Source organism: Jaculus jaculus, chromosome X (assembly GCF_020740685.1).
Source record: "Jaculus jaculus isolate mJacJac1 chromosome X, mJacJac1.mat.Y.cur, whole genome shotgun sequence".
Taxonomy (NCBI): Eukaryota; Metazoa; Chordata; class Mammalia; order Rodentia; family Dipodidae; genus Jaculus; species Jaculus jaculus.
Window position 1 is genome coordinate 85,383,774 of NC_059125.1, and position 72,089 is coordinate 85,455,862.

The 72,089-nt window shown below is 38.0% G+C and overlaps 1 protein-coding gene, 1 non-coding gene and 1 pseudogene across 2 annotated transcripts; 1 reads left to right on the forward strand and 2 right to left on the reverse strand.

Annotated features, from left to right (window-relative positions):
* Window positions 1-6,751: 6,751 nt before the first annotated feature.
* On the reverse strand, window positions 6,752-6,858 carry LOC123456875. The gene has a single exon (XR_006634748.1). It is a non-coding gene; the product is annotated as a U6 spliceosomal RNA (small nuclear RNA).
* An 8,486-nt stretch (window positions 6,859-15,344) lies between these two features.
* On the forward strand, window positions 15,345-18,835 carry LOC101615093 (coiled-coil domain-containing protein 90B, mitochondrial-like). The gene is made up of 2 exons (XM_045139901.1): window positions 15,345-15,412; window positions 17,883-18,835. Exons 1-2 carry the CDS (start codon window positions 15,345-15,347, stop codon window positions 18,805-18,807), a joined length of 993 nt encoding a protein of 330 aa, XP_044995836.1. The 3' UTR covers window positions 18,808-18,835.
* Window positions 18,836-53,198: 34,363 nt separating this feature from the next.
* Window positions 53,199-53,982, reverse strand: LOC101614806 (annotated as a pseudogene).
* Between the last annotated feature and the right edge of the window lie 18,107 nt (window positions 53,983-72,089).

A 72,089-nucleotide genomic window follows, 5' to 3' on the forward strand; every position in this document is an offset into this window, starting at 1 on the left:
TGTTTGTGGAAAAACAGTTCTTTGGAACTAGGGAAAAGAAAAACCTTTCCTGCCTTTTTTATCCTCAGGGGTCCAATCACCCTAACTCTACCCACTTCAGGTGGACTTTAACAAATGGCAATCTTATTATCTCTGCCTTTCAAGTGCTGCTATTAAAGGTGTGCACCACCATGCCTGGCTAATTGATTATCTTTTATGAAACTATTTAATTGATGAAAAACAAAATCCATCTTGACTGGAAGCTGAGGTAGGAAGATCACTGTGAGTTTCATGCCTGACTGAGACTATATAGTGACTTGTGGGTCAGCCTGGCCTAGAGAGAGAACCTACCTTGAAAACTTAAATATATATATCCCATGCAAGTTTTTGACTATTTAAAACCTTTCAATGGTGCTATATAACCTACTTAAAAAAACACAAGAATTAAAAATTTAAAATTAGAAATAAAATTTACTATTATTTCCTTTTAAAAATTTCTCCTTTCACAATAGTTATTAGGAAAAACATACTTTTGGGGTATAGAATTGGAAAACGCTGTACTAAATCATTGTGAATATGTTTTTGTACATTTCAAAAAATATGTTTTAAATGGTTTTTAATTTTGGAATGATTGTAAAAACGTTTAATGCTCAAATTATAAGAAGAAATTTTCCAACAAATTCTTTCAGCTACTTCATTTTGTTGTTAAAGAAGATGCTAGAAGCTAATAAATTAATCACTGCATGTTTTTACTATGAGCCATGACAGAGTTGATCTTCCATTTTGGGGGCTGTTATCTCCAAGTCTCTTTTCTTGTTAAAGTGTTCTCAAAGTGTTGTACACATGAGGATGTAACAATAAGAGCACTATGTGCTAGTGGTGCACTAAGTTGTATATGTTCTTCAAATTCTCAAAATTGCCTATTTTTACCAAGCAAGTGGACTAGTGAGCTTAACAAGTCCAAGAACTCATAGCAAATTATTGATTTAGGATTTGAGTCTCAGTACTCCAGCTCCAGAATCAGTTTTCTAAACCACAGGAAAAATAATGAACATAATATTGAGTTGAAGAAAAATGGATTCAGAATCAGCAATCACAAAAAGTCATTTTTTATAAGCTCAGCACTTTCATAAAAGCATCTGTAGCCTCAAGTTCACCTGTGAAATATCACACAGAACTTACTAAGCTCCTTTGACACTCTAGGACTCACTCTAAAAGGCTCTGGTCTACTTTGGTACTACTAGGCATTGAACAGACAATACTAAATTCTTTTTTTAATTTTTATTTATTTATTTATTTTTAATTTTTATTTATTTATTTATTTGAGAGCGACAGACACAGAGAGAAAGACAGATAGAGGGAGAGAGAGAGAATGGGCGCGCCAGGGCTTCCAGCCTCTGCAAACGAACTCCAGACGCGTGCGCCCCCTTGTGCATCTGGCTAACGTGGGACCTGGGGAACCGAGCCTAGAACCGGGGTCCTTAGGCTTCACAGGCAAGCGCTTAACCGCTAAGCCATCTCTCCAGCCCAATACTAAATTCTTTGAAACTATAAAGGGCAAATTCTTGAGCACACAAACCCCTCATCCTAGTAAAAGTTATGCTGTCAGCATATTCTGAATGTGGCCATCCTCTAAATGCTTTTATGAATCAACACAAACATTTAGCAGAATTTGTAAGGAAACAGAACTACTAGGTCCCAGTTACTCTGTAGAAACCTTGTGAATTCTTCCAGGACATGCTGTACTGCCTAGGATGCATTATAATTTGGAGCCCCACTAAGGAAGAAATTCGGAGCTTAAGTCTCACCTCACATTTTAACAAATATTTTATAATTTCAGAGGCTCAATTGCCCAAATAACTGTGCCTAAATACTCTCACCAAGGCTTTGCATGAAACTTTAATGGGTATGTATTCTCATGAAATGATTCTGTAACTCAGACAGTTGGAAATGTTTTATTTGACTTGGCCTAAGTATCATTAACATGATGGTACAGAGCAAGTGAAGAAGAAAATGTAGGTTGATGCTAAAACCCTTCAAGTATGCCTTTCTCCCATTATCCAGGTAAGGTTATGTGAGAAACTGTCAACCCAAATGGCACCATTTCATCACATATGTGATCTTCCATCTTGCTTGCTTTATTCTCTAGAGAGCTATATTCAGGTTCCATGACAGATGCTGATTCTGTTTCACAACTACCTTTGTGCCTGAGCAGGTATATGCCAGTTAGTATTGCCTGAAACACCATAAATGCCATGAAGTCATTTAGTGTTTAAGTCCAGGAGCTGTAAAATCTGAAAGAATTGGGGTTTAGTTTGAATTGAATACCTATCCTTTATTAATAACATATCCAAAGACAATTATTAACGTTGGCTCAGTCTTGTTTCCTCTGTGAAACTTAGGGAAAGAAATTCCTACATCCTAAAATATGGTTAATTCATTCAACAAATATCAAGTCTACTTTGTGCCAGATAGACAGTCTATAAACAAAAATGTATAAACAATTAACTTAGATACCTGGTTAGAGAATTAAAAGTGCTATGGAAAAATGAAGTGTAGAAATGAGTAAAGAATGTTCAATGCCAGGATGAGAGTTGGTGGGACAATATTGTTCTCATATAAGATGGTTAGGCTAGCATATTGACTAATGTCTATAATTTCATCAATTGTGAGGTTGAGAAAGGAGAAATGACACTAGCTTAAGGCTATTCTGGGATTCATACTGAGTTCCAAATAAGCATGGCTCCATAGTGAGACCCATCTCTAAAACAAAAGTAAAATAACTGGCTTCTTCTTATCCCATGTCTAAAAGAGTTCACTAGGTCAGTTTTTCCATAAGCAACCTGAGTCCTTCCCTAGTCCAGAGTTCTTCTTTCCTAGAATTAAAGATTTCTAGGAGGATCTAATCTGAATCTGACATTGTTGTTGGTTAAGCTCAGCCCCCAGAACTTGGGGTCCTGCCTGGTTAGCTCGGCCCCCATTCACAATATATAAATGGCAGCCAATTTCCATCTCTAGGTGGGCTTTACCCCCTTCTGCTTTCTCATGAGCAGGAGTTCTTCACACTGTCTCTTCTACCCTTCTCTTAACAAGGAATACTGAAACAAAAACAAAAACTAAAAAAACTAAAAACAGGATTGAGCAGCGGGAAGTCTTTTCAAATAAGGCTATAACAATGGCTGGAGAGATTGCTTAGTGGTTTATTCACTTGCCTATAAAGCCAAAAGACCCAAGTTTGATTTCCCAGGACCCACATAAGCCAGATGCATAAGGTGGCACACGTGTCTGGAGTTATGTGCAGCAGTTGGAGGCCCTAGTATGCCCATTCTCTCTCTCTCTCTCTCTCTCTCTCTCTCTCTCTCTGTCTCTGTCTCTGTCTCTCTATCTGCCTCTCTCTTTCAAACAAATATGAGGATTAAATAAACAATAATTCAAAAATAGTATATGATATACAATGAGGACCCCATGTTATATTAGATTATTGCAATGGTAAAATTGGTGTTCTTGTGTGTTTCCTGGAACCCCAAGCCCTAAGTTCATATCTACAAATTAACCAAGAAATTGGCAATTCCAGATTCAAGAGAATGTTTTTTAAAATGCCACATTTCATTCAGATTGTCCAAAGGAGTGTGGAAATGGGAAGGCTGGGAGGTAAGGGGAGATAAAATGGGGAGAACAGAAGTACACCAAGTGTAGCCCAAAAGTTTATGTGGGCCATGTGTAGTTCAGGAGTCCATGTGACCATATACAGATCTGGGGGAAAAGTGTGGAAAAAAAGAGAAACTAAATTTGAAGGAGCTCCTGCCATGTAAGGGATCTGGAGGGGATAAAGAACCTATGTGGAGAGGAAGGCCTAGGAGGCCCATAGCTGGGAGTTCCCAAGTGATCAGAGAGAGAGCCCCTGCACTCCCCTTACAAAAGCATTTATAATCTTAGAGTTGTGGGCTGTCTTTTGGCCCAGGTGAACCAGAAGGCCAGCTAGTTGGTAAGGGCTAGGGCCTGTCTCAGGAGGAGTTTAACTCTGCCACCAATTTCTGGGGGCTGAACTTGGCCAACAACAAGGTTTAAATCCTATGAAAGACCTCCCTCCCAGGAGGGGTCCTGACTGTTTGTGGAAAGACAATTCTACAAGCTAGGTAAAAAAAATAAAAGAAAAAAAAAAGATAAGAAATCAGATGATCTTGGATTTCTGGAAAATGCGAAATTTCTTGCCCTTTTTACCTCCAGGGCTCCATTCACCCTAACTCTACCCCCCTCATTATAATATAGTATATATTATATAATATTATAATATAATAATTATAATACAATATATAATATTATAATATATAATATAATCATAATTATAAGATCAAGAAGTATACTTGCAACTCCCTGCATAGCATAGTGCTTGTGACTTAGTGTGTTTCCTTTCTAAGTATATTAGCCAAAAAAGCAATATCTCAAGTCACTGAATATATGAGGGTTTTTTAACATATGTATGTGTGGGGTAGGTACATGTATGCATTTATGTGAGCATATATATGTGGTCAAGGTCTGTGACTTGTGTGGAGACCAGAAATTAACAATGGGTATCTTTCTCAGTTGTTCTCCAATTTATTTATCAGCACAGAATATCTTGTTGAACTCAGAGCTCACCGATTCCACTAGTCCAACTAGCCAGATTGCCCCAGCATTCCCCCATTTCTACTTTCTAAGCACTGGGATGACAGAAGTGCACTACCAAATATGCCCAACATTTATATGGGAAATGAGGAGACAAATTCAGATCCTTATGACTTGATATTAAGCACTTTATAGACTGGGACATTACTTCATCCCTTACATGGGTTATTCTTTTGAGAATATACCACATATATTAATCATTAGTCATTCTTTTCAATTAAAATAATTTCTTTATTAATTATGTTTATATATTTTTATTAATTGCAAGCAGAGACAGGGACAGAATGAAAGCAACCCCAATTCTAGCCACCATAAACAAACTCCAAATGTATGCCCCACTTTGAGCATCTGGGTTTACATGCTAAATGAAGGATTTAATACAGACTATAAGGTTTTGCAAAATAGCATCTGTAACCACTGAGAAATCCTCTCCAGCCCCTTTCTTGTTTTTAATTTCACAAATATTTGTAAAACAATTAGTAATGCTATAAGTTCCTAGGCACATTGTTCTTCAAGAAGTAGATCTCCTTGGGGCAATTAAGATGGTAATTTGGGGAGGAGACACATTAATTTGGCTTTTCATGTTGCTTGTTTTAATTTGGGCTTTGCCCATCTGAATATTGTTCATTGGCTAAGTTTTTTTCTGGAATTTCAGTGTTTGAGTGAATGCCTGTAAAAGTACTTAAGTTTCACTGAAGTGGCCTTCGCTTTAGTTCATTGCTGTTTGAAGTTCAGTTGTGGAAACTATTGGTACCATTCAGTCAGAGGAGGGAGCTCAATGGTGGGGCCCTATAGGGCACAAACAGTTGGGCAGTAGAGACCATGTGATACTGAAGCAGCTCCACAGAAGAAGCCTTGGAGCAAGGGAGTAGGCAGGGAGTTCAGTGGTCTGTGGACTCATGTAGAGTCCAGGAGGCTGAACAGCATGGACCCTTTGGGATATGTGTAGCTTGGTGGTGGAATGCTGAAGTTAAAGCAAGTACACAAATGGAGAGTTGAGTGTCCCCTAGACTCACATGTAAATTCCATGCTGTTCAGTGTTGGAGAGTCTGAGTAATTCTGCATTAGGGAATTTTCATACATACTTAGTTTTTGGTTGATTCACTCCCAACCACACTTCTATCCCTCTACTCCTTGTCCCTTTTCCCCACTATATCTCTCCCACCCACAGAATGTTTCTTTCCACGTTTATATCATATCTATTTATTTATATTTGTTATCCTTTCATCTTTCCCTCAAAGTCATTATTCATCTCATGTGTTATTTTTTTTCTAGTTTCCTGGTGTCTACCAACAAGTACTCTCACAAAACTATACATATGTAACAATTATAAGCTAGGATCTTGTGAGAGACAGTATACAGTATTTGTCTTTCTGAGCCTGAGTTTCTCAATATAATATTTTCTAGTTTTATCCATTAGCCCACCATATTTTACAAGAATTGTTATAATAAATAAAATAGCCTAAATTCACAACATTCTAATCCTTTTTTATTTATGTATTTGAGATTGAGAAAGAGAAAGAGAATGGGCTCTCCAGGGCCTCCAGCTGCTTCAAATGAACTCCAGACACATGCACCACCTTTTGCATTTGGCTTATGTGGGTCCTGGAGAATCAAATGTAGGTCCACTGGCTTTGTAGGCTAGTGCCCTAACCATTAAAAAATCTCTCCAAGCCGGGCGTGGTAGTGCACGCCTTTATTCCCAGCACTCGGGAGGCAGAGTTACGAGGACCACTGTGAATTCAAGGCCACCCTGAGACTCCATAGTGAATTCCAGGTCAGCCAGGGCTAGAAGGAGACCCTACCTCGAAAAACCAAAATAAAATAAAATAAAATAAAGAAATCTCTCCAGCCTACATTCTAATCCTCTAAAATCACAAAAAATAACTCATGGTAACTATTGAAACACACCATTTCATATGTTTTAGGTATATTACAAACCTATTAAAATTAAGTACCTATATTAAGTATATAGATTTGTTTACATCTTGGTAGTGCTAGATCAAGGAATGAAAACAACTCTAATTTCAGAAGTTATTGCTAGATTTGCCTTTATATGAGGACTTTAACTTTTTCTTTCAGCACAACATATAAAAATGCCTGTTTCAAAATTATGAAATGCTTCATGAATTGGTGTGTCAACTTTGCACAGAGGCCATGTTAATGTTCTCTGTATCATTCCAATTATAGTATATATGCTGCTGCAGTAAGCACCATGAAGTCATTTTTGATTTAGTAATGGATGAATGCTTTCAGGTGGCATGCAGCCAAAGATAGTGCACACTATAAAACTCTTCTGTCCATTTATCCTGGCATAGGGAGAGAAAGAGAAAAATGATTTTCTGGACAGATGTAGTTTTCTTTTTTTTTTTTTTTTCTTAAGAGTGGTGATTGGAGGGAAGCCATATCACCTTATGTTTCAGCATGCATGAATTTGTGCTCTAGCTAATATGGACACAAATAGTAAGAAGGAGTTAATATTCTAAACTTTGAGCAATTGTGCATAAAGAGTTATTGGCTGATTTAGAAACAGCTTTGAGGAAAGTAGTTTGCCCAATTCAAACCAACACAGATTGAAGTTGGAAACAGAAAAGGAAAAGGACTGATGATGGGGTGTTTGGGAAAAGAGAGATCTTGGATACCTCTGAAGAAAAACAAATTAAAACAGTAAAATAAAGATTTATTAATCAGAGCAATATGAGTCAGGTACTCTATCAAGGTATTTGTATGTATGTCTTCACTCATTTAATCTCATAAAACTTCATAAAGCATATATATATGTTATTCTTGCTCTAAGAATCCCTAGGCCAAACCAATTTGACCAATCCAATATAAATACAATCAAACTTGTGGTCTAAGTGGGAAATAAATCCAATATTTGGTAAGTAAAGTGCATCTTTTTGACAGAATCAAATATCAGAAAAAATTATCTGATCTTTGCAAAAGAAGTAAAGTTTCAAGACAAAAGTTTAAAAAATGATAATTTCAATAATGTTAGGTGATCAAAATTGTCAGAGGACAAACTGACCACTCCTGGAATGAAGGGATTTTGTCAACTACAGGCACCTCAGGCTAATTCTGACCTGAGTACTCTTAAGACAAATACTTGAGAGTCCTGTCAAAGAGAAACTTCCCCGAGATCAGAGTTTTTACTGAAGTGGCTTAGAGTTTCACAACTTAGATGTGTATGAAGAAAAATTCAAGTTGTATCTTATATTTGCCATGGTAGTATATCTTCTTTTGATTATTGAGGCAAATAAGCTACCTTAGGCATCTATTTCACCTTTGTTAATGATGACCTGTGCCTGAATTTCTAACCCACAGCCGTATATCAACTACTTTAATAGCCAGTCATGAAAAGTTGCCTCTGCACCTGGTATACTCAAGGGAAGAGGCTTCAACTATAGTAGCATTTACTTTATCTTTTCAAAGCCAACTAGTGAACATGACACATGTTCTAATCTTACAAGTTTTCTGTCACAGACTGATACATAATTCAGTAAGGATGATGATAAAGAATTTTAATATGCACAGAGAAAATTATATTCCCTGAATCCAAGCCAGGCGTAGAAGCACTTTTATCTGCCCTATCATTCAATGGGATAAAAGAATTTTACATTCTTGAATTTCAATTGCTGTCAATTGAAATTGGATCTATTCACTGAGAGTTTACAGAGAGGTGTATTCTCAGGTTTGTCTAAATCCAAATTGCAATAAACTATCTATTTGGAGGTTCTGATGTCCACATTTTATTTTAGGATTTGAGATTAAATGAAAAATAACATTTAAAAGGCCTAAACAGTTTAAATAATTTATTATGTGATTATCTGTATTAAGTGCATTTCCTTGCATTATCATTGAAAATATCTTTAAAGTCACATAGATAATGCTTGATAGTGATTGTTACAAAAGGACTGAAAAAAATTTTTTTTTTCTGGAAAGATAGCAATTAAATGCCCTTTCCTCCTATCATTTCTCTTTGTATGATGCTTATGTTGATGTGCTATGGTAAAAATAAAGTATGATAGTTCAGAATGCTATCAGACTTATAAGAAAATATGGTGGTGATTTACTAGGGTTTTATGTTGAGTTCATTACTGTTATCAGCTCATATCTCATTTGGAGTGTGGTGTGGTGATAAAAACAGCTGAGGGGCCTGATATTTACCATGTAGGTCAAAAAAGCAGTTTAGAATATAGACGTAAATTTTCATAAAGCCATGTGAAATTCTATATTTTTGTTAATCAGAAATGTTACATCAACAATTTAATTTGATAGCCAGGCATGGTGGCGCATGCCTTTAATCCCCGCACTCGGGAGGCAGAGGTAGGAGGATCGCCATGAGTTCAAGGCCACCCTGAGACTACAGAGTTAATTCCAGATCAGCCTGGACCAGAGTGAGACCCTACCTCAAAAAACCAAAAAACCAGTAGGTGGGCAAGGGTACTATTCATGAGAGCTGCAGAAAAGCAGAAAATATATTGTCCGTATATAGTGTCAATGTCTGTGTCTGTTATATGATAGAAACTGAAATTTCTGCCCGCTTGGAAACACATGTATTGACTAGCATATATGTTCTTCTCAATAGACTCCAGGAGAAAATATAAGGATAGTACATTGGCTGATGATAATGCATATTAAGCACTTTCTGGAGCAAATTTGTATATTCCATGCAATTGAGTGTGGAACATGTATTGAAATAAGGAAACCAGACTCTTGTATGGACTTTGGTCTACTTGGTAATTTCCCTAATATATAATTTCCTTCAAATTCTTAAGTTAGATTTTGTTTTTAAACAGCCTTTCTATATAGAAAGCAATTGGATAAAGATGAATAGTTGGTCTTGTACACTGTTGTACCCAACAGTTAATATAATGTTATTAATATGTTAACATAGATTTTCAGTCTCTCTTGACTTGCAGCACATTATATTAGTAATTAATGATTGAATATTGCTAAAAGCTTTAATATCTACCTATTTGCTAGATATGATTTCTCTTTATCATTTTTTTCTGAATGTCTAAATGATAGGAAATTCCTAGTCGAGCATATAGATTTATGTATATGGTTTAAAGTACTTCTCTATATGCCTTATTAAGTTTACTGCAAGTATATCATACACAATATACTGATTTTAATTCATATGTTCTTGGTATATGGTGATCTGGACAAAAAGTATATTTTTAAATTATTTTAAATATTATTTTACCAAAATATTGCTGTTTCCAGAAATAAAACTGAACACTATAGTAGTATTGATATCCATAAAGACAAAAGCACCCATTATCCTATGCACATGGTAAATGAATAGAAGTATGAATGCTATTAGCAACTATTGCAAACAATAGTATGTTATACTAATCATAATGGATACCTATTCTTTAGATACAACTATGAGAATTGAAATTCTACTTCTTATCCCAGAGGAAACAAAAATTCTCAGATTTGTAATCTGCAAGTCATTTCACTAATAATCTTATAAATTTGCCATATAACTATGAGTAATACAAAACAAAGAACCATTGCTTTGAACTTTGGGAAAGTTGATGCAAACTGTATGGATTCTTGTGTGATTTAACAGTTTGTTTAACATTTTATTAGTGATGTCTAAATGTTATAAAAAAATGGATGATTTCCAAAATACTTTCCCAGAACTGGATAACATAGAAAAGAGAATATTTACTCTTAGTTTACCTGTAATAGCAAATGTTTGCAAAAAAAAATTAATCTAAAAGTCTCAAGGTAATGGAGAAGAGTGATGGTCAGTATGTTCAAATGAAATTCAGTTGATGTAGCTACTTTACTAGAATTATAGTCTAGAAACAAAACAAGAAAGTAATAAAGTGCTAGAAAAATTTATATATCATAAAGAGGGTATTTCAAGTGACTGCAATGAATAGTGATTGGATGCAAATCCAAATTTAAAAAACATAACTCCTTATTTAATAAAATATACAAAAGTAAATTCCACATAAAATAACTTGATCAGTGCAGTAAGTATTATATAAGTGCAATGAAAATACATGAAATTTTGAAAAATTCCATTTCAGTTTACTATCATCTCATTTCAGTTTAAGGGAATCACTTCTAAACCCAAAGACAAAGAGAAAAAGAAAGAGAAATAACTAAGTGTAGATTCTGCTGTTTTAACACAATTAATAGACAAAGAATAAAACAGTAAAATGTTTATCAAAACATTGGAATATGGCAAATCAATAGTGACTATCATAATATCTCTTTTATTATTTGTGTGTGTGTGTGTGTGTGTGTGTGTGTGTGTGTGTATGTATGTATGTGTATTATGGGTGTGTGTATGAGTACATGCATGCAGAGGTCAGATAAGAAATTCAGAGTGGTTATCTTCTATCTTTTATTTATTCATTTATTTATTTATAGATTTCTTCTTTTCAAATTTTATTTTATATAAGTTATAACAGGTTATATAGTATTATCCCTTCACTCCAATTCCCATTACCCTGGAGGTCTTCCTCGGTGGGGTTATGGTAATCACTATGTGGTCATAAAGTCCTAAGTCAGGCCCTATGGGGTAGGAGAGACTGTGTATTAAGGTATTCCTATCCACTCTGTGGCTCTTATACTCTTTCTTCTCCCTCTAATGCAATATTCCCTAAGCAATATCAGGCCTATTGACAGTTTTATTTAGTGTTGAGGTTTTTGTAGTCTCTGCTTTTACGCTTTCATAGGTTATTATTATTCTAAATGTCTGCTACCATCAACAGGAGACTAGTTTTCAGGTTACAGTGAGAGAGAAGTATTCATGATTTCACTTCCTCTACAATTTCTCCTGGGCCCTGTAGATGAGTTAGAGGTGAAAAGTCTCATGGTAGGCAACTGGCAATTGTTTTGTCTTTTGGAAGGATCTAGACTTTCCTTCTTTTTTTCTGCCACCTGTGAAATGAGACAGAATCTTCTACCAAGCATGAGAGGAATTTAGATTAAAGGGGGTATCAAAAATTGTTTAGGAAATTTTTGGTGTGACAGCCCAGTCTTTCCTGATCATGGAATTCTGACTTGGTCTCCAGTACAAAATATGGGTTTCCTCCTACTGAGGGAACTGGAATCAGCACAGCTGCTCATCAACTGATGAATACATAATGAATATGTATTGAATATACAAAATAGAATTATATTCAGCAGTAAGGAAAAATGAAATTATGAAGTTTGCAGGTAAATATATGGAGTTGGAAAAAATCATTCTAAGCAAACTTGTCATGTCCTCCTCGACCAGCAAGGAAGACACAACCACCAGTTCTCCTTACAGCAGTTTATTCAGGCAACTTCAAGCTTCATCTCCCCCGAGCCTCGGGCGGGGCTTCCTTATAAGCGCACTCACTCCGCCCAATCACCCCAGGCTATGCAACCTCTCCAGGCAAGCATCAGAAGCCAATGAGCAGCGGTGAGGGCGAGCTCCTCCAAATATGGACTTGTTTGTCCCAAGCATAGAACTTCCTTCAGGCACCATCTTTAGGGCTTGGCCCGAGGGGCTCTCCACAGCCCCCCCTTATTTATTATTTTAAAAGGCGCAACGGCAGGACACAACGGGTGGAGGTGAAGGAACCCCAGGAGGGGGACCCCATGCTCTGCCCGGATATGGCGACACCCCAAATCACTCACGAGAAGCGGTCTTGATGCAAACTGCAAGAGGATTTTATTCCAAGCACACTGGGGCCCATAGTCGTACACCGCACAGGGGTAGAGCACTGCAGAGCCCCGAATGCAGGAATGGGACAGTTTTTATAGGGTTTTTAACAAAGCCTGTGCATTAGACCAATCATTTTTTTAATATCAGGAGCCCTCAGGGTGCGAGCCAGTCAGTTTGTGCCACCCCATAGTTTCTAAGCCAATTAGTTTAATTTGTTCAAGCCCCTCATGGACCAATCATTCTCTTATGACCTTTGTGGTCAGCATTTGCGCAGGTCCTTGGGTGGGAGTAGCAGAGTGTGGTACCAGTCTCCTATGACGTTGGAGGTCAGCATTTGCGCAGGTCCTTAGGTGGGGGTAGTAGAGTATGGTATCAGCCTCCTACGACCTTGGTGGTCTGAGGCAGGCTGCTACAGCTTATGGTGTGAGCTACTAAGGCTTACAGTGTGGGCTATTAAGGCTTATGGTGCAGGCTATTAACAGAGACCAAATAAGTGGTTCAATTCATTACTCATTTCCCATCCCTGAGGGCTATCTCATGCCCTTTTTACCTAGTTTTATATTAGGAGCAGGCTCTGATATAATGAGAAGAGGGATACTTTACTTGCTTCCAACAGAGAGTAAAGCCTGGAGTTTGAGGTATGCAGGGGCCCGCTTAAGCTCCCCTTGGAGCGTGATAGTATTTCTGGGCTTCTGAATTCTTGGGCCTTTCAGAGGTAGAGGTCTGATCCCTGGTGTGCAAGTACCCTTTTCCCAGGGGAAGGAATATGAGTACAACCTTCATGCAATCAAACATGCCTCCCAGAGAGTCGCCCAACTGCTCGTAGGTAACCCCCTGTGCAGTGCTTTGCCTCGCACCCCGAGTGTGATGAATACTTAGGAAGCCACTATTTAAGGGCAGCAAGCCAAATCTGGGGAGACTGTCCTTCTTCTATCACAGCAAAGGCCTGAACTATCATGGCAGAGGTGCAGGCCTGTGCCCTTTTGAGGTGACAAATACACCACATGCACACCACACAAACTAATATCAGCATTCCCCCCAGGGCTCCTATGCCCGCCCACTCCTTTAGATGATTCACTGCAGCGGAGATCCATGTCGTCAGCCCAGTTGCCAGAGAAAGATCCACTCGAGTAGAATTCACCGTCACTATTTCAAGCCGTAGATCCTGCAACAACTGTTAAAAACCTTGAGACCAGCTTCCCTGCAATTGGGAGGATAAGAGCCTGGACAGATGAGCTGATGTGTAACATCCATCTGCTATAATTGTAATGGAAGTAACCCTCTGGGATTGATACCAAATGAGGGGAGATTTTAATAAACTATACATTTTGGGCATGCTAAGACAATTTCTCTGGCTTCTGCACGTGTTATATTAAATTTTAATTGTAACACTCGATAGGCTGGGTTTTTGTCACTTTATAGAACACAACCGGATGCAATTTAAAAAAGGTCATAAGAGGATGTTTAGGATAATGATTATCTATTTTTCCATCAAAGCAACAACTTAAAATGGCCCAAGCATCTATAGTTGCAGTTAAGGCTCTGACTTGATAACTGTCATAAGGCATAATACGAGTCTGTGGCATGAACCCAAAATGTTGTAGACACTGGCGGAGTCCTTCAATAGCAAGAACAGCCAAAGCTGTGGGGATATGCTCCACTGTTTTTCCAGGAGAGCTTTTAGGATGTATCCACAACAGAGGACCTTGCTGCCATAATACACTTGTCGGCTGTTCTACTGTTTACAAGATGCAAAGATCTACAGGTGTTCCTTCTATTACTCTATGTAATTGGGCAGTAGAAATCTCTTCATTAACAACATTAATAGCTTTTTGGTCATCTTCTGTCAGGATTCTAGGTGAATTTAAAGCTGTATCTCCCTCTAATATTTTGAATAGTGGCTTTAAGACATAATTAGGGATTTTTAAATATGGACAAATCCAATTTATAAATGTTCCATGTTCTCTAGCAAAATCTAAATCTCTTCCTAGTTTTTCCCAACTGGTCACTGTCAAGTTTCCCGACACGGCAAACCAGGGGGCTGCTGTATCACATTCCTTCAAGAAACGTTGCAGGGTGGCTCTACTCAATTCCAACCCCTCTAATTTGAGCAGTTCCTACAACGCTGAATAGATCGGATGCGATGATGACACACCCATAGTTTCAATTTTACCTTTCTAGTGCCTACTTCCTGGCATCCTAAATAGCCTCTAATTTTCAATTTTACCTTTCTAGTGCCTGCTTCCTAGCCTCTAATTTTCCTGAGGACCTTCCCCAAACCCTGGGGTTGTTTCTAGCGCCTGCTTCCTGGTGTCCTAAATAGCCTCTAATTTTCCTGAGGACCTTCCCCAAACCCTGGGGTTGTAAGCCCAACTTACCAGGGACTTACCCTGCGCGCACCCCTGACTGTTGTAAGTTCTGAACTCTTCGGTGGGGGAGTCGGGTTCCCCGTACGGGCCACCACTTGTTGCGTCCTCCTCGACCAGCAAGGAAGACACAACCACCAGTTCTCCTTACAGCAGTTTATTCAGGCAACTTCAAGCTTCATCTCACCTGAGCCTCGGGCGGGGCTTCCTTATAAGCGCACTCACTCTGCCCAATCACCCCAGGCTACGCAACCTCTCCAGGCAAGCATCAGAAGTCAATGAGCAGCGGTGAGGGCGAGCTCCTCCAAATATGGACTTGTTTGTCCCAAGCATAGAACTTCCTTCAGGCGCCATCTTTAGGGCTTGGCCCGAGGGGCTCTCCACACAAACTCATGCAGACACAGAAAGAAAAAACACTGTATGTATGTACGCTCTCATATGAGGTTTCTAACTGATATTAAGTGGAGATAAATTCAAATGGCAGTTGACACTAGGAATATAGGCATAAAAGTAGAGTGAGACCGGGAAAGAGAAAAAAAATGGGGTGGGGAAAGAAGAGAGCTTTCCTGGTTTCCTGACAAGTTGAGAGGGTGGCAGGAGATTGGAGAGGCAAGTGGTACGGAAATCTAGGCAGTTGAGAGGGTAGGCAAGGCATTACACAAAAAAGTAAAATGGCATTAAGAATCATTTCCAAGGAAACCCTCATTCTGACTAGAATTCTACAAGATATAACAACCAGGTAAGTTGTGGGGTCATCTTGGACAGAAGGTGGAAAAAGCTTAACCTTTTTATTTCCTTGTTTGTTTGTTTTTTTTGTTTGTTTGTTTCTTTTTTTAAAAAACTAGGATTTCAGTGTAGCCCAGGCTATTTTGGAATTCGCTAAGTAGTTTTCAGGCTGAACTCACAATGATCCTCCTACCTCTGCCTCCCGAGGGTGCTGGGATTAACAGTATGTGCCACCAAACCTGGCTGAAAAAGCTTAACCTTCAAAGGATGGACTCTGGCTGGTAAGTCCAAGGTCCAGGACTGGGTTAACCCCTACAGAGTAGTGTAGGCCAGTGAGACCCATAAATTCCCTAAAACCCTGTAGACCATTTCCAAAACACTTGATTACAGCCCAGAGCTGAAACGTAAGGCACTGCTGCTTAATGCACCACAGGCTGCAGTCACAGGACATCAGAACACCATGCTGGAATCAAAAGGGAAACTAGATCCTAGATCCCTATTGGCTAGCCCTCATAGTGATGAAGAGCCCTATCCAAGCTGCTGGAGGACAATGGGTACCAAATGCATGAATAAGCAGGAGACCCTACAGTCTATGAAGTCAACCAGCTGAACAAGAAACCTCTACAGTCAATATTATTTTTTCATATTAAAAAGGTAATAAATTTTATGGACTAGTATTGATAAGATGTAAAAATGGATGCTAAGCAGACTATTTTTTCACAATGTAAACTGGAAAATAATTTGACACTATGTATTTAAAGTCTTCATTACTACTTTCTTTCATAAAGAATGCATCTAAAAATTATCCTAAAGAAATAATTAGAGCTGTGCACAAATAAGTAGATGAATATTTATCTAAGTCTTGTTTATGCTAGAAAAAAAGTAAAAGGAACATGACTTAAAAGCAGGGAATTACTCAATGGCTTATAGAAAATCTGTATTGTAATATCTGATGTAGGCATTAAAAGCAAAGCATTAAGAAAATAATGACATGAAAAATTTTGAAATATATAAAACAGTTTTTAAAAGTGTACCAAGTATGATTATAATTTCACATTGTACATACATACAGTCATTAAAAATTCATACCTATCCAGGTACATGCCTTTAATCCCAGCAGGTAGGCAGAGGTAACAGGATCTCCAGGAGTTTGAGATCACCCTAAGACTACATAGTGAATTCCAGGTCAGCCTGAGCTACAGTGAGACTCTACCTCAAAAACCAAAAACAAACAAACAAACAAAAAAAACATACCTACATACATCAATGCAGAAAATGGTAGCCATGTTTTAATCTGCATTGTGGAATTATAAGTTACTATTTTGTATTTTCCTGTACTTAAAAAAATAATATAATCAGAGTATATCATTTAAAATTGCACTAAAACCCTTGTTATTCCATTTCCTTTGCCTTAGAGAGAATCAGAATTTTTAAACTTTATGTAAACGTTTAACATTTATAATATGTATAACATTTTACTGCAGTTTTTAAAGACACATTTATTTATTTATTTATTTGAGTGAGAGAGACAGAGAGAGGGAGACTGGGTATGCAAGGGCCTACAGACACTACAATTGAACTCCAGACACATGTGCCACCTTGTGCATCTGGCTTATGTGGGTCCTGGGGAATCAGACCAAGGGCCTTTGGCTTTGCAGGCAAGCACCTTAACTACTAAGCCACCTCTCCAGCCCCAGGTTTTTTTTTTTTTTTTTGGTTTGTTTTTTGGTTTTATTGACTTGCTTTTATCCAACTGGATTTGGAATTTCCTTTTATCATCTGTATAATCTAGCTTAAGAAACACTTAATGGATGCTTAATAAATGTCTAATGACTAAGTCAATAGTCTAAGGCGACAGTTGTATGAATATTAAAGGTAATTTTAATGTTCAGTCCACTTCTTATGTTAGATTACAATAAATTTCCAATGCAGTATATTTTTAATCTCACTAAATATATACCAGAAGACTCATACAGATATACAAATTAGGTTTTACCGATGGGTCTACTTTAATTCACTGTTTCATAGATTTTAACTTGATTTTATGGGTACCAATAAATACTCACTCTCAAATGTCTTACTGTTTTGTGATTTTTTTTAAGTTGAAATAATTAAGTTTAATACCTGCTGAATTTAGATCATCTCATTGCTTTTTCTATCTGATAATAGGTTTTTTGCTATTTTATTTTTGTATAAAGAGTATAATATAATTTTGTTCATTTTTGTGTCTCAGGTGCATTGTAATGTAATATAGATTTTATGAATAGCTGTTTCTGTCTGGACTCCTTTCCAAAAATTACTTTAGTAAACTACTTTAAAGAATGTGTGGTGCTGTGGGATTGTCTCTTATTGCCAGCGAATGGGTGCCAGAACGTTCTCCAAGATCCTGCTTTCTTAAGGCGGTAAAAATGGAAACAATTGGAAATGGGCGGTAGGAGAAGGAGCAACTCTGAACCCAGATAAGGAAGCGTGGCTGTGTGCAGAGGCCCAACTTTGCAAGATTGGGATGGAGGCTGCGCTGGACGTGCCATCTGTAACAAATCAGAAACTACATTTCCCAGCATCCCCGTGGTACCAGAACTACTTTACCTGAAAGCCTCAGCGAGATTGAGCCCTCTTCCGCAACCTCCGGTCTCCCACTGCGAGAACTTGAGGGGTCGCTGGCTGTGGTGGCTCGTGTGCCCCTCTGGGAGCGGAGACAGCTGGGCTTCAGCACCCCGCGGGCGTTTCTCGAAGGCCCCGCGGAGAGATTACCTGACCACCACAACTAGGGAAGGATACAAGAGGAGACCAGTGGATATAACTCCTTTAGAACAAAGGAAGCTAACATTTGATACTCATGCATTGGTTCAGGACTTGGAAACACATGGATTTGACAAAGCCCAAGCTGAAACAATTGTATCAGTATTAACTACCTTATCAAATGCCAGCCTGGATACTATTTATAAGGAGATGGTTGCTCAAACTCAACAGAAAATAACAGTACAAAAGCTAATGGCTCATTTGGATTCTATCAGAAAAGACATGGTTATACTAGGAAAAAGTGAATTTGCAAATCTGAGAGCAGAGAATGAGAAAATGAAAATTGAATTAGTCCAAGTTAAGCAACCGCTGGTGCATGAAACCAGTCGAATCAGAGCAGATAACAAGCTGGACATCAACCTGGAAAGGAGCCAAGTCACAGATATGTTTACAGATCAAGACAAGCAGCTTATGGAAGCCAACACAGACTTTACGAGAAAGGATACCCAAACAAAAAGTGTTATTTTGGAGACCAGTAATAAAATTGATACTGAGATTGCTTCCTTAAAGACACTGATGGAGTCAAACAAAATTGAGACAGTTCGTTATCTTGCAGCCTCAGTGTTCACTTGCTTGGCAATAGCTTTGGGGTTCTACAGATTCTGAAAGTACCACTAGCACTCCCTCCCTCTGCTGCCACTACTGACTTCTGAGAACCTAAGTGTCAGCTGCAGCAAAAGCTGACTCCAAAGTTATGCACTGAAGAGAAGTGTTTTAAGTATTTATTTTGTATGCCTTTATTATGTTGAGAAGCTGTTATACAAAACCTGACTTACTTAAAATAGAAGAGCCTTTGTCCTTATCTTTTTGATAGTTATCAAAACACAAACAGCTTTCCTGTGGATAACTTTGTAAATAAAATAGGACATTGTTGTTTTCTGGATCGAACCTTCTTGATAAATATTGAAGTTTTTATATAAAAGATTGTTATAACATTGTTTGGATTTTGAAAGTGACTGTAAGTGAAGTTATTTTGTAATGAACAATAGATTTTAAAATAAAAAAATGACTTTAAAAAAAAGAATGTATATGTGTGTGTGCATTCTGAGAAGAGAAAAAAATGAAAAGTCATTTGAATTTTTATTCAAATTAAAAGTAGTCATTATTACCTGGGCATGGTGGTGCATGCCTTTAACCCCAGCACTTGGGAGGCAGAAGTAGGAGGATCACAATGAGTTCAAGGCCACCCTGAGACTCCATAGTGAATTACAGGTCAACCTGAGTACAGTGAGACCATACCTTGAAAAAAAAATAGTCATTATTAAATGACTACTTTATTATCCCTTCATGTTGTGTGTAGAATTTCTTTCCTATGAGGTGTGCATATATGGGTTGGTTTGTGTGTGCTGACATTTAGACCCAATTTGCAGCAACAACAAAATTTTGTTTGAAATGCATCATGACTCATAATTATTTGTATGTTAACAAAACTAATTAATTTTAAAAATAGCTATATATGCACAGAAATTGGCCTCAATATCCATGACCTCTCAGTGCAATACCTACACAAGACCCTCATAATAGGAGAAAAAGATTATGACCTCAAATTAAAAGAGAGACTAATGGAGAAAGGGAGGGACTATGGCAGAGAGTAGAGTTATGAAGGGGAAAGAGGAGGAGGGGAGGAAAATAACATGGTTTATTGTCTGTAATCGCAAAAGTTGTCAATAAATATATATATATTAAAATATTTTATCATACTTACACTGAAATGAAACTAGTAACAAAATCACAACACTCATTCCTTTATGATCCACCCCTTTCTCAGCTCATATTTGTTTCAACATGTATTGGCAATTTTCAGCCATGAATTTTTGACCATTCCTCTCCTGTTAACTTCTTATTATTAATCCACATTTTTGTAATCCCTCCTCTATTTTGATGTGGATTATTTTTTTTCTCTCCTGAGGTAGCAACAGCCCCTGTGAAGACATGAATGCAATTTCCAATTCATGTTTGTGAGACAGCATTCCAAACATTCCTTCCCATCCTTTGGCTCTAAAATTATGTCTTTTCCCTCTTCTGTGATTTTCCATGAGCCATGGAGGATGTGACAGAAATATCTTATCAATTTCTTTAAATTTATTTTTTTATTAATTAGTTTTGTACTCAGTGAATTCAGTGAAGTTGGTACCAATGTTAGGTTCATCCATGTCCTACACTGTCCCACTGGCCCCTCCTTGTTGAAGTATATGGGTCATGCATTGTGGAGTTAGCCCACAGTTATGGGTAGGAGGAAATGTCTCTGCCTATCATGACCCAGCGTGTAGCTCTGACATTTTTTCCACCCCCTCTTCTGCAAAATTTCCCTGAGCCATGTTGGGTTCATTTTTGGTCTGCTTCACTGATGAGGTGTTGGGGGCCTCTGGGTCTCTAGATCTCTGATTTGGTAGGAGTTGATTTTTCTCTGTGCTGATCTCTTTCACCCTTGTGCTGGTATCTGGTTCACAAAAAAACAGCACCCTTGCTTGTTTTGCCAGTTGTTCTTAGTTTCAGCTGGGGCCTTTTTGAGATATGATAGGGTGGCTCTCACCTTAGGATCTACATCTATCAGAAAAAGAGAAGCAGATTCTCCAATGGAGAGTAAGTTAGAACCAGACAAATGAGATAGCCCTTAATTTTTTACAGAGAATTTAATAGGTGTAGGCCCTCTTATAGCCCACGATTGGTGGTAGCTTGATAATGGAGAGTGGGCTTATGTTTGGATATGGTTCTGACTTGGTTCCCAGCTCCAGTTGTGGGACCTGTACCACTGAGGGGATCAGTTAGCCAAATCAAGAGCAGTTGGTTTCCCAACATGGCTGTGTGCCACTATTGCACTTGTGTGAGCATCACAACAGGTTATTTACTGCTAAGTAGGTTATACCATGAGTTGCTCAGACAGATACTGGTCATTCCCCACCCCCACCCCCCATCGCCCATGTAACACCTTCTGACAGTAGACACGCTGACTGTCTGGGGACTGTCTCTCTTCCAGCTTCCAGCCATGACATTCCATTTTAAATGCCAGCTGCATATGGTGTCTTCAGCAGCAGGGTCTTACCACTAACCTTTGGTGGGTCATCAAGTACTCTGACAGAAATCTGTCTTTCTTTTAGGAAAACTTGTAGGTCTCTCTGATCAAAATCTCATTGTGGATGAAAGCCACATGCTGGTACTGGGAGTTACAGGTCAGTGCCCACTAAGAAAAGGAAGAAAAAGATAACTAATATAAAAGAGTTAGAGAGCAGATAAAGAAGAGAACGATGGAGAGAAGCTGTAGAAGATTAAGGTTGGTCTTCATCATACCATCTCCAGTGTCTTGAGGCTCAGGTGTTCCCTCTAAGGGCCTGGTGAAGGTTCAATCATTTGGTCTGCCTTTTAGGATGTAGAGTTTTATGGTACCACTGCCCTTTGGGTCTAGATTTTTGTCTCCCATCCTCTCCTTTTCCCTCCTCTCCATCCCCACTCACCCTATTTTCTAGTCCTCGAGATGCTTGCTGGGTATGTCAGCATCTTGAATAGATTCAGTTTAGGTGCTGTAGATGAGTGAGACTATGTGGCAATTTTCTTTCCATGTTTGAGTAAGTTCACTGAGAATGATCTGTTCCATGATCAACTATTTTTTTCCTCAAATTTCATTGTGTCATTCTTTCTTACTGTTGTGTAGAATTTCATCGTGTAGATATACCACATCTTAGTTATCCATTCTTCTAGTAATGGACATTTGGGTTGATTCCAGCTCTTAGCTATTATGAATCAAGCTGCTATAAACATGGTTGAGCAAATCTCTCTGGACTGTGGTTTAAAGGTTTTAGGGTACATGCCCAGTAAGGGAATAACTGGGTCTGTTAGTAACTCTGCAGTCAGCTTTTTCAGGAGTCTCCATATTGCTTTCCAAAGAGGTTGTACCATCTTACATTTCCACCAACAGTGGATGAGGGTTCCTAATTCTCCACATCCTCGCAAGCATTTATTTTCATTTGATTTTTTGATGTTTGCTATCCTTACTGGGATAAGGTAGAATCTCATAGTTGTTTTAATTTGCATTTCCCTGGTGATTAGAGATGATGAACATTTCCTAATTGTGTGTTTGCCATTTATATTTCTTTCTCTGTGAACTGCCTGTCTAGCTCTTTGCCCCATTTTGTGGGTGAGTTGTTTGACTTTTTATTGTTTTGGTTTTTGAGTTCTTTGTAGATTCTAGAGATTATGCCTCTGTCAGATGGATACTCAGCAAATATTTTCTCCCATTCTGGGCGTATCTATTGGCATTGCTTATTGCATGCTTGTAGGTTAGGAAACAATGGTTATCCAGTTTGTCCAGCACCATTTGTTGAAGATGCTGTCTTTTTTTCCAGCCTATATTTTTAGGGCCTTTGACAAATATCAAGTGGCTGTAGCTGGCTTTTCGAGGTAGGGTCTCACTCTAGCCCAAGCTGAAGTGGAACTCACTCTGTAGTCTCAGGTGGCCTCTAACTCATGCCGATCCTCCTACCTCTGCCTCCCAAGTGCTGGGATTAAAGGCATGCACCACCAAGTCTGGCTCTTATCAATGTTTTGACTCTGAACTCCAACTCTTGGAACACAGCATTCTGTCTTTCTCAATTCCTCACTTTGAGCATAACATTTCAAAATCCTCCTGGTTGGTAGGTCCCTCTTTGTTATACTTCTCTAACTAGGAAAAATGGGAAAACACTGCAAATATATCTTTTACAGTTGCCTTAATATTTTTGTGAATAGTCAGTTTTGTCTGCACTACTGCTTTAGTCTTCTAGTGTTCTGCTGGAAACAAAATTTTAGATTAGATCCATTACAAATATATGACCTTCCACCTCAGCTTCCAGCTCAGCTCAACAATTCTCTTACTGATTCTTCAGTCTTCCCTCTCCTATGCCACACAGTATCTGTTTTTTAAATTAATTTATTTTTATTTTATTTTATTTATTTTTAATTTGTTTTGTATTTAGTGAATACAGTCAAGTTGGTACCATTGTTGACTACTCCCTCCACATGGACCCTCCTTGTAGTGGAATATGGGTCGTGCATTGTGGAGTTAGCCATCAGTTATGAGTAGGATGCAATGTCTCTGTGTGTCACTGAGGCAGAAGACTAAGCTTATGATGAAAGGAAGGCCAGAAAGAACAGTAATTTACTGCTCTCATTAAGTTTCTGTTCTTTCTGGCCTTCCTTTCATCACAAACTTAGTCTCCAGTCTCAGTGATACTCATCCAGGTTGATTCCCTCAGCATTTCAAATTTTTTGCATGGTACATTATCCTTGCCTTATTAAATTTTGTCTCAGATGCAAATGTACTCCTTTGCAATCCAAAAATAATCTTTCTATGGTGCTTATGAGTGTGTGTCTACCCACTTCCGCTAAGAAATTATTACTATTCCTCCAAAGAAATTGACCTTAATTTCTACTCTATCATCTTTCTTCCTTCCCTCCATTCCTACATCCATGCCTGCTTCCTTCCTTCCTTTCTTTTTTTTTTTTTTTTTTTTGTGTGTATGTGAGTATAGGCCAGTGGAGTTTGAGACTAGGTGTCTTCTTCAATTGCTCTCCACTTTATTCCTTGATACAGTGTCTTGCTGTACCTAGAGCTCAACAGTCAGGTTATACTAGCCAGCCTGTGAGTCCCAGGGATTCCTAGTTTCTTCATCCACAGTGCTGGGGCTACAGAACACAATACAAAGCATTTTATGTGGATGCTGGAAATCCAAACTCAGGTCTTCATTGATTGGGATGAAAACCCTTTACACTCTGAACCACCTCCCCAGCAACTCTCTATTTTTCTCTCCTCTTCCTCCTTCCTTTTCTTTCTTCCTTTCCCCCTTACTTCCTTCTTTTTGCTCTTTTTCTATGTTAATCTGAGAACTTATCTGCAATGATAGTAATAATTATTACAAAAATAAAACTTTCTTTAATTCTAACTTTCTTCATCAGCTATTAGCAGATTTATTTTGTTCAACACACAAATTCCTTGAACGACTGAGCTATGTTTATGACTACATTTTCTCACCTCCATTAACTCCTTGCCTAACCTTGAACTATGTAGGCTCTGCTTTCATCATTCCAACAAAAATCTCCATAGGGGAACCTGGATGTAAGCAAAGAAGACTGATTATTTGCTTTATCATTGATAAGAGGTGGAAGTATACCAGAATCTCCTTTGCCTTCCTCATGAAATTCTTTTCATCTGTTGAAGTTACTTTCTCTTTGCTAGGCAAACACCAGATCAGAAGCTGCTTATGGTAGGAAAAAGTGTATTTCAGACTTACAGAATCCAGGGGAAGTTCCATCATGATGAAAGTAGCTGGCTCACTTCCATAGTTCCATAGCAGAAAGACACCACCAAACATCCAGCAAAACATGAACAGCCAGAGATCAAACTGCTACTTATATACCTAATAGGACTATAAGATCAACCTCCAGTGACACCTCTCTTCAACAGTAGGCTCTGTAGGATCTGGACACAGACATACACACAAGGAGAATGTCACATACAAATGAAAGCAGAGATGGAGGTGATACTTTTATACACCAACAAATGCCAAAATAACCATAATAATAATGAGAATAATACCAGAAGCAAAAAAAAAAAAGAAAAAAAGAGTTTTCTTCAACACACTTCCAGTAAATCACCAGACTTGCAAAGAATTTATTCTAAACTTCTAGTACCAGAATTATGAGACAATACATTTCTACTGTTCTATATCACTCAGATTATAGTACTTTGTTACAGTAACTCTAGAAAATGAATAAAAAACATGTTAATTAGAATTAATGAAAATGTCTGGCAGAAAGTAGAAGCTCAATATTTGTTAGCTGAATGATTTTATAATTCCTGAGTTCCTTCCTAAGGAATTAGCCACTTTCCAGTTCTGTGGTCTGGAAATTCACTATTCTTATTGTCAGGACTGTTGAGATGGTGGTAAAGAATTTGGTAACTGTTTGGCAGTTAGGTTGTCACTTCATCTTTCCAAGTTTCAATTTGTTCATCTAATAGATGAGATCATTGAGCCAAATGATCTCTAAGGTACCTTCTAATTGCAAAATTCTGCAAGCCCAGGTCCCTGACTATAATTTAAGAAGACAGTGCACTTGAAGAATGAGTTATGTTTAATCGTTAAAGAAATAATGAAATATTTCACAAATCAACTGAAGGCACTCTCAGGGAATGAGGACTGTATTTGGAAGGGTTTGCTACATGTTTTTGCTAGGTCATTAAAATGAGTAAGACCTTATGTGCACATCTAAGTAATTTAATGGTTCCACTTTTCCACAAACCTTTCAAAGAATTGGAGGTTTCTATCTTTGTCATGAGCTTCCCAGAAGTATTCCATTTCTTTATCCTGTAAGTAATTATCAATACAAATTACAAGTCCCATAATCGCAATGTATAAGCACAACTTTCTGCCTTACAACATTATGTATGCTGATTCAATTTTCAAGATGTATTTTCATTAAAGCAAATACAACTGCACTTAAGCTGAAGAGTCAAGAAATTGTTGAATTAACTAATACTAATGTGAACAATAGCAGAACACACTATCTATTATTTCAAACTACAGCTTACATCAATTCTATGTCATTTCTCTCAAATGGACTTTGCTACCCATTTACAGCCATATCTTGATTCAAGAAATTTGAAGGGATGTGTAGGTATCCTTATGGTTTTAGAGTACCTTCCAAGGGTTCAATGTGTTGATCATAGGTTATAACCTTTAAGAAGGGGATCTTGAGGCTGGGGAGATGGTTCAGTGGGTAAAAGTGCTTGCTGGACAGACCTAAGGGCCAGAGAGGGCACAGTTTACTCTGAGTCTGATTCCTAGACACCCAAATAAATAGCTGAGTGTGACTGAACATTGCTATAACACTGGTGTTGTGGAAAGTGGTGACAGGAAAATCCCTGGGTCTCATGACAATTGCAGCTCTGTGTTTGTAGAGACACTATCTCTTCTGGCTTCCGCATATATGCACATGGCACTGGCATTTAAACACACACACACACACACATGCATGCATGTGCACACCTACAACAAAACACCACTCATACCACCACCATTACCACCCATACTACACAGGCAAGCAAAAGAAAGATAAAAGAAATAAACAGTTTTTAGTGCATTACTGCCATAAAGAATTATAGTAGCTCTTGTAGAACCTTGGTGCCTACGAAAGTGAAATTTAACAAAAGAGAACAAAATAGGATTTCCCTGTTTTTTTAGCTTCCTAAAACAATTGTACCTTCTCATATATACTACTACCATGATACCATCTTAGATGAAGCCCTCACTTGAGGATAAACAAATAAAGCTACCCAATCTTGACTTTTCAGCTTCTAACATTATGAGATAAGAAACTTTTCTTTGGGTTTTGTGAGGTAGGGTCTCACCCTGGCCCAGGGTGACCTGGAATTAACTATGTAGTCTCAGGGTGGCCTCAAACTCACAGCGATCCTCTTACCTCTGCCTCCAAAGTGCTGTGATTAAAGATGTGCACCACCATGCCTGGCTACAATTTTATTTATAAAGTACCCACCCTCAGATATTTTGTTATAACAACTTAATATGTATTATTACAGGCATACAGATATATTTCTAATAAAAATCTTAGTTGAAGGACTGCATATCATATATTTATTCCTGGTCTTTCTATTATGTATGAATTTTGTTTCTCAACAGAAAAATATAATCTGAAATTTGCAATATCAAACATCTAAAAGCATCCTATAGCAAAATATATACATTACATATATTTCCATTATATATATTTAAGTTTTAAACATTACTGTTTTGATACACTAATAAAATTAGAGAAATAATTCAGGTTGATATAAAGCTGAAAAGTCATTAACTATTTTTTTTGTGAGACAAGCCCAACAGACTGACCTTTTAAAAATAATCCCTTTATTTATTTATTATTGACACCTTCCATAATTATAGACAAGAAACCATATTAATTCCCTCCCCCATTTTACCCTTTTCAACTCCACTCTTCATCATACCCCTTCCCCCTCTTAATAAGTCTTTCTTTTATTTTGATGTCATCATCTTTTCCTCCAATTATGATGGTCCTGGGTAAGTAATGTCAGTAACTGTGAAGTCATGGATATCCAGGCTATTTTGTGTCTGGAAGATTGCATTTTAAGGAGTCCTATCCTTCCTTTGGTCCTTACATTCTTTCTACCACCTCTTCTGCAAAGGACCCTGAGCCTTGGAAGGTGTGATAGAGATGTTTCAGTGCTGAGCACTCCTTCATCACTTCTCAGCAATATGGTACCTTCTGAGTCATTCCAAGGTCACTGCCATCTGAAAATAGCAGCTTTTCTAACCAAAAGTGAGAGTAGCATTAATATGTGGGTATAAACATTACAAGAAGTACTTACTGGGCATTTTGGTGAGCATAGTATATACATTTAGCCAGACACCAGTAGATGTTACATTCCTAGGGCTCATGACTTCCCACATAATAGGTTTTAAGTATAAGGCATATATTCTCTCCCATGGAGTGGACCTACAGTCTAATTAGAGAGTGGTTGGTTTCCAATAACAGACTATAATGCCACTATTTCCCTAATTGGCTCATTTGGCCTGGCTGGCCAAATTTAAGGCTTGTGGTGTTCATGGTTGTTTATTTCCACTAGTGATTTCTCTGTACCATGGACCTGCATGCAGTGTAGCTTTTTCCAGCTTTCTGTCAGCTCCAATAGTGTTTCTCTGTGACCTTGCACCCCAAGTTTGTGGAAGACTGGCCTTTTATATGTGTGAGAGAAAAAATATATATATAGAGAGAACTGGCATACCAGAGCATACAGCCACTGTAATTGAACTTCAGACATCTGTGCCACCTTGTGCGAATGTGTAATCTTGTACATTGTGTCACCTTGTGTGTCTGGATTACATGGGATCTGACGAGATGAACATCAGTCCTTAGGCTTTGTAGGCAAGCATCTTAACCACTAAGCCATCTCTCCAGCCCAAGTAACTATTTATATTAATAGTCATATTCAAATACCTTGATTAGCAAAGCTCACATACCCAATTTAATTTCCGAATTTCTGGTCTGGGGATTCTTTTGGAAGAAGCACAAGACTTTCTTCCTTACTTCCACATTACTCATTAGTATGTTGACTTGTGAAAGTACACTGTTTTAAGTCAAGTCAAATTAAAGTAAAAGGGAGGTGTTAGTCAGCTTTAGGCTGATAAAAAATAGCCACTGAATCTCAGTGGCTGACATAATAAACATTATGTGTGTTGACAACTTCCATAATTATAAATGATCTCCCATGGTAATTCCCTCCCTCCTCCCACTTTCTCCTTTGAAACTCCACTTTCCATCATATCCCCTTCCCCACTAAATCATTCTCTCTTGTATTTTGATGTTATGATCTTTTCTTCCTATTATGATTGTCTTGTGTAGGTGGTATCAGGCACTGTGAGGTCATGGATATCCAGGCCATTTTATGTCTGGAGAAACACGTTGTAAGAAATCCTATCCTTCCTTTAACTCATAAATTCTTTCTGACATCTCTTCCACAATGGGCCCTGAGCCATAACAGGTGTAATTGAGATATTTCGGGGCTGAACACTCCTCTGTCAGTTCTTCTCAGCACCATGGTGCCTTCTGAGTCATCCCATGGTCACTGCCATCTACAAAGAGAACGTTCTCTGACCAAAAGTGAGAGTATCATTAATATATGGGTGTGAACATTAAGAGAAGTGCTTACTGGGCAGTTTGGTGAGCATAGTGTATACTTTTAGCCACACAGCAGCAGACATTATACTCCTAGGTCTCATGATTACCCCTGTTGTAGGTTTTCAGTATCAGGGATATATTCACTTCCATGGAGTGGGCCTCCAGTCAAATTAGAGGGTGTTTGGCTTCCCTCATAACAGGCATGCCACAATTGCACCTGTTGGCTCATTTGCCCTTGCTGGCCAAATATAAGACTTGCAGTATCCACTGTAAAATATTTATTTCTTGCTAATGTTATGCAGTGGTTACATATCAGTCCCAATGCTGCTGCAATCTGAGGCTCTGTTTTACTCTACTGTGTATTTCTAATTCTCAAACCTTGCTGAAACAAGCAGCCCCCATATGAAATGTGCTATTCTCAACACAGAGTTAAATGTACAATATCAATCACATCATCTTCTAGGATATAGCAAAGTCAAGTTTACACATTGTACTGACAAAAGCAAATTATATTCCCAATCCTGTATTGAGAAATATATGTCACTTACTAGGAGGTATTTCAAGCTACATGGTGAGTGTGAGGATGTAGACCCCCTCAAAGTTTGGAAATGAGTATTGTGAACAATTTGAGTTTCTAACAGTTGGTTCAATTAATAGTTCTTGTTTCTGCAACAAAGTGTTTCTTTTTAATGAAATAATATCCACAAACAACAACACAAACAATATTAGCTATAAGGTTTTAAAGGTCAAATTTGAAGTTTTATAATCCACAGCTACTATTTTGTTGTGTGTGAACAGAGACAGTGTGATGGGTATGACATGTTGCCATTAACATGCTTTTCTCTTTTGTTCTTTGTCAATGAGCCTAATAAGCTACATTTGGAAGGCTCACTGTGTGGTACAATACCAAGCCACATGGTGAAGCTCAAGAGAAGTTTTCTATGCTACAAGATAAAGGTGGGCTGCAGAAATGGCTTAGTGGTTAAGGCACTTGTCTGCAAAGCATAAGGGACCAGGTTCAATTCCTCAGAACCCATGAAAGCCAGATGCATATTATGGTGAATGCATCTGGAATTCATTTATAGTGGATAAAGTCCCTGGCATGCCCATTCTCTCTCTCATAAATAAATTTTTAAAAATTAATAAAAATAAAGGTGATTTGGATTAACAGAACGTTAAAGTACACTGTACTAGTGTAATTTTATATATGCTAGTACATAAAAACATACTAGTGTATATTTTTAAAAGTTTCTGTAACTTCATTGGTTACTTTCTACCTTGCCTGTAACATCTTACAACGTGTATATACATCACAACATGGTACACAAAAAGTTCTCAGTACATGCATCCTGTAACTTGATTTTTCTTATATTATTAGGCCACACTGATAACTGTATTTTGAGTGCTGGAGACTGAATCTGGACCCTTAAGATTCCTAGCCGAGTGCTCTATTACTGAGCTAAATTTCCAACCCTAAAACATGAAAACTTTTTTTTCTTTAAGTTGCTTTTTAAAATTTCCCTTTGCATCCTTGAGTCTCTGACATGGCAGCTCTACAGACTGCTGAGATATTAAGTTAAACATCCTAATGCTTTCCCTTCAGCTCCAATTCCTTCTTTAAGGGGATGTCCTAGAAGGAGACAAGATGTGGACTCCAAGAGAGCTTTAATATGACAGTTCTAAAGAACAGATTTCCTGTTTCACCCAGTCTAAGTATTCTTCCTCTTATGGGACTCCAACTTTATACCCCTGGCAGAGAAACAGTCATGGCAAGTGAACCCATCAGTTAGATGCCCAGAATATGTCCCTCAAAGTCTGCAATGAAATCACAACTTAGATGTCTATAGGACATTCTCAATATCCAATCAGTCTACTAGTTTGCTCTATAACACAGCACTTCTAGGAAATTCAAAACAATCTAGAACATTAGCTTTATTGTCCACTCCCAATTTAGTAATCATCGCATAGCAACTTTGAAATATATTCAAAAGCTTACATTCAAAATACATTCAATACATGTAATATTATAAAACGTTCATTGTTCTTAATAGAGTACTTCTACTTTTTTAAGTTAGTTTAAGATCACAAGAGCTTAGATAACATTGTTAATTACTCAAAATTTAATCATTCATATGCATATTTACTTAGTTTTTTAAAATTTATCAATGTGGAAAAGATAACATATGCACACAAATACATATTACTTAATAGTATATGAGTGAAATAAAAGAGATCTTAGTACTTGGAATTATACAACCTTTTAAATGTCTTTAACTAACTAAAAAAGAAAAAGAAATATGTTCTCAGTAAAAAGAGCTAGTTTTGCCTTGCCTAGGTCTTTGATTTTCCTCTTGATTGAATTGTCTGGTAGACACTTGTTTTTAATCTCTTAATCTCACATATGAATTGTTCACAATAATTATGTTTATCTGGTAGGTATACACTGACTTTTTTATTTCAAGTTTACACTGGGCTACATAGTGAGTTCCAGACTATCAAAAGATACCTGATAAAACCCAGTTTTAAAAAGAAGTAACCAATTATTATATTCTGCCTATTGATTTCTGCCAATAACCAACTACTAGCAACAGAAAATAACTTTTAGTATATCCATAGTTTTGCCTTTTCTGAAATGATGTAAGTCATACAGTATGTATGGTGTTTCAGATTGGATTTTTTCTTTGTGATTTGTATCCAATGTCACTCTTTCATTTTTATTTATGACTTGGCAGTCCATTTCGAATGGATGAATAATTTTCCACTGTCTGAATGTACTACAGTTTGTTCAAGTATGAAAGGACATCATGATTGCTTCCAAGTTTTGGCAATTATCAATGAAATTGCTATAATCTCACTGTGCAGATTTTGTAATGATAAACACTCTTATACAAACCATATGAAACAGATATGTTTCTTTTCATGGGATATTAGCCTAGTAGAATTTCTATCATGTTGTGGGTATGCACTTATTATCCTACAAGCTGCCATTATTTCAATGATGTTGCATTCCCTCTAACACACCAGGCTCCTGTGACTGTACATATTAGTATAAGTTATCACCTTATTTTTATTATAAAACTTGTTCTAGGGGCTGGAGAAATGGGATAGCAATTAAATATCTTGCCTAGGAAGTCCACATTTGATTCCCCAGTACCCACATAAGCCAGATGCACAGGGTTGCACATGTGTGTGGAGTTCATTTACAGTGGCTAGAGGCCCTGGTGTGTCCATTCTCTCTGTACTCTATCTGCCTGTCTCTCATAAATAAATAAATAAATAAAATGCCTAAAAATATTTATAGTAAACAACTTGTCCTAAGCAACCCTTTCTTTAATGGAAAACAACTGCAAAGACAATGGTATTTTTATTAGCCCCTGAGAGAGAAGCTATTAAAGTTAATAAAGGTATTTTTCACTCTCCCATTGTAATTCCAAAATTGTAAGCTAAAGTTAATTTTTATTTGTATCTTGTATATTATCACTCATTCCAGCTCACCCCTTTTTACTTTACTGTCTATAAAACTATGGATGAAAGCATAATAAACCAGTAAACCCTGATCTTGGGAGGAGACATTACATTCAGTGATACCAAAATCTTCATAGTACAAAACCCTTCTACAATGTCTTGTTTACACCTCTCTCTCTCTCTCTCTCTCTCTCTCTCTCTCTCTCTCTCTCTCTCTCTCTCTGTGTGTGTGTGTGTGTGTGTGTGTGTATGTGTGTTTGTGTAAGATAACGTATATTTTATATATTAAGCAAAGTAAGAAAGCTAAAAAAAGATACAAATGGTAAAACATACATATAATACCAACTGTTGGCAGGATGACAAGATCATGAGTTCTAGGACAGCCTTTGCTATCTAGTAATTTCCAAGTCACTGTACTACATTGTGAGATAGCATTTCAAAACTTCAAAAATAAAATATAGGTCATTGTCAAAACACTTGGATACATACCAGATCAAAATGGTAAATCCCCATTGCTGAAGACAGTACAGACTGTGGTTGCAGGAAATTAAGAGATAATGTTGGAACTGAGATGGAAGCCAATGCCCTGCTGGTTAGCTATCACAGTACTGGAAAGTGCTATGCAAGCTGCTGGGATATAAAAAATTATCAACCAACACTGTTAAAAGAAAAAGAAACACTGACAGCTACACAATCAACCAACCAAGGAAGATGTATAACAATAGGGCTGGAGAGATGGCTTAGCTGTTAAGGCACTTGCCTGTGAAGCCTAAGAACCTAGGTTTGATTTCCTAGTTCCCATGTTAAGCCAAATGAACAAAGTAGTTCATGCATCTGGAGTTCATTTGTCATGGCTAGAGGCCCTTATGTACCCATTATCTCTACCTGTTTCTTTCTGTCTCTCTCAAATAAATAAACACAAATATTTAAAAATATATCCATAAAACATAAAATATACATAACTAGTATAAGACTGATACCTAAGTTGTGGCTATAATTAATGGATCTCTGACTGGATATGAGGCCCATTCAGTGGGAGGGAATTCATGGCAGGTTCTGAAAACCAAGTAAGAAGCTGTGGTGTTTTAATTCAGGTGTCACCCATAAACTTACATATTCTGAATGCTATGTTCCCAGCTGATGGTTATTTAGAAATTAAAGCCTACTGGAAGCAGTTTATTGTAGGGGGTGTGCTTATGGGTATTATAGCCAGTTTCTCCTTTTCAGTGTTTGCCACATGTTCCTGTTGCTGTTATCTACCCTATGATGGTGAGGAGGGATATTTACCTTCTATTCATGCCATTGTTTCCCCCAGCCATCATGGAGCTTCCACTTGATTTTGTAAGCCAAAATAAAACCTTTTCTCCTACAAGCTGCTCTTGGTTGGATGATTTCTGCCTGAAATGTGAACCTGACTGCAGCAGTAAAGTTCATACCAGAGGAGTGGTATTTCTGCTATATACCTGACTGTGTGGAGCTGATTTTCAAGAAGAATGTTAAAGGATTTGAAACCTTGGCCTAAGAGATGCTCTGTAGTGCTGTAAGTACAGCTTGATGGACTGTCAGAGTTGAAAGACCTGAATACAGTAAGAACTATGGATTGTGAGGTTTGGCTTATGAGGGTGAGAAAGAGCCTTGCCTGAACTGGGCTAAAAGCAGTTTGTATGAGAGGCTTACTGTTATGCCCATGTCCTGAGAATTTGTTCAAAATTGCCTTGTGTAGAAATGGACTGATATGAGCAGAGGGATATGGCACAGGAAAAATAAAATCTTTGTGTCCAAACTGATGTCTGTCCAACTGTAATTATACAAGAAATTATATCCATTGAGATTGAGCCAGGTGACCTACATTGGAACAAGAGAATGAATGCAGACATTTGAAGGGGCCTGAATGCTGAAGGAGTGCCCCAATCTTCAAAGTCTACTTTACTCCTCCCTGGATTAACACATTGTCACCCTACCTGATATTACATATGGTAAATGTAAAGAAGGTTTTATGGATGCCTGTATGGAGACCCGGAAGACCCATGAGGATGGACCATGTGGTGCAGTGGAGACCCATTGGAGATGCAGAGAGCACAAGATGCCTGCTAAGGAGAGCTGCCTGCCTCAAATGAAGTTTTCAAAGACTGTTAATAGCTTAGCTGGAGGGGCAGAATTGGAACTCCAGAGACTTGTTGCTGGTTAGAATTGTTGAACTTGGACACATGTTGCTGGCTAGAGTTGTTGGACTTGGAGGTACAGAATTTGATGTTTGTCCTGTTTAAATCTTGTATAGGTTGAATATTTCTTTGCTATACCCAATGCCATATTTTGTAGTGTGAGTGTTTATTCTGTGCCATTAGGGTTTTTTGAGTGGGATTTTTTGATATCATGGCTTAGTTAAAAGACCTTGGACTATGGGGATGTTTGAATATCATTAGGATTGATAAAAACTATAGAGACATTTAGTGTTGGACTGAGGGCTCTGTACTTTATATCATGTGTGGTTATCAGTTTATGAAGGCCAGTGGTGGAATTGGGTAGTTTGACCCAAGTGTTGTCCATAAACTTAGGTTTCTGAATGCTAGGTCCCCAGCTGATGGTAATTTGTAAATTAAAGCCTCCTGGAGGTAGTGTGTTATTTGGAGTGGGCTTATGGCTTATGGCTTGCTAGCATTTGCCATACTCTCCTGTTGTTGTTGTCCACCTTATGTTGGTGAGGAGGTGATGTCGACCCTCCACTCATGTCATCATTTTTCCCTGCCATCATGAAGCTTCCCCTTGAGGCTGCAAGCCAAAGTAAACATTTTTTCCCCACAAATTGTTATTTATCCGATGATTTCTGCCAGAAATACAAACCTGAATGCAACAGAAGACTATGGTTTGGGAGGTCATAAACCCTACAAGGAAGCTTCTACTGTTCTTTGACTAAAATGGGAAGGTTATTTTCATTTAAAAAGTCTGTTTAATTATTATGATTCTCTCCTTTGAGCCATGCTGATTTCACTTTTAGTTTGTGGAGATGGCTGTGTATAGTGGAGAGACAAAAGATCCATAAGTATTGCAAGGAAAGGATGCCTAGCATGAGATGAGCCATCTCTATCACATCTGTTAGATCCCAGGACTTATTACCAAAGAAGTATGCATGGATTAAATATCAGTGATATTCTTTTTTTTTTTTTTTTTTTGGTATTTTGCTGAGGCAGGGTTTTGCTCTAGTCCAGGCTGACCTGGAATTAACTAGGTAGTCTCAGGGGGGCCTTGAATTCACAGCGGTCCTCCTACCTCTGCCTCCCTAGCTCTTGGATTAAAGGTGTGCGCCACCATGTCCGGCATCAGTGCTACTTTTAAATTCAGCCTGAGAACAAACTCTAGAGACATGGCAATAGACACTGAGGAGACATAAAATTCATCAAAGTAGAAAATGGGCTGCTGAAAGTTCAGCACTAAATTAGATTTATAATACACTCCACAAGGTTCTGGGAACGTTGTGGAAGAGGTAGAAGAAAGACGGTAAGAGCCACAGGTGGTAAGGTATACTCTGAGGCATTGTCCCCTAACACAGAGACTGACAGGTGCATGTCCCCACTGTGAATACCAATAACCTCTTGGAGGAGGGTAATCCATGGAATGGGGAAGAGGAAAAGAGACAAAAGTATTACAACATGCAGGGCATGGTGGCACACTCCTTTACTCCCAGCAGAGGCAGAGGTAGGAGGATCGTCATGAATTTGAGGCCATCCTGAAACTACATGGTGAATTCCAGGTCAGCCTGGACCAGAGAGAGACCCTACATCAACCCCCCCCAAAACCCCAAATTAAAACAGGATGTGTACATATTTTGACACATTACCCATTACCATTACTGGTTAATTACACATTACCATTACTGGTTAATTTAAAAGAAATAATTTACTCCTGGAATTTTACATTTAATATTTTCAGACTCTAGTTGAATATAAATAAGTAAAACCATAGACTGCATGGCTAAATATAATAGGGTACTTCTGCAGTTTTAGGCCAATTGTACTTGGGTTGTTTATTGCAATACATAATTAGCATATAACTTTATGAGGAACTAATAGAATAGCAGATATTGAGCCCAAAAAAACATAATAAAAAGAAATCACTCACAGTCCATATGTTTCTGAGTATTTCACGTTTTGCTTTAGGAGATTATATGGAATCATGTGGATTATTATATGAATAGAGAGTGACTTACCTATAATAATTCATAGGAGTACCTTTTTGGTTACACTAATGATACTATTTACTACTTATCAGAGTACACTGTTTATAAGAAAATGTGTGACTTCAGGGTTTACTCAAGTATGTGATAATTAATATTTAAATAAAGAGATCATTGGTTTACTGAATACACATTGGTTTGGAATATTGAGGTAGGGAAACTAGGGCTCATGGAATAAATCAGGTCAAGCACTCAACACTTAAGATTTTAACTTAGCTCCATCTTTCTCATTACCCATGGGTTTTTTGCACTATATATTGGGAAATGATACTTAAAAATAAATAAGACTATGATAATATTATAAATGAATTTATAGAATACATTATTGTTGCAGTCTGGGTTGCATTGCTGTTAGAAATCACCCAACCAAGAGCAGCTTCTGGGAAAAAGAGATTTATTTTGGCTTACAGGCTCGAGGGGAAGCTCCACGATGGCAGGGGAAAACGATGGCATGAGCAGAGGGTGGACATCACCCCCTGGCCAACATAAGGTGGACTACAGCAACAGGAGGGTGTGCCAAACACTGGCATGGGGAAACTGGCTATAAAGCCCATAAGCCCGCCCCCAACAATACACTCCCTTCAGGAGGTATTAATTCCCAAATATCCATCAGCTGGGGAGCTAGCATTCAGAACACCTAGGTTTATGGGGGACACCTGAATCAAACCACCACAATTATGTATATAATATTTATACATAATTACAGAACAGCTCTGTTCCAGAGGCTCCTAAGAGCCCATCATTGAAGTAGAATTAAAACATACCCAGCATGGCTAAGGAATTTTGTGGAAGAATGGGTGGAAAGTTTGTTAGAGCCACAAGTAGGGACATTATACACAGAGGTATTACCTGTCCCCAATAACTGACTGCTGCTCCCACAATGCATGATCTGAAGTCCCCATGGGGACCATCTGTATCCCCAACAAGGAGGGCTTTGGAAAAGGGGCTGGATGAGGGAAAGTGTGGTACAAACATATGTTGTTTACATAGTACATATGTCCGTAACTAATAAACATAAATTTTAAAAGGAAAATAAATAGCCAAATAAAAATAAGAAGAAAAACAATTTCCAGGACCCCAAGATGGGCCTTGGTATATATTCTTAAAAAAAAAGAATAAAAACAAATGGCTCTGCTATTAATTAACAGACAAACCATAATTAATAGAAAAGTTGTAACAATAGAAAAATTGACAGTTGAATTTAACTTTTTTTCTTTTATCTTAATTGTTTTACCAAAAGCAAATGGAACTAGAAGACACTTGTGGTAACACTCCTCTTGCAAGGTGGCCCTTGGGATTGTCTTTGAAAATGACCATAGACATTCGTTTTAAGCACAGACTAACTGCGAATAAAGTATCTTTGGAAGCCCTTCTTGATGAAGGAGACAGAGGTCACAGAGAACATCAGTGGGGAAAAGAGGAAAATTTATAACAAACATATATACATGAATGGTATAATGAAAACAATTAGTTTGTGTTCTGACTTTGAAAACAAGTGTTAAAAAGTAAAACTGTCTCTTCCTTTTTAACCTATAATGCACAATAAGGTAGCAAAGGCCAATGCTGAGTACACATACAAAGAAAAAGAAAAACAAAAGAGAATGCACACTATACAATTGTACCTTCAAGAAAAGTCCCACACAATGTTTCTATATCCAACAATGCCACTTTTATCCCTCCATATTTACTGATAAAGATTGTTATCACAGTTATAGTGATACACTACTGATTTGGCTGGTAGATTTTGGTAATTGGTTGTTGAATTATTATTCTCCTGAAAAAGTACTTATTTATTTGAGAGAAACAGAAAGAGAGGAAAGAAAGAGAGAAAGAGAGAGTGAGAGACTATTGGCATGTCAGGGTCTCCTGCCACTGTAAATGAACTCCAGATGCATGTACCACTTTGTGCATCTGGCTTTATGTGGGTACTGAAGAATTGAATATAGGCCTGAGGCTTTACAAACAAGTGCCTTTATCCTGCTGAGTCATCTCTCCAGACTCTGATTTACTATTCTTAAGCTCTTTTGTCTCAGTTCCTCTTCTTTCTGCACTATTTTGTAGTGCGTTCCAGAGCAGAAATGAACAAAAACCTACCCAAATAAAATTTAAAAGGAGTGTCTTTATTCAGTCAGCTGGCATTTATCTCTCCACAGTTGGATGCTGAGAGGAGAACAGCAACAGCTTATCTCTACAATAAAGTTTTTAAAGGCAAAAACCGCATTCCTGACCTTCACTATTCAGTCATCTCCCCTTTCCCCTTACAATTTTGTAAGAGCAAGCAATAATGATTTATAAAAGCAGCATTTGGAAGTTAGCGCAGAGCAAGCATCAGGTAAAAGTGAGACCAAACACCAGATGTTGGTATGCAGCATGTTCCTGGTACCAGGTTGCCTTGAATTTAGAGTACGACTAACACCAGGCAACTTTACTGGAATCATGCCCTCAGGCTTGTAGCTACTGTTCTGTGTTAATCTTTATTATTCTATAGCGCCTGGAGAATGGCAATATAGCTTCCGTTAGGTCTGTTGAGGATGTTTCAATTTGGTGTGTGTGCTACACAAAGAAAGTGGCAGCTCTTATGTCTCTGGCTTGCTGACTCACTTTTTTCCTTTCTTTCTTTCTTTCTTTCTTTCTTTCTTTCTTTCTTTCTTTCTTTCTTTCTTTCTTTCTTTCTTTCTCCCTCTATCTCTCTCTCTCTCTCTTGCTCTTTCTTTATTTGAAAATTCATTGTATGTTGTTTGTATTTAATACTCTATATGATATTTGGCAGTTAGCAACTGCCAAATCCTATCTTCCCAATAAGTAGGCAGTTGCAATCAATTTTTGAACACTTATAATGTAACTGAGAATGATCTCTACCCATTTATTTTAAACCATACTTCAAATAATCTTGTTCCCTGCAGGGGACAGTTTATTGTCAAATGTAGACTAAGTAGGGGGTGTTTATGATTTTGAACATGTTTCTATCATGGATCTCCCCCCTGCTGTCTTTCTGACAGTCTCAGTTGTTAGTCGTGTCCTTCTTGTGCTGAAAATAAACCCTGCAATGTATAAAGACTGTGCAGTCTTGGCAGCCCACTGAGGAGTCAGAATTATTTTAGCTATAGCTCCAGATTTCTCATAGTAAAAGAAGCATTTCACAAAATTTTCAGACTGGACCAATGTTACAAAAACACTGTAGTCTGTCATTGGAAATGACAAGTTCTCATAAAATCTGGCCTACATTTTCACTAATATGTATCCATTTATAAGATTTATTGCTTGAGATTATATTTCACATGCAATAACTTCATGTGTCCTAGTTATCTTAAATCAAAGTGCATGACATATTGTTATGCCATTCCATAATCAACAAATGGAGGTTTTTGCAGTGGCACCCTAAAGTGATAAGGATAATGAAAGCCATAACTGAAAAGAAGCCCATTTTACATAAATTAGAGCTTAGCTATATATATATCCTTCATATTTTATATAAGATACAATACCATTATGAGTTATGCAGACTATCTCATGTAGTCTGTGTCTGTAGGAAACAGACAGGAGGTGATGATTAACAGTGATACCCTTTCTAAATGATTAACAACATCTTCTTGGTACTGTTGTATCTGGGTACTGTTTATCTTAGCAAATATGTATTCTTACTTTGCGCCAACTGTAACCTGGAAAAATCTTTACTTACTGACCACTTCTCCGTTATCCTTACATCGTACAACAAATACAGCCTCCCCCACTTCCTTTCACTCTCTTTCCACTCTCCATATCCTTCCCTCTTTATATGTTAGCATCATAAACATAAAATACTACCATTATAGATTTTAATAAATCTATTTTATTTTGTATGCAACTGCCTATTTATGATAGATGTATTTTAGTTTAAATTTATATGCTCCTTTGTTTATGATTGTTGATACTTATACTTCTATGAAAATAATCTGTTAATAAAATGGAAAATGAATTGTTTTATGTAGTGATTGTAGTCAGCTTCACATTACTGAGATGAATGAACCTCCAAAGTTTGTGGAAGAAAGGGAGTTTTTTTGAAGCTTACAGATCCCGAAGAATTTACACAATGGCAGAAAAAGCTATTCCCCTTTCATAGATCCACACAGAGAGAAAGAAATGCCACCACTAATACCATGAGTGAACACATTTCAGGAATCCAGGAAGAACTTCATCTGCATTTCTTAGGAGCTTTCCTTAGGCTAGAAATCAGAGCTTATTTATTTACTTATTTATTTATTTATTTATTTATTTATTTATTTATTTATTTATTTTGGTTTTCTAGGTAGGGCAGGGTTTTAATCTAGCCCAGGCTGACCTGGAATTCACTATGTCACTATGTAATCTCAGGTTGCCCTTGAACTCAAGGTGATTCTCCTACCTCTGCTTCTCAAGTGGTGGGATATAAGGTGTGCACCACCGTGCCTGGCTGGAAATCAGATCTGATCCCAAAGACACCTTAGTATTGGACTGGAGGATCAGCCCATGGTGACACTTCCTCTGGCAGGGAGGCTGGAGATCTAATTACAACCTTTAATAAATTTTTGAATTTATTTGGGGACATCCATTGAAACTACCACAGTAGCCACTTACATGCAACATCACTTTCTAATTGAACATTAGCTTGATTACATATTTTCCTAAAGGTATAACCAATTTTATTATATTCTAGTTACATAATAGCTATAATTCCTTATTAAGGAAAACAGAGTGCTATATGTTTGCAATAGGAAACTAGTTAAAATAATGTCTGCTACTGGATTATTATCAGGAATATACTGCTTAGATTGGGCTTGATCAATGTATGCTCTTTTAAAGTTACATGGCCATATTTTGCTTTTATTTTTCAAAGCCAAAAAAGGGGAAATAAAATTATATTTCCCTTTCAGGAAAAACAATGTTTAAATACCTGTTTTGTGTTTTGGGTGTAAGATTGGAAGGACAGAGAGAGAGAGAGAGAGAGAGAGAGTCTATTGTTTACTGAAGATACCACCACATTTTGGAATGAAAGAAATAATATATTTATTTTTTGATCTGGGCAAATGAGCTGTTTTGAAGAAAAATGTAGTAAATTCAATTCAACAAAATGATGTTTATAAGAATAGTTGACCTAAATGTCAATGGATATGTAAGATGATCTGAGATCAGAATTATATTTACCAATTTTCTGTGACAGCATTAGTCAGTGGGTGGTGGTTTGATTCATGTGTTTTCCATAAACTTAGGCCTTCTGAATCCGCAGCTGATGGCAATTTGGAAATTAAAGCCTCATGAAGCCAGTGTATTGTTGAGGGCAGGCTTATGGGTATTATAGCCAGTTTCCTCTTGCCAGTGGTTGCCACACTCTCCTGTTGCTTGCTGTTGTCCACCTGATGTTAAGGAGATGATACCTACCCTCTGCTCATGTCATCATTTTCTCATGCAATCATGGAGCTTTTCCTTGAGTCTATAAGCCAAAATAAACTTTTTTTTTTCCCCCACAAGGTGCTCTTGGTTAACTGATTTCTGCCAGCAATGCAAACCTAACTGCAACAGTAATGTTGGTACCAGAGGAGTGGGATTGCTGCTAGACACTGACTATGTGGATTTAGCCGTTTGGAGTTAATTTTCAAGAGGAATGTAGAAGGACTTGAAACCTAGCCCTAAGAGATGACTTGCAGTGCTGTTAGTACAGCTTAATGGACTATTCTGGTCAGAGTTGAAAGATCTGAATGCAGTAAGAACTATGGATTGTGATATTTGGCTTGTGAGGCTGAAAAAGAGCATAACCTGGACTGGGATAGAAGCAGTTTGTGTGAGGGGCTTACTGTTATGCCTGTGTCCTGAGAATTTGTGCAGGGTTGCACTGTGTAGAAATGGACTGGTGTAAGCAGAGGGATATGGCACAGACAAAATGAAATATTTGGGTGAAACTGCTGCCCATTCAGCTGCATTTGAGAGATTATAACCATTAAGATTTGGCCAGCTGATCTACATTGGAAAGACTGGAAGAAAGCAATATTTTGAAGGGGTCTGAAGGCTGAAGGTGTGTCCTGTTATTCAAAGTCTGCTTTATTCCCCCCTCCCAGATTAACAAGATGGTACCTCACCTGGTATTATGGACTATTACAAATGCAGGAAAGAAAGGTTTATTGAATTTGCAACATGGTCTTGTGTTTTGGAAACAGCCATGGGCAGTGTGAAGCAGGTTTGCTGGATGCTTGCATGCAGACTTGATGGAGCCATGAGGATAGATGGTGGGTTGCAGTGGAGACCCAGTGGAGATGCAGGGACCATGGGATAGCTGCTATGGAGAGCTGCCATCCATGAATGAAGTTCTTCAAGACTGTGAGTAGCTTAGCTGGAGGGGAAGAATTGGAACTACAGAGACTTGTTGCTGGTTAGAATTATTGGACTTGGACACTTGTTACTTAGTAGGGTTGTTGGACTTTGAGCTACACATTTTGATGTTTGCCCTGTTTAAACCTTGTATTGGTTGAATATTTCTTTGCTATGCCCAATGCCATCTTTGGCAGAGTGTGTGTTTATTCTGTGACATTATTGTTTGGGGGGATTTTTGTTTTATATTATGGCTTAGATAAAAGATTTTGGAATATGGGAATGTGTGAAGACCATTAGGATTGATAAAAACTATGGGCTATGACAGACATGCCACTATTGTACTTGTTGGCTTGTTTGGCCTGGCTGATGAAATACAAGGCTTGCAGTGTCTACTCTTGGGTATCTTCACTGTTGATTTCTCTCTCTCCCATTGAACTGCATGCAGTGTGGCTTTTTCCAGCTTTCTATCAACTGGTCTACATGGATTGAGGCTATTTCTTGAATAATAAAAGAAGATAGGAAAACAAAACAATACTCCACAGAGAAGAAAAAAAATGGCTGAAGAGATGGCTTAGAGGTTAAGGTGGTTGCCTGCAAAGCCAAAGGACCCAGGTTAAATTCCACAGGACACAAGTAAGCCACGTGCAAGAACTGGCAGAGGTGTCTGGAGTTCGTTTACAGTGGCTGAAGGCCCTGGAATGCCCATTCTCTCTCTTTCTGCCTCTTCCTCTCACTCTCAAAAAATAAGAGAAAGTAGATAAAAAATAAAAAGGGAAACAACATGACAAATAAAAATCACTAAATTATATATTTAAGACTGTACTTCAAAAATGATTCTATTGTAGACTAAATTTCACATTCTACTAAAAAATGATTTAATTCTCATTTAACACCCAAGAAGTAGGTACTATCCTTAGTTATATTTTGGAGATGGCTATACTGCTTAAATCAAGATCAGCTATATGTCCCTTACTTCATACATGTAGGGATATATAGCTGATCTTGATTTAGTCATTCTCCAGTTTAAATATATATTATAATATCATGTTATAATGTGATAATCCACACATGAATCACATTTTAATTTGTGATTTTTTAAAAAATTTTTGTCCATTTTTATTTATTTATTTGAGAGCAACAGACAGAGAGAAAGAGGCGGATAGAGAGAGAGAGAGAATGAGTGCACCAGTGCCTCCAGCCACTGCAAATGAACTCCAGAAGCATGTGCCCCCTTGTGCATCTGGCTAATGTGGGTTCTGGGGAATCAAGCCTCGAACTGGGGTCCTTTGGCTTCACAGGCAAGCGCTTTACTGCTAAGCCATCTATCCAGCCCCTTAATTTGTGAATTTAAAATAAATTAATAAAACAAACTTTAACATGTATTTTCCATAGACTCAAGTGTTTTATTAAGCTTTTAACTTGAATTTCTAGCCACTTGACTGGAATACATGTCACTAGGGACAAATCTGTATTATAGCCTAAGGGTATCCAGAGAGGTTTTGAGCTCTGGCTGTGCTTGGTTTGGGGTCTGGCTATATGGTGGTGTGTCTCTGCTTGGATTTATAAATGAGTGCATCTTCTTCCACCATTTGATGTAATTTCCTCTGGACCTATACATTTGATATAAATCCTTTCCCTCCATTAACTGTATCTGGTTTGGATGTTCATCCCAGCAATGTGGAGCTGACTACAAGAGAGAGTATGAAGTTAGGGTGCTTTAGATGAGACACAACCATTAAAAAATGTAAAGACATGGGAATAAAAAAAAATCAGTACACACACACACACAAATGGAGTGATTAAATGACATATTTTTTACATTCCAGGTTTTATTGCATTTCTGAAGCTTAGAGTTATAATGTTATAAATAAGTCTGTCAATCAAAAACATGAAAAATATACATTCAGTATGCAGATGAATATGTTCCTTGTAACAATAAAAATTTATGTGATAAAACACTTTAACCATCCCATACTACACCATGAATTGCTTTTCTAAATTAAACTTTTAGTCCCCACAGGTAGAAATGTTAATCTGCATGCATAACTGCAGAGTGTTACATAACAAACTCATCATTACAAATGATCTAAAGACATAATTGGTGACTAAATAAGTTTAAACATCTCGTTACTCCAGGCAGCAGACACCCAAATTTGATGTCTTTTCAAGATTTACATGATCATCCTAACTGACAATTATATATCATGCATGATAGAGTTTAAAAGCAAATTTCCACTTTAGATTCTTTATCTATGTCATCTTTGAAAACTACCAAAAGACCTGTTAAACCCTAGGGGATTTGAGTTATCGGATAAAAATTTTCTTTAAGGGCGCCTTTTAGGATGTAGAATTTTATGGTATCATTTCCATTTGGGCACCCGAGCGACAAGACACTAGAGAGGATATGATGAAGACTTACCTTAAACTTCTACAGCTTCTCCCTCTCTCCCTCTCTCTCCTCTCTAACTCTTTTATCTTAGTTATCTCTTTCTTTCTTTTCTTAGTGGGCACTTACCTATAACTGCAAGTACCAGCATGTGGCTATCATTCACAATAAACTGTTGATCAAAGATACCTAAAAGATTTCCTAAAAGAAAGTCAGATTTCTGTCAGAGTACTTGATGACCCACCAACTGTTAGTGGTCAGAATCTACTGCTGAAGACACATATGCAGTTGACATATAAAATGGAATGACATGGCTGGAAGCTGGAAGAGAGTCACCCCCCCCAGATAGTCAGTGTGTTTAGTGTCAGAAGGTGCTAGATGGGTGACTGGGGAACAATGACCAATATCTGTCCAAGCAACTCATGGTATAACCTATTTAGCAGCAAATAACCTGTCATGATGCTCACAAGAGTGCAATAGTGGCACACAGCCATGGTGGGAAACCAACTGCTCTTGATTTGGCTAACTGATCCCTTCAGTGGAAGGGGACCCATAGCTGGAGCTGGGAAACAAGTCAGAAGCATATCCAAACATGAGCCCACTCTCCATTATCAAGCTACCACCAATAGTGGGCTACAAGAGGGCTTACACCCATTAAATTCTCTATTAAAAAAATAAGGGTCATTCCATTTGTCTGGTGCTAACTTTACTCTGTGTGGGAGAATCTGCTTTTCCAGATAGATGCAGATCTCAAGGAGATAACCACCCCATCATACCTCAAAAGTGCCCCAGCTGAAACTAAGAATAATTGGCAAAACAAGCATGGGTGCTGTTTTCTTGGTGAACTGATTACCAGCACAAGGGTGAAGGAGATCAACATAGAGAACAGTCAACTCCTACCAAATCAGATATCCAGAGACCCAGAGGCCCCCAATACCTCATCACTGAAGCAGACCAAAAATTAACCCAACTTGGCTCAGGGAAATTTGGGAGAAGAGAGGGCAAAAAGAATGTCAGAGCCACACATTGGGTCATGATATGCAGAGACCTTTCTCCTACCCATAACTGTGGGCTAACACCAAAATGCATTCCCCATATACCTCAACAAGGAGAGGCCAGTGGGAGGGGGTAGGACATGATAAGCCTATCAATGGTACCAAATTGACTGTATTCACTGAGTACAAAATTAATTAATTGAAAAAAATTTAAAAAATCTTTTTGTCACTAGTTTTGTATGAAATGAAAGCATGTCTTCCTTTAATTCCACCAATAAGGATAGCATATTCTACTTTTTAAGACTTCTCACATTTTTACAAGTGCTTTGTTCCAAGGTTGTTATTAAATATGAACCCAGCCACCCTTGGGTTACTTTTGAGAAAATTATTTGGCTGATAAATATTTTATCTACTATCTCTCATTTCCATCTCATATCTCTGCCACATATCTTCTGCTTTAAAATTTTAATGACACATGCTGACTTGATGTGAGAAGTCAGGTAGAAAAAGGTATGATAGAATATGTGATGAGAAAAAAAGATGTGATAAGGGACTCCACAAGTTTTGGCCATGTCATTGGAGGTTGAAACATTACTGAGAATGAGGATGAAATTGAAGTGGAATTGAAGATGGAGAAAGAAGTGTAATATCCATTTTACTTTAGCTATTCAATTAGTGCATTAGATTACTATAAGCTATATTTTTGAATTAAAACTGAAAAGACATTAAGAATCAGATCTACCTTTTCAAGTAAGTATCATAAGTTGTGACTTAACTCAAAGTTTGTCTGGATATATATTTTTTTCTTGTGAAAATTACCTTCCTGGGGGCTGGGTTGTTGACTACTTGGTCAATAGTACTTGTTGTATAAGCTTTAGGAACAGGATTTTGTCTCCTTAGAACCCACATAAATCAGATACTTGTATTGCACATATCTGTAATCCCAAACACAACTACAGTAAGGGAAGACAGAGTCAGGAAAATCCCAAAGTTCATGAGCTAGTCTGCCAACTACAGCACCAAACAAGAGAGACTCTGTTTCAAAACAACGTGGAAGGGGAGGAACAACAAACCAAGGTTGTCCTCTGACTTCCACAGATGAACTATGGTATGTGTGTACCCATATGTGCACACATAGGCATGCGCACACACATATTCATACATACACACTAATCTGTCACTCTGTTTAATACTGCTGTTTACACACACACACAAACACACACACACACACACACACACACACACACACACACACACACACTAATGATCGCCCTGTTTAATTCTTGTCTGTTGCCACCCATACATACAAACATTCTCTCTCTCTCTCTCTCTCTCTCTGCCTTATGAATAGGAATTTTCCCTCTAGAGGCAAAGTGATAACCTATTATATTATCCAGTGTTGCAACACAATAATCAATATCTGAGATATCTATATTTTAAAAGGCTATTGTGGCTTACAGTATTTGAGGTATCAATCCACAATTAGTTGTCTATATTGCTTTGGTTCTGAGGCAACACATGGTAGTGAGAGTATAGAGCAAAACAAAACTGCTCAACATATGGACAGGAAGCAAATACAGAAAGGTAAAAACCAGAGGAAAACATCCTTTTTTTTTTTCTTCTGTTTTTTTCCGGGTTTTTTGTTTGTTTGTTTGGTTTGTTTTTGGTTTTTCGAGGTAGGGTCTCACTGTAGCCTAGGCTGATCTGGCCTGGAATTCACTATGTATTCTCAGGTTTGCCTTGAACTCAATGTGATCCTCCTACCTCTGCCTCCAAAGTGCTGGGATTAAAGGCATGAACCACCACACACATCTTGAACAACATCTTTTTAATGGTGTGTCCTAATGATTCAAACACCTAACAATATTCTCCAAATCTTAAATTTTTGACTGCTTTCCCATAGTGCCTAGTTTAAATACAGCCTTTCAATGAATGGGACTTTAGTGTACAATCCTTATCTAAGCTTTCATATTCTGTCCTTGTCCCCAAACATGCTAATTGACCTCACATAATAAAATGCATCATTCTATCACATAAGACACATTCTTAACTGTTTCAACATTGTTAAAAAGTCTAGTTCTGAAGTCTCCTTCAACATCAAGGCAAGCATGGCTCTGAACCCTTGCTAAAAAAAAGTTTTATAAGTTAAACACTTCTAAGACATGATAGTAGGACAGGCTCAGGCTAACCATTCTTATTCCAAAAGGAAAAAAAAAAAGGAGGGATGAAATAAAAATGAGATTGAAACAAAAGAGCGCAAACATTAAGTAGTATAGCATTTGGGGCAACCTGTGATGGATGTGAGTCTCTAAGTGTCTGTCTTGCTCCTAAAGCTTTTCAGGTCTTAGTTCACAAAGCCACCTCATAGAATGACTCTTTCCCTACCTGCAGTTTCCTGACAAATTTCTAGTATCTCTTCCTATCTCACATCTCCTTTGCAGGCTTGGCTTCACTCTCACAGTATCATGAACTACCATGTCTGAGGTTGATTTCTACAGCTCTGACCCTGTTACACACTTCCTTGCCTCCCCATAACTCTTTTAGTTATTCATTTATTTACTTATATTTTTATTATTAATTAGGTTTGGACTTAGTGAATACAGTCAATATGGTGCCATTGTTAGGTTCATCCATGTCCTACCCCTCACCCAGGCCCCACCTTGTTGAGGTATATGGGTCATGAATTGGGGAGTTGCCCACAATTATGGGTAGGATAAATGTCTCTGCATATCATGACACAACATGTGGCTCAGACATGCTTTCTGCCCCCTCTTCCACAAAATTCCCCTGAGGCATGTTGGGTTCATTTTGGGTCTGCTTCAGTGATGAGGTGTTGGGAGCTTGTGTCTCTGGATATCTGATTTGGTAGGAGCTGATTGTTCTCTGTGTTGATCTCCATCACCCTTGTGATGGAACCCAGTTCACCAGGAAAACAGCACCCTTGCTTGATCTTTATTATTATTATTATTAGTTTTGTATTCAGCAAATACAGGCAGTTTGGTACCATTATTAGGCTCATCTGTGGCTTACCCCCTCCCCATTGGCCCCTCCTTGTTGAGGTATATGGGTCGTACATTGTGGGGTTAGTCCACAGTTATTGGTATGATAAATGTCTCTGCATATCATGATCCAACACGTGACTCTGACATTCTTTCCACCCCCTCATCCGCAAAATTTCCCTGAGCCATGTTGGGTTCATTTTTGGTTTGCTTCAGTGATGAGGTGTTGGGGCCTCTGAGGCTCTGGCTTTCAGATTTGGTAGGAGTTGATTTTTCTCTGTGTTGGTCTCCTTCCCCCTTGTGCTGGTATCTGGTTCATCAGGAAAACAGCACCCTTGTTTGTTTAGCCAGTTATCCTTAGTTTCAGCTGGGGCCCTTTTGAGGTATGATTGGGCGGCTCTCTCCTTAGGATCTGCATCTATCTGAAAAAGAGAAGCAGATTCTAAAACGGAGAGTAAGTTAGCACCAGGACAAATGAGATAACCCTTACTTTTTTTTTTATAGAGTTTAATAGGTGTAGGCCTGCTTGTAGCCCACGATTGGTGGTAGCTTGATATTGGAGAGTGGGCTTATGTTTGGATATGGTTCTGACTTGTTTCCCAGCTCCAGCTATGGGTCCCATACCACTGAGTGGATCAGTTAGCCAAAACAAGAGCAGTTGGTTTCCCACCATGGCTGTGTGCCACTATTGTGCTTGTGTGAGTATCATGACAGGTTATTTGCTGCTAAGTAGGTTAGACCATGAATTGCATGGACAGATATTGATCTTTTTCCCCCAGTCACACATGTAGTACCTTCTGGCACTAGATGTGCTGACTGTCTGGGAACTGACTCTCTTCCAGCTTCCAGCCATGCCATTCCAGTTTACCTGTCAACTGCATATGGTGTCTTCAGCAGTAGGGTCTTACCACTGATCTTTGGTGGGTCATCAAGTACTCTGACAGAAATCTGTCTTTCTTTTAGGAAACCTTGTAGGTATCTCTGATCAGAAGCTCATTGTGGATGATAGCCACACAGTGGTACCGGGAGTTATAGGTCAGCAGCCCCAAAGAAAAAATGAAAAAAGATAACTGACATAAAAGAGCTGGAGAGAAGAGAGGGGGGTGGGGAGAGAGAGAGAGGCTGTAGAATATTAAATTCAGTCTTCATCCTACCCTCTCAAGTGTCTTGTGGCTCAGGTGTTCCTTCTACGTGCCTGGTGAAGGCTCAATCATTCGGTCTGCTTTTTAGGATGTAGAATATTATGGTACCATTGTTGTTTGGGTTTAGATTTGTGTCCCTAACCCCCTCCCCTTCCTTCCTACACACCCTATTTTCTAGTCCTTGAGATGCTTGCTGGGTATATTGGCAACTTGGATAGATTCAGGTTAGGTGCTGTAGATGAGTGAGACTATGCAGTGATTATCTTTCTGTAATTGGGTAAGTTCACTGAGAATGATCTGTTCCATGATCAACAATTTTTATTCAAATTTCCTTGTGTCATGCTTTTCTTAGTTCTGTGTAGAATTCCATTGTGTAGATATACCACATCTTAGTTATCCATTCTTCTAGTGATGGGTATCTGGGTTGATTCTAGCAATTAGCTATTATGAATTGAGCCACTATAAACATGTTTGAGCAAATCTCTCTGGATTGAGGTTTAAAAGTTTTAGGGTACATGCCCAATAAGGGAATAACTGTGTCTGTTGGTAATTCTATAATCATATTTTTCAGGAATCTCCATATTGCTTTCCAAAGTGGTTGTACCATCTTACATTTCCACCAACAGTTCCTATTTCTGTACATCCTCAACAGCATTTATTTTCATTTGATTTTTTGATGTTTGCTATCCTTACTGGGGTAAGGTGGAATCTCACAGTTGTTTTAATTTGCATTTTCCTGATGATTAGGGATGATGAACATTTCCTAAGTGTATGTTTGCCATTTTTATTTCTTTCTCTGTGAAATGCCTGTCCAGCTCTTTGGCCCATTTTGTGAGTGAGTTGTTTGACTTTTTATTGTTTTGGTTTTTGAGTTCTCTGTAGATTCTAGAGATTATGCCTCTGTCAGTTTGATATCCAGCAAATATTTTCTCCCCTTCTGGGGTATCTATTGCTATTGCTTATTATATGTTTGTCTGTAAAGAAACTCTTCAGGTTCATGTGATCCTATTGGATAAGCGACTGTTTAAGATTATGTGCTACTGGGGTTTTGTTCAGGAACTGTTTTTCCATTCCTATATAATGGACAGTTCTTCCAGTAGTAGCCGACTTCTGGTCTTATATTGAGGTCTTTGATCCATTTGGACTTGAATGTAGTTCATGGTGAAATGTGTGGATCAAGTTTCAGTTTCCTGCATATGGTTAACCAGTTTGTCCATCAATATTTGTTGACAATCCTGTGTTTTTTCTAGCCTGCCCAAGGTCTCTTGTGGGTGGGGGTTGCAGGGAAATCACCCCTGTGCAGTAAAACAAGTGGAAATATGTTGGCTTGTGTCCCCTTCCTATAGTAAGTGTGGGAGTGTCCTGAAGCTGGGACTGTGGGTATGGTGTTTGCTTGGGGGCTTGGGGGATTGGTGGGCTACCCATGCATGAGGGAATGAGCAATTCCCTTTTTTCCCCTCTTTGCCCTCCCACTGGTGATTTATTAGAGCTTGATCTCCCCTAAAAGACCCAGTGATCCCTTAATGCCTTGCCTTTCTTTCCTGGGGATGTGCTGCACAATTAGGCAGTTGCCCTCTTGTCCAGAAGTCCCTCCCCATAACTCTTATATTCAGTATGTCAACCAAACCGTTAACACCCTGACAATACAAAAGTGAGCTCCTGGCAGAAACTGTACCTAGACCACTTAAACAATGTAGTCAGGAGATTCTGAGTACCTTATTGTTGAGCCAGCACACTTCTGACTTAGGAGACTTTGATACAAAGTTGTTTATCTATATCTCTGAGTCTGTCCTGTCATGGCAGTGATCTTGCTATTCCTATGAAGCCTCCAGAATGGACACATTCTTTATGGTGGTATTACAAGAAAGGCTCTCATTCAGTTTTCACTGTTGTCTTCATTCCCATCTGAAACATCAATATAGCCTGTACTCTTATCAGCATCCTAGTCTTCTAAATTCCAAACATTTACAAGTACTTTCTCCAAAGAAACTTCAAAAGGCTTTTCCTATCAACTCAGTTATAACAACAACTGTCCCACTTGTCTATATAAATTTCCATGTACCAGGCTAGAGAGATGGCATCGTGGTTAAGTGCTTGCCTGTGAAGCCGAAGGACCCTGGTTCGAGGCTCGGTTCCCCAGGTCCCACGTTAGCCAGATGCACAAGGGGGCGCACGTGTCTGGAGTTCATTTTCAGTGGCTGGAAGCCCTGGCGTGCCTATTCTCTCTCCCTCTCTCTCTCTCTCTCTCTCTCTCTCTCTCTCTCTCTCTCTCTCTCTCTCTGTCGCTTTTAAATAAATAAAAATAAACAAAATTTTTAAAAAAAATTCCCCTCACATCAATAGAAAACCAAAATTAAAGATCACCACCATAGACCCTAAAGTATAAAGATATTATGAATGTAAGTACATAATGCCTCATATCTAAGAAAAGATTGCTATCTAAATATATATATACAAATAACAAAAATAATGTATATAAAAATATTTTCATTTCTACACTTTAAATAAAGCATACTGAAATTGAATACATGACTATGATCATGTATAATGTATCAACACTGAGTATGTCATCAATAAATAAACAGATACTTAACAGATAGAAAGCAAAACTTATAAACTAAGAAATTCTTCAGCCAGGTATGGTGACACTCATCTTCAATCCCAACATTTATTTTTTGAAACGTTAAAGTCAGTTTATTAAGTTCAACAATGAAAACTATCAGAAGAATATTCTCCTGAAAAATATGTTTTTCTTAGAAAGAAAAGAAAGGAAAATCAAATCCCTTTCAGCACCAACACAGATGCTACGGTGGTGAAGCCTCTCTGGAAACAGGCCACTCGGTCAGAGTCACTTCCTGGGTCAGCAGGATGGTCGCCTGGGTCATCCTCATCCTCCTCTAGCTCCAAGTCATCCATCTCCTGGAACAAGGACTCATCCACTTCCACATTGTTTCCAGCATCCTCCAAGAAGTGGATGTCAGCTGCGTCAAGGTTATGATCTATTTCAAACAGCTGTTTTCCACTTAATTTATTTTTGCCTGCTTGTTCCTCTGTTTTCACCCATTTCCTTTTTAATTTCTATGAGTTCTGCACCCAATTTGGCCTTCCAACTTAAGAAATTTTCAATTGTAACAGGAGTACCGTGGAATAATTTCTTTTCTGTTTCTTCTGCTTCTTTTTCTTTCTGTTTCTTTTCTTCTTCGCTTCTAGTTTTTATCTGGTCTACAATTTCATTTAATTTTTCTTGCACAGCTGTCACTAGGGTGAAGATCATGTCAAGATTCTCCTCAGACTGCAATGCCATCAACTTCAAAATGTCTGAGACATCATTACCTTCTAGATTTTCCTGGGAGAATATTTCATAAAGGGGAGTTTCATCTGGATATGTCTCACTGTAGGTAAACTTGAGGGTCGTCTGGACAGTTTCTTCATTCTCTCCAGCTTCAGATGTCACTGGGGTGAACCTGGGTGGATTTTCCGTTAATACTGTGAATGAGTCAGGGTAGATGGCCTCCAGAGCCTCGAGCTCATTGCGCTCCTCCTCGCCATATTCTGTCATCGTGGCCTGTGCTGCTGCCCATGGATGGGTGAGACTCCCTGGCCGTGTGCCACATCCGAAACCCGCGCAGACGGCCCCTGGCTGGGCGCAAGCGCAGTCACCACTGGGAAAGATCGCCCTGGCGGAGCAAGGCCCGGCCTGCAGAGCAACAACCCCACGCGGCCCTCTGCCCCCAACATTTTTGAGGCAGAGGTAGGGCAATCGTTGTGAGTTTAAGGCCAGCCTGAGACTACATAGTGATTTCCAGGTCACTCAACTCAATTGTCACCAACTAAGGTGTGAAAAACCTCATCAAACAAATACTGTTTGGAAGACTGGCAATTAGAAAGAACCTTGAAATATGCATTAGCCTATAAAAACCATCATACTCCTTGAATTGGCAATATCCTTCAAGGGAAGTCACTATGTAAGTAAATCTAAAAAAGAAATAAAAAGGACTGAGGGACTGTGAGATGGCTCAGAGATTAAAGGAGCTTGCTTGCAAAGGTTGTTGGCCTGGATTCAATGCTCTAGTTCCAATTTAAAGCTAGATACACAAAGTGGCACATGTGTGAGGAGTCCATTTGTAGTAACAAAATTCACTGACATATCATCTCCCTCTCATTCTCACAAATAAATAAATAAAATACATTTAAAAGATGAATAAAGAAGACAAGCATTACAAAGGGAGACTTGTTTGTGAGGAGACCTAGACAGGAAAATAACATTTAACTAAAAAAATCATATTTCTGTATATAGAAAATATGTCAGTTTAAAAAAGTATCAAAGAAGCATGGGTGGTGGGATAGAACAACATAATGAAATAAAATCATACAAGTGCTGAAGAGATCATGGTAGTTATAATGATGAATATGACATTATTATGGACTAATATTTTAATCAGCAACATAATAACAACTCAAATATACATCTATACAAAATTACATCTTTATAGGGTGATTTTTATGAAGAAAAAACAAGGGAAATGTATTGTGAACATAACTCTACAAGGCCAGGAAATAGCCTATCATCATCATATTTACTAGCAATGTAATTTTCATCATATAGTACACTGTACAATATCTTATCTCTTTTTCTTAGGCTTATAATTATTGCATAATATTGTATAATTAACAAGAGTATGTTAACAACAATTAAACTATAATGGAGAATTTCTTAAATTTCCACATAAAAGAAATTCCAAGAATGGAATAGCTACATGAATGCCCACAGATATTTTTAAGACTTTTTGAGCATACTGTTGAACTGTATTCCAAAAAGTTTCAAGTTCTAACCAGCATTGAATATTTTTATACTTGTCTTCCTTTTTTAACTTGACCAACAAATAACCTAATTTTAATTTACATTTCTTGGTCAGAATGGAAAGACAAACTAGGTGTGGACTCTTCTTGTGAGGAGTTTGACCAGATAATTTGGAGGCATGTTAATAAATACTAAGATAAACTTATAATTTCAATATAATTTATATTTTCTATTTTATATGTTTGGCCTCTTTGCTTCTATATTGAAAAATGGTCACAAGTATTCTGTTAGACAGGCCCATCTCAACCTGACTGTGAAATGTTAATTCTGGTTGCTAAAAAATTCCAAGAGATGTGCAAATCCTGAACATGAACCTATTAACATTTCAACTTGACTTTCTCTCACTGATTTTTTTTTTTGTAAGTACTTTGGTTGTAGTTTGCCTGATGCATATTGATTAAACTGTGTGAAGGGTGGTTTGTGAGGGGACTGTGAATAGCAGCTAATGGAGAAATGCCAGATAGTGAAGCTAAGGTGTAGTCGGACAGTCAGAATCCTGGACTTGCCTAGGGAGCCATCAATGGTCTACCAGAGAGGCAGTTGCTACAACTGAGAAACATCACACTTTGAGTTGTTGGTTACTAGCTGTCCCTTATTAAGGAACAGAGCATCCTTTTTTGATTCAGTGGCCCATTTCATTATCACAGCTCTGTGCTGTAGCAATTTGCACTAGTATTATACATGAGAAAACAGATGCTCAGAGAAGCCATTTTACTTGTGATGAATAGAAGACAAGTTTTAAAATCAGGAGTTTCAACTGTGTTTGTCAAACTAGAAAGCCTTTTTCCAGAATATGTGTTAGTAGTACCACAGAAAACCTATGTAAACCAGATAGTTTCTTTGTTGGCACTGCAGTCATGGTACCTTATTTTAGCTTTCTCTTACCGTGGATATAGAAATCTTATTTTAAATGTGACTTTTAATGGCTTTGAAGATAACTCCCTAATTTTAATAAAGACTTTTACTTCCTCTGAGTTCCAAAGAATTTTGTTTTTGTGGAAACCATGAAGTTTAAAGGGAAATGATAGTTCTGAATTAATCAGAGTGGGTGTAGCTTGTTAATTGCTCATGTGCATTTCTACATCTCTGCTTCTTACAGTGCAGCTGTGTCTATGGCTCTGAGCTGAAATGATAGTGTGCAACCTGTACTCTGATATAGGTTGCCTAGCAATAATTCATTAGAGAAAATAAAACTGCACTATTCCCTTTGAAAAGCATTCAACTTCCCAGAAGAGAATAAATAGAACAAAGTGTATACTGAGATGGTCAGCTTAACCTTATTAATCCTCACAGAAAGATGATTCAAGTATTTCCTTCTTACAAATGCATTGATTGCTGCATTATGGAACAAGTAAAGGGTGTCCTCACAGATATGATATCTTCAAACTCCTTAATACTGTTTTCTATGTTCCTCAGCCTAGGATACACTGTGTTCTCATCTGTGACAGTATCACTAAGGAAAAACTTTAAACATATTGACACCAGCCCCACCCTGAGAAATTCTGCAATCAGACAACTCAGGGGAAAGTAACTCAAATCAGGATTGACAATCACTTGCAATGAAACACATGAAGCCTTATGTAATTTTTGGTTATCAGTGAATACCACCTAAAAGCAGTCTGTAAGGCCATGCAGGCTCATTTGCTCTGTGGAAAAATCAGAGATAGCTGCTGGATGATCCTTGTAAAACATCCCCCATCAGATATTGAAAGAGGAGCAGTGTGGCCTGGAAGCTTCTTTAATAAGAACTTAAAGTGATATAATGAGTCCAAACAATTTTGGGAGAATAGTTTTTAGTTCAAAAAAGTAATATTTTCTTTCTAAGAGGAATTTCTCATTGACATTGTGATTTAATTTTGTGTTTCTTAATTAAATCAGAACATTTAGTAATTTATTAAAACTATATATTTTGTCATTCATTGTATAAGTATTATCTTTTCTCATGTAGGCAAATCAAGCTTATCATGAACCTGAAGCAATCAGTTCACCTTTTCCTGCATTTTGCATAGTAAGCCATCATTTTTGGTTTATTGACTTTTATTTTATATCAGTGCTGCCAACACTCTTATTGCTCATTTTGTTTCCTTTTTACTTTAATACTGTTCCTGGACATGAACCATTTTTAAAGTGAGTTTTGAAGTAAATGTTCCTCTACAGAACCCTGACTATTACAGATTGTGGTACCATGAATGGTTCTAGAGAAACTGAATCACAAGAATGGATGTCCCTAGTGAGGTTGGTGCTTTCTGGAGTTTGCTCTCCAACTTCAGTGCCACTAAAGGCTCTACTGATAATAAGGAGAGTGCTTTTACTGGTAATAAGGAGGGCACTAATAATCCACAATGTGAACTACTTAAAGAACTCCATGAGATAATATGTATTGGGTGATCTTGAGTCATATCTTGTGAAAAGGAAGGAATTTAGTGACTCTGTATCTAAAACTTTTGAATATTTGTGGAAAAGTAAGATGAATGATGATGCTGGGGAGTGTACTCCAGCAGGCTGAAGATGCTCTGAATCAACATCCTATATATAGTACTCTTTCTCCAATAACATGAATTCATGGGTCTAGGAATCAAGGGGTAGAAATGGGAATGGTCCCACTTACCATCACCACAAATGACCCATTAGCCAAATGTTTGCTTCCTGTTCCCACAACCTTATATTCTGCTGTTCTAGAGGTCCTGGTTCTAGAGGGGGCAGTGCTTTTGCCAGGAGACACAAAGAACATTACATTGAACTGGAAGCTAAGACTTCTCCTTGGCTACTTTGGGCTCCTGATGCCCTTGAGTAAACAGGCTGAGAAAGGAGTTACAATAGTAGCAGGGGTGATTGATGCAGATTATCAGGGAGAAATTGGACTATTCCTCCACAATTAAGGTAAGGAAGAGTATGAAGTACAGGAGATCGCTTAGGGTGTCTTGATGTTACCATGACCTGCTATCAAAGTCAATGGACAGTTTTAAATATCCAATCAAGGCAGTGTGATAAGTGGCCCAGATCCTTCAGGAATAAAGGTATGGGTCACCTCCTCCAGATAAAGAACCAAGACCTGCTGAAGTGGTTGCTGGAGGTGGAGGAAATGCAGAATGGTAGTAGAAGAAGGTAGTTACAAATACCAGCTAAGGCCATGCAACCAGTTACAAAAACATGGACTGTAATTGCCATGAGTATTTGTGTCCTACCTTGTTAAGAGTGTTTGTACATATTTACACCAATATTAAGATGCTTTTTTCCCATTATTTCTCTGTTAGGTAATTCATACTGATTAAGATCATATTGCTTGTTAACTGCTATTGAATTTATATTTGATGTATTATATTAGAGACTGAGTATTTCTCAAGGAACCTTGCTTTGTTTTGGGGGGAAGATGGTGCATTTTCTGTTGTACATAGGATAGTTCTATAATGTTAGTTGGAGTTATGATCTTGTTATTGCCTTCCTTTGGAAATTAAGTATGATGTAAAGCGATATGGTTTGGTGTCAAGTTGACAAGGGGTGGACTTCTGATCATTAAGTTTTGTGTCATCTTGATCTCTTTAAGAATCCACAGATGGTTTGGTATGTTATGTGAACACCTCCTAGAAGTTGACAGCTTCAGCATTACAGCCCCTTTCTGGGACAATTTTGAAGGACTGAGGTGAAGGAGTCTTCACAATCCACAGACTTTAACTGTAAGTGGGTCTCTGAGGTTGCTTCCAGGGAGGGTTGACTAAAGGAGGAATCCTTCTGCCAGGGTGACCCTTCTCTAAGAGTGGGCAGCCCTTCTCAGAATGGGGGGCTTTATCTAAGGAAGCTCTGGGGATGAAAGCATCCCCTCCTACTACCTGGCTGCTTACTGCTTGCTGTTCCCTGCTTCTTGCTTTTCAGCGTGGACCAAAGACCAGCATGGACTGAAGAATAGCAGCTCTCTAGGAATATTCCAGGCCTTCAGTGCCAGATTGGGACTGCTGAGGCATCCAGCGTGGTGGACTGAACACCTACTAGGTTACTTAACTCTCAGGCCTGCAAACTGCTACTGTCAGACTGTCATAAGCTAATCCAATAAATTCCCTTTTAATACAATTCATTCTATTGATTCTGTTCCTCTAGAAAACCCTGACTAATTCACTGGATAAGGTAAGAAAGGGGCAGAGAGGTCTTTGGAGTCATAATAACAATATCATTAAAACTACATTTGAATATCTTGAGGAGATATTTCTATACCTAAAGGATGCTGTGTGGAAGAAATACATAATACATAGAAATCAAAATTATACCTATCTAAAATATGAGAGAGACATAGAGCAACCTTGTAGTAAGGGGGAAAAATGAGCCCAGTAATAAACTATGTGGTTGTATTGAGACTATTACAATAGTCAAAATAATTTAGTGATGTGCTAACTTTTCCTAGGGAGACACAGTCACATTTATTCAGCCCAGATAGGCACAGATGACAGACCAAAGTATGGTTCTACAAAATTACAATTTGGTAAATTAATGAATTTATTTGTGTTACTTATAGGGCACCAGAGAGGAGTTACTTGGAGGATTGTGGATGACCCCTGAATGCATTACTGAAAAATTTCACCCCATCATCAATGATGACCTCATAAACGGGATTCTACACAAAATGAAATACCCATCTATAAATGGGGAAATATCTTTACACATGATTTATCTGATAAGGAATTAATATCCAACATAAACATAAATCTCCTACAACTCAGAAGTGGTTAAACAAATCATATAATTTAAAAATGGGAAAAGAATGAATAGGCATTAATGAGAAAATATAATCATGGCCAAAACTACATGAAAAGAAGTTCAACATCATTAATCATGAAGGAAATATAAATCAAAATCACAATGAGAAATCACATCACACCTTTAAGAAAAGCACTTACCAAATGTTACAATGATTTTAGAAAAAAAGAAAAAAGGTGAACCTCTGTGCATTGCTGATGGTAAGGTTGACTGGTAGCCAGTATAGACATCAAAGTGGGGTTTCCTAAAGAAATTAAAAATAAAACTTTGGATGGTTCAGCAATTCTGCTGTTATAGCTGCACAAAATAGAAATTATTGTTTCAAAGAGTCATTTTCACTTTTATGTCCATTGCAGGATCATTCAAGGTATGGACAAACTGATGTGTATACCCAGGAGCCCATACATAAGCGTACACACACACACACACACACACACACACACACACACACACACACACGGAAATTTAATTTAGTCATAAAATATTATAAAGAAGAAGGTTACTACATGTATGGATTTTGAGGTAATTGTGCTATGAGGAATATATCTCACTCAGAAAAAGAAAAAGAGTCATGGTCTTACTTATATGTGGTATTTAAAAGAGTTAAAAATGTAGAGAAAATCATATAGTGTTTAGTAGGATAGGAATTGTAGGAGAAAATGAGATGTAGGTAAGATGTTACAAAATATCAGGTACATAGGATGAATTAGTGTAGAGATCTAATGTACAACATGAGGGCTATTGCTGAAAAAATTGTACTGCATTAAGGCTTTATATAAAACAAAGAAGATTTTTCTGCTCTTGCCATAAGAATGAAACATAAATGCATAACTGTGTGAGATAATGAACATGTTAGCTTATTTCAAAGCACTGACCACATATATTCTCAACAAATACCAGTGAAATCTAGTTTAAAAAAGAAGAGTGGTCCTAGGAAGTGAGAAGAAGTTTACATGTTGATGGGAACTGTCAAGGGAAATGTGGAGTGCAGGAGACAACAGTTGCAAGACAAAGGCACTTCAGTACATCTTAGGGGCTCTATAACCAGTGCACAAATAGAGCAGTAGTTCTTATTTTGGGCAAAGGACTTTTTGACTCTAAATGGCAGGAAGTCAGAGAATATGAAAACAGATGCAGGCAAATGGTAGGACTTAATGTGAAAAAAAATTGTGAGTGTGTTCCTCTGATTGTTCTTTTCATAGGGAAATAGAAGGCAGAGGTTTTGGAGATGTTAGTAAAGAAGAGAACAAGAATAGTCTGGGGAGATTTAGGAGATTGCAGGACTACTCATGTGCACCCAGTTTGCACTCACTCAAAGATTGCTTTGTCTTTGAAGAATCAATTCACACAGGTGAAATTGAAGTCTAGGAGGTCAGAGGCCACATCCAATATCAAACAGTCAGACAGGAGATGGATTGGAACTCAAATTTAAGATCCTGATTCTTGTTCCAGTGCTCTTTCACATCAAACATTTCTGTGTTTTTCACTTGAGTGCATTCACATGGTATTTCCTTTCCAAATGTTCAAATTTTTGCTTAGAATATATCTTTTGATGCAGAGGATGGCATCTCCCAAGGCACTACATTGAAGCATAGGCAGTGTTGCAAAAAACAGAAATCTTTCTCTAAGGAGTGTTTCTGTAAGCAGAACTCTAAAATAACTTGCCTCCCAAATATATTAAAAACACAAAGTTGGTGATAGACATAAGAATGGTGTTGCATTCTGAAACAGATGAGTGAACTGAGATATTTTAGGGGTGTGGAGTTTGACAGTTATTGACCAGTTCTAAATCATACATGAAGGGCAACAGGATGTAAGACAAAAATTTCAAATAATGTTAGTAAAGATGAACATTCCCTGTCTCAGTGTTACTCTGTTTAAGAACACACTGGGTGTGGTGGTGCATGCCTTTAATCTCAGCACTCAGGAAGCAGACGTAGAATCACCAGGAGTTCAAAGCTGCCCTGAGACTACATAGTGAATTCCAGGTCAGCCTGTGCTACAGTGAAACCCTACTTCAAAACACCATCGAACCAAACAAACAAAAGAACATGTTCTCAATGTGCCAGGTGTTGGCATATAGTACCAAATGGATACCGGGTGATTCAGAAGAATAGAAATAAAGACGATTTAGAGGGACAAGAAACCTTAGGAATCACATCATATCCTACTTTTAATATATGAGAACTATGAAGGCCACATTATTTGTGAATTTTTACAAAGATCACAAAAGATAATGAGAGAGAGCTGTACTTACTATCCTGCAACTGTAGCTCACATAGCTGTATATTATGCACAATATTATGCAATGTTTCAAAAAACTAAATAGAATTTATGTTTGGAAATGTGGTGTGTGTGGAGGTACTGCAGAGGCTGTGAACAGAACAGTCACGGACTGTATTTTTTTTTTTTTAAATTATTTATTTATTTATTTGAGAGTGACAGACACAGAGAGAAAGACAGAGGGAGGGAAAGAGAGAGAATGGGCGCGCCAGGGCTTCCAGCCTCTGCAAACGAACTCCAGACGCGTGCGCCCCCTTGTGCATCTGGCTACCGTGGGACCTGGGGAACCGAGCCTCGAACCGGGGTCCTTAGGCTTCACAGGCAAGCGCTTAACCGCTAAGCCATCTCTCCAGCCCGGACTGTATTTTTTAATTCTTGCTTTCTCTGTCAGATGTAACATGTAAGTGGTATAACCTGGTCCACAAATTAGGATGGGTGGTATTTCCCTTGTAAGCTCACTGAAAACTTACATGAGTTTATGTTAAAGCTTCTAATGTGTTCCTCATTTTCTGCCAAGTGTTTAGGTTAGCTTCCATTTATTTATTTATTTTTACTTCTGTGTGTGTGTTAAAGAATAGAGTATGCAAGTGTTTGCTGGTAAGTGGTGAAGCAGATCTCTCATTTCCTTTGCTGATGTTATGCCTGTAGAAGGCCCTTTTATTCCTTGAGGGTATATTCTCTTAAAATTTAAGAATATCTACAGTCCCATTTTCATTTCTCCTTTTACTATGCATCCAGACAAAGAGAGCTATATGAAGCAGTTGATATGCCAAAAGTATAGCAAAACACATGAGTAGCCTCTTTATACCAACAAGACATGAATTTCAAGTCTGATTTTCAAGAAAGATCATGTGAAAAACTTGAGATTCCTGGAGTCTACTTCCAAGTATTTAATCAATATTTCTGGAGGTAGAGCCAAAAATCTGTATATTTTATAAAATTATTCAGCTAAATAAACAACATAAGAAAAATTCTTGTTTTCATATTTTTGAATTACTTTTGATAGAAAACTTTTTCATGTTCCAAACAATTTCTTATTCCACTGCCATCTTCTGAGCCATAGAATCAACAACAGAGGCAGACAAAACAGGAGATAGAACACTGGAAGGATTACAAGGCACTATTTTAGCAAAAGACAGAAATTTTGTCTAGTATTTTTCTAAAAGAAACAAAATTGGAGCGGCAATGGTAATATAAGAAGAATTTCCTAAGTAAGGACTTGCATATAGATCATTGTTAATAGAAAAGCGAGCAACTTACTAGAAGGGATGTTTTGTGAGCACCAAAAAGTTTTTTGATTGTGCAGACAGGATAGAGGTTGGTATAGCAAAAAATATTTCAAAAGCTGACACTATTGGTAGTCAGTAGAGAAAATCTTGTGGCACATTAAGTAGAGGTTTCATTTCTTTCCATTTTTAAAAATATTTTATTTTAGCTGGGCGTGGTGGCGCATGCCTTTAATCTCAGCACTTGGGAGACAGAGGTAGGAGGAGTGCCATGAGTTCAAGGCCACCCTGAGACTACAAAGTGAATTCTATGTCAGCCTGAGCTGGAGTGAGACCCTACCTCGAAAAACAAAACAAAAAAAATCAAAAACAAGAAAATAAAATATTTTATTTTTATCTATTCATTTGAGAGAGAGAAAGAGAGAGAGAGAGAGAGAGAGAGAGAATGGGTACATGAGGGTCTCCAGCCACTGCAAACAAACTCCAGATGCATGCACCACCTTGTGCATCTGGCTTACATGGGTCCTGGGGAATCAAACCGAAGTCCTTTGGCTTTGCAGGCAAGCACCTTAACCACTAAGCCATTGCTCCATCCCTTTTTCTATTTTTGGAAGTATATTTTTGGACTCTACTAACTGATATTCATTGGTTCAAAGAAAAAAAATAAACAATATTCATCTGTAATAAATAAAAATATAAATGTGCTTATCCACAGCTAAATGAAGTTGGGTAAGGACTGTTGAATTCCATTTATTTCAGAAGTTGTAAGGTTCCCTGAAGCTCAAGGGCACCAAATGACAAGTGCTTTGACTTCTTCTTCATGTGCAGACCAAAGAATTTTATAAAATGGAAAATTGGTGCCCCCCATTATCATAAGGCAGACATAATGTGCCCTTTTCAAGCAAGTAAGACTAATTAATATGGTCTCTGAAAATTATATTTAAATAAACATTTTTATTATAATATAACTTGAATATATTTAATTTGTCACTAATCCAAGTGTAATATATCTTGAAAACAATGATCTTTTAACAATACTTATTCCACTCTTCAGACATATACTTCAAGTTAACCATTTGATTGCAGTAAAAGTGAAAGTTAACATCTAATGGCTAGTTTAGATTGAGAAGTCCACAAGGTTCCCCCCCTCCTTTATTTTCAGAACAAGACTAAAAAGTCAAGTAATATGGTTGAAGACTCTGGCCCCTACCAGCTTCCACTTGCTCAATCAACATAGCATTCTATTTTCTTTGTTTCTTGTCTGAATTCCTGTCTGATCACTTTATAAACATTTCAGAACTCCTTTAATTTGTTTGTCCCTATTTCCTATTGGACAATTCTAGAAGAGTCAAAGAAAATGACTGATTTTGTTTTTGAAACAAGGTTGCATGTGTGCCAAGCTGTCTTAAGGTCCCTATGTAGCTTTGTGCCTCTGAACTTTCTACCTACACCTCAAAAGTACTGGGATTACAGGCATGTGCTACTAGGCCCAGTTTTATGTGGTATTGGAGAGCAAATTCAGGGCTTCATGTATACTAGAAGAGCACTCCATCAATTGAGCCACATGTTTGGTCCATGATTGAATTAATTTACTACTCATTCATCAAATTTGTTTCAATTTTTTTAGGTGTTTAGGGACAAGGAATAACGTTATCCTTCCAAAATTCAGCAATTTGTAATCACCTTTTATTCAGTGCCTTCTTAGTGTTGGCAATTTAGTCTGGCAGGAAGATTTTTCTGGCTTTGGCTAGTTTTCCTCACATCAGCTCTGGTCAGTAAATTGCCTCTGCTTCAAAGAATTATTTAGCTCTCAAATAGAGTAATGAGTCAGTGGGGGAGGGTAACTAGACACCATATCTCTAACCATCCATCAAACTAGCTTAAGTTAGCAAAGTTGCAAGAAGTGCAGGAGGGAAAGTGGAAGTATTTTCAAGTTCTCTTACAGCCTAACCTTAGAAACAGTCCAGCACCATATATGCCACATTTTATTTGGCAAAGCAAATCACAAGGCCATCCAACATTTAGGAAGACCAGAAATAGACTACATCTTTTATTGGAAGGAGTTGCAATGTCACATTATAGGGGAAATGGGCAAGTGGAGGGTTGAACTCAGTTTTGTAGTTTACTATAGTACTGAAGATTGAAACCACCATAAAAAGGTGTTATCTAAATTTAGCTTGCCTTCCCCTGCTAGTTAACTGTCCTTAGCTTATTCCCAAATTGTTCCTGTCCATAGTTTCTATGGCAGCTGGTGCAAAGTTTTACAATTCTCCCTTAACACTCCTTGTGTGTTTGAAGTTCAAGAAATAGCAAACCACCTAGGTTATAGAACAAATAAAGCTGCTTAATTGGGAATCCAAACAAATTCTCTCTGCCACAGCTCTAACTTTAATTATAACATTGATGTACCCATACCTGCCCTTTTTCTGCTGCCCTCAGGATTTATTCTTTTGGATAAAACACCTCCCTTTGTCAGTCTTTGCTTGATATCCCGAAGTTTCCCACATTATCAATTACCTCTTCACCCTTGTGGATTCCATATACTACCACCAATTTACCAGCTACTAAATAACTTTCATCTCAAACTTTCCCATGTACTGACATTTATTTCAAGCTACATCCTTTCCCTTCTCATTACCATGTACAAAGAATCAACAAAGAGAAATCTACCCGAAATACAATACAGTTAAATTGAAAAACCATAGCTTTGGAATTAGGGAGGGAAACAGGGAGAGAAAAGGCATGAGTCTATCACATATACTTCTATCAGGAGATCAGAAATAGACTGATGATGGTGGATGTAAGCAAGAATTTCCCAGTAATAAATTGGTTTTGGCTCTAGTGTTCTGAACAGCATAATATACATTTTGGGGGGAGAGGGGTTCTAGATAGGGTCTTTCTCTAGTCCAGACTGACCTAGAATTCACTACATAGCCTCACACTAGCCTTGAACCCATAGCCATCCTCCTACCTTGGCCTTCACAGTACTGGGATTAAAGACGTGTGCCACCATGCCTGGCCACATTGCACATTTTTTAACCTTTCTGAAGTTGATTCTAATACCTGTAAAGTTCACTTGGTAATGAGGGTGAAATAGGATCTATGTAGTTTTGGGCAGGCAGTCAACTAGGGAAAGCCCAAAGACATGCCACGCTGCCTGCCTTGGCAGGATTCAATTCAGTGTCTGGTCCAGTCTCATCCCACAGTCACAGTCCCTCCAGTCTCCTTCTTCCTCATTATGGCATACTTAGGTATTCTGGCCTCTTATAGAAACACCTTGAGTCCAAAAAAGAAAAGCAATCAGTTTTTTCTCAAACTCACCTGATCCTGATAGTAAAGCCCACTCCAATAAGCTATAAGAGAAGCTTGTCAGGTGGGTGAAGAGTCTTGGCTGTTCATCTCTCCTTCTGATATCTGAACTCCCGGGTCCCTGCTTCATTAAGCCTTCCCATGTTCTCAGTGGTGGGGGGATTTTCTTCTTTCTCATTTGCTACTGTATTATAACCTATAGGTCCTCTACCAACTGATCTTATAGCGTTTCTTCTAATGTGAAGGCAAAAGGCTTACATCCCCCTGATCCACTTCCCATGTTGGGGTGTGTTTCTTTTTGTATGAGTATGTGTATGTGTGTGTGAGTGTCTCTCTGTGTGTGTGTGTTCCTTTAAGCTTTGGCTCTTTTTCAATTTCTCTGGAAATCTCCTGCACTATTCCAGCCTTTCCCTGGATACTAATTTTCCCAAATAAACCTCATAACTTAGCCTTTTCTGAATCCATTTCCTCAATTCTCTGTGGGAACAGATAAGGATCTAAAAGTTGGAACTCACAGACAAAAGGGGGGGGAATTCTGTATTCCCCCAAATCCTGTAAAAGTAATATATTTCACACATTTATTATGAGTACATATTTGGTGAGGAGGGCACATTGTTAGACATTTGTAAGTGACACTATTATTAGCAAATAAATGAAATGCAGCCTCTTCCTCAATTCTTTTATTAATCTGTTAATTAATTAACAAGCATATCAGTGTCTGCTAAAAGCCAAGTCCAATGTGTTATTGTTATTTCTTATTCAACTTCATGTCTTCATCATTTGACTTGGCTGATCACTTTTTAACTTCAGAAATTTTCCTCTTAGTTTCTATATATGGTAATATTTTTATTAGTTTCCTCTTATAACTTTGACTATGCTTTTCAATTAAATTTGCTTGTTACTTCTCATTACCTATTCCTTAACTTCTGGAGTTTTCCAGGATTCATTAATGGGTTCATTAGTAATACCTTACTTATATTCTCCCAGTGATGGTAGTTTAGCTGTTTCATTGCTTAAACTACCATTCCATAATCTGATGGCTCTCCAAAAACCTTCCATACTCCTGGCCCACACATCCAACAGCATACTTTATATTAAGAGAATACTCAAACATGGGAGGTAAAACAAGGAGCAAAAGCAAAACAATACTGTATGCATAGGGACACCACAGGAATGTGAATAATAAGCCAGTAAGAAGAGAGTGGAGTGGGAAAAGCATACAAGTTACAGGAGGATTATAGAAGTTTTATGGTAGATGAATGGACCTAAAGAACAAATAATAGGCTGGGACAATTTTTTTTTTTCTGGACTTTGAATACAGTGTCATTCTAGCCTTTATTCTAGTCTGTTGATCCTCCCAGTTCAATGAGATATATAGTGAGGCCATGACCATTGACCATTGTATTCTAGAACTTCCCTTAGTTAAAAAAAAAAAAAGAACTTCAGAGAAAGCACCTCCCTACCTTTGAGAAATACTTGGGAGAAACAAAATGTAACAAGCTTGGAGAGGTCAGAAATACCTTGAGGCTGCTCTTTTAATTCAAAGTACCCAATTTGTCAAATACCATACTTTTGGCATATCATTTTCTGAGTCATAATCTTCTTCATTTTAAGGATATTCACAGTGAGCATATATTGTTGAAATTAATGTACGTTTTAAAACTATGTATACTAACTTATCAAGGTTCCCAAATATGTAGAAGAGAGATAGATAATATTCAATTTTACACATGCTGGATCACTTTATATCTGTGAAGTTGTATCTGTGACTTTGTAATCCTAACTGTAATGGAAGTTGACTAAGCCCTATTTCACCAGGGTGAAGGTATCAAGACTGAGTTCAACCTACTTTTCCCCTGTCAGAGGGACAAAGACCATCTGTAACCCTAAGCGGAGCCATGATACTTCAAACTTTACTTTCCATAACAACACAGGCTATTTCCAATACTCTTGGTTACCAACATGACTTAGACTCGAAGAGCCTGTTATTGAAGATATCACATTTGTGTGGTCACAGGACACTGAGACATCAAGCTGGAAATAAACTGGAAGCCACCTCCTGATAGCTAGTTCTATAGTGCTGAAGAGAGTTATGTGCACTACTAAAGGTGAAAATCCATTAATAGTCTTAACAGGCAGTGGATTTGTATGCTACACAACCAGGCAGACAAGATGTACCCACAAGTATGATAGTAGCACATAAGTAATAGAGATAGCCAACTCATTTCTGACTTTATTTTTAAGAATGAAGGAATTCATGTTTGGTACTAAAAACCAAGTCAAAAGCCTAAGTATTGGAAACTCTTAGACCTTAGTGAGAAGCTATCACTATTCTTTGGTGAAATGGATAGGTGAAGCTCATCAAATTGCATTTGAACTATATATTTATATCCATTAACTGATGTCCTTCTTGCTTTTGGTTAGAAAAACTTCTTACAGATGACAATGAATAGTGTGGAGAGCCTAAAATCACCAAGGTGATGAGAAGAAGGGAAATGCCTCTGTTTAGAACTGGATAAGTCATCTCTAGGACACCATCTGGGGCACAGGGAACAGTACAGAGGAGGTGGTGGGAAGGAGGATAGCAGAAAGCTAGCTTTTTATACAGTTTCACTTAGGGATTAAGGCTCACAGAGAACCATGAAATGCCACTACAGAAATAGAACTCATGTTTGATTGAGAATGATCTACAGCGTCCCCTGATGTCTAGTCTAGCATGCTACATAGACAGACAGTCCAGGATGGGATAGCCCAGGGATCCACTATCAGTCTATCAACCAGTCAGGTCTTATAAAGGCTCCTGTCTTCTTCCTGTCAAAAATTCTGTACTGCATATTCACAATGTTAATTCTGCCTATCCAGGAGCATGGGAAGTCTTTCCATTTGCTCAAGTCCTCCTCAATTTCTTTTTTGAGTGTTTTTATGTTTACATTGTATAGATCTTTCACGTCCTTGGTTAACGTTATTCCAAGGTATTTTATAACTGATAGCTAACCCCACAATGCATGACCTATATACCCCAACAAGGAGGGGCCAGGTGGAGAGGGGATGACAGGGAGGAGGCTAACAATGGTACCAACTTGACTGTATTCACTGATTACAAAACTAATTTTCAAAAAGTCTACCCACATGTATTGAAATTTTATTACTATAATAATAAACAAAATTAGATCTGAAAAAAAAAAAAAAAAACCTCTGTCCTGCTCTGCTCAGCTCATTTCAGCTCTGCTTTGCTTCTCTGCTTGGCTTGCCTACTTCTCTTCATTTGGGCCACAAGGAAACATATGAGTCCAGCTTCTCCCCATTGGATGGGGGTAAAGCATAGTACTGTTTCTTGGTTTGGATGGCTTTTCTGTTTGTCTCTGCTTTATAGTTTGGGGTAACTTCTCTCTTTGATTATGTGCATGATTTTCCTCTGGTTTCTGAGTCTACCATGTGTAGGTCCTTCCAAACTTTCTCTACACAAGCTCCTTCATTCTACTTTACACATGCCAGCAGCTTTACTCTATTCTCTCTTTAAGTCTCAGTTTCTTTTAAGTCCACAATCAGTTCTCTCAGGTCCACGTGTTTGCAGTTTTCCCTAATTTGTCTTTGACAGCCCATTTCTCTTAATTCCACATGCTTGCAGCTCTACTCCAGTTTTCCCTCCAAACCTCAATTTCTCTTAAACAAACCTTATAAACTATGTGCGTTTCCTAGACCCCACAATTTGTGATTATTCCTTTAAATAAATCCCACATTTTAGTGATTTTTCCCTTAAATAAAATGGACAATTCATAATTTATTCATTTTGAGTCTGTCTGTCTTTATCAATTCTTTGTTAAATATAGAACAGAATCCAAATCTTGAGATTCACATGTTGGGGGACCCCTTTCTGAACCCCCAAATCCTGTATCACTATTACTGCTGGCCAGAGAAGCTTCTGTATGGAGATAGTGGTAGACACTGATACTCAAAGCTTTAGTGTTGAGAGTTCAACACTAAAATAGGTACCTCTGTCATACCCTCCAAGGCTCATGGAATATTATAGAACACATGATGGAAAGAGTATAAGAGCCATGGGTACGGAAATCGTATTCTGGGGCAGTGCCCTCTAGATATGAATTAATTTATGCATTAATGACTTTTCAGTTGATGGTGTTACCACACAAGACCTACATAGTTCTGAGCCCATCAACATTTTGACATTGAGTATAACATTAAATAGGAGAAGGTTTAGATGGAATGGATGAGGAGAGTGCACAATAGAGGTGAAAATGAGAAACAAAATGTAACAGAGTGGGAATATTATAAAATTTCACTATATTCATGTATTAAAATTTTCAAACTGGTCATGGTGGTGCACACCTTTAATTCCAGTACTTGGGAGGCAGAGGTAAGAGGATTGCCAAGATTGCTAAGAGTTCAAGGCCACCCTAAGACTACATAGTGAATTCCAAGTCAGCCTGAGCTAGAATGAGACCCTACCTTGAAAAAAAAAATCAATAATAAGGTTTGTGGAGGAAGGGAAAACAGGCAAGTGGAGGGACAGAATACAGGAGGTAGAAGGGTCTAGGGAGGAACAGGATCACAAAACTAAAGACAGCATGACTTAGTATAATCGAAACCTACTTTGTAAACTATGGAAAATATATAACTCTTAAAAAGAGAGAAACAGAACCAGAGTAATGAATGATTTGTGTGGAAGTACCTTGCTGGTGTGGAGAAAGCCTTATGCTGAAATCATAGACTGTTTCTGCTAATTCCCAGTATCAAAATTGGATTATACCTTAAAGCAAGCTGCTGGCCCGGAAGGCCCTGACTGCTCCCAAATAAATGCAAACCATTGCCAAATAACTTGGTTGTGCACCAGAATTAGATGGTAAGACCCTATTGCTGAAGACATCACAGGATGTGTTTGTAGGATATTGGGAAATCAAGCTGGAACTGAGATGGAAACAAATTTCCTGCTCACTACCTGTCATAGTTCTGGAGAGCTGTATGTGAGCTTCTGGGGGAGGAGAGGTGGAGATACAAATCTCTACAACACTGTGAACAAGCAATGGATCCTACAAGGTATAAAATCAACCAGCAAGGTAAAATATACTCAGCAATGCAATAGTGCCACTTAAGTTATGGAGGTAATCAAATGTTCTCTGATTGAATATGAGGCCTACTCAGTGGGAGGGAATGCATGCCTGACACTAAGAAAGAATCCTATGGTTTGGAAGGTCATAGACCCTACAGGACAGTTCCGTTCCA

Coding starts and splice junctions, on each gene's coding strand:
- LOC101615093 (XM_045139901.1), top strand. CDS start 15,345: ATGGCATTAAGAATCATTTCCAAGGAAACCCTCATTCTGACTAGAATT. Junction 15,413..17,882: donor CTACAAGATATAACAACCAG/GTAAGTTGTGGG, acceptor GGCTGTGTGCAG/AGGCCCAACTTTGCAAGATT.